This window comes from Protomyctophum bolini, assembly GCF_963924005.1.
Source record: "Protomyctophum bolini genome assembly, chromosome: 16".
NCBI classification, from domain to species: Eukaryota; Metazoa; Chordata; class Actinopteri; order Myctophiformes; family Myctophidae; genus Protomyctophum; species Protomyctophum bolini.
Genome location: NC_137877.1, coordinates 38,048,580 through 38,100,010, shown reverse-complemented (window position 1 = coordinate 38,100,010; position 51,431 = coordinate 38,048,580). Strand labels below are relative to the sequence as shown.

The 51,431-nt window shown below is 40.4% G+C and overlaps 1 protein-coding gene and 3 long non-coding RNA genes across 5 annotated transcripts in view; 2 read left to right on the top strand and 2 right to left on the bottom strand.

Moving 5' to 3' along the window:
• Window positions 1–3,083, top strand: part of LOC308330958 (uncharacterized protein) — a gene marked incomplete at both ends in the record, with an annotated part of 3,409 nt that extends 326 nt beyond the window's left edge. The window contains 3 exons of the mRNA XM_080786024.1: window positions 950–1,027; window positions 1,681–2,888; window positions 2,976–3,083. Of these exons, the coding sequence (XP_080642150.1) occupies window positions 950–1,027; window positions 1,681–2,888; window positions 2,976–3,083 (1,394 nt within the window). The remainder of the gene's footprint in view (window positions 1–949; window positions 1,028–1,680; window positions 2,889–2,975) is intronic.
• Window positions 3,084–7,667: 4,584 nt separating this feature from the next.
• Window positions 7,668–13,076, bottom strand: LOC308330596. Of its 2 annotated transcripts, XR_013965502.1 has the most exons (4): window positions 12,932–13,076; window positions 10,796–11,733; window positions 9,417–10,631; window positions 7,668–8,878 (listed from the first exon to the last, which is right to left on the bottom strand). It is a non-coding gene; the product is annotated as an uncharacterized lncRNA (long non-coding RNA). The 2 variants fall into 2 exon arrangements; XR_013965501.1 differs by having other exon boundaries at window positions 7,668–10,631.
• A 16,506-nt stretch (window positions 13,077–29,582) lies between these two features.
• LOC308330512 lies at window positions 29,583–37,345 on the bottom strand. Its single transcript, XR_013965487.1, has 4 exons — window positions 37,217–37,345; window positions 33,666–33,770; window positions 31,779–31,865; window positions 29,583–30,499 (listed from the first exon to the last, which is right to left on the bottom strand). It is a non-coding gene; the product is annotated as an uncharacterized lncRNA (long non-coding RNA).
• A 2,404-nt stretch (window positions 37,346–39,749) lies between these two features.
• On the top strand, window positions 39,750–46,795 carry LOC308331063. Its single transcript, XR_013965541.1, has 3 exons — window positions 39,750–40,005; window positions 43,772–43,889; window positions 44,977–46,795. It is a non-coding gene; the product is annotated as an uncharacterized lncRNA (long non-coding RNA).
• The last annotated feature ends 4,636 nt before the right edge of the window (window positions 46,796–51,431 follow it).

Genomic DNA, 51,431 nt, shown 5'->3' with positions numbered 1-51,431 from the left:
ACCAATCAGGAGACGGAGCATCAACATTCCTCCAGGAAGTTAGTTGACAAAAATACATCCAGTGTCGTTTCATATCCCAGTAACGCCTTTCTGTTTTTCATAGTATTGTCAATACATTGACTGTTGATGTTGTGTTGCAGAGCATGGAGAGAACACAGACTCCACTCTTCCACTGAGGAGGACACGCAGTATGATATGGCTTCCTCCAGACTGTGAGTCAATGTTACTCTTTCAATTTGTGTTCAAGATGTTACTCTATTATTCATAGTCATGCATTCAGTATCATAGCCTGCCTTTAAAATGTGTTATAAATTAAACTCTTATCTTTCAACGCTTAATACTCATTGGCAACATTTACCTAGGGGTTGCTGCCTTGCTGGCTTATGTAAATCCATACGCTATCGATGAGCATAATTTTCTCCCTCCGGTGTTTGTTCCTTATATGAAAAACATGCGCAGTGGGGCACGGATGCTTTTTTGCGCTTTGTGCAATCCACCTGGACTGTTTGTGTGTGTGTTGTGTTGCAGTGGGTTAGGGTTAGGGTTCCACCTGGACTGTGTCTGTGTGGTTGATGTGTGTGTTGTGTTGCAGTGGGTTAGGGTTCCACCTGGACTGTGTGGTTGATGTGTGTGTTGTGTTGCAGTGGGTTAGGGTCGATTCATACTCCTATTTTAGAGCCGAATAAAAGTCGGTTCGGTGCTGTAGAGCCTACAATTTGACGTCATTTGAGGTTCGGGGGGGGGCGGGTACCGTCCTAAAGTCGGCTCTTCGGTGCTACTGAAATTTTCTGACGAGCCGAAATCATTTCGGCACTACAGCGCCGAAACAGGAGTATGAATCGGCCCTTAGGGTTCCACCTGGACTGTGTGGTGGTTGATGTGTGTGTTGTGTTGCAGTGGGTTAGGCTTCCACCTGGACTGTGTGGTTGATGTGTGTGTTGTGTTGCAGTGGGCACAGAGACGGCAGATGAAGTCGTCTCTCTACCAGTGATGAAGAGGAGACGCAGTAAGTCTCCACCTCCAGATAGTGAGTATTATGATGCTTTTTCAAATAGTCTAGCAAGGAACATTATATGTGTTCATCTTACAACATTAAACTATACAAGGTTTAAACATAGTCAATAAAAAAAATGTAGCCTATATAACCTTGATGTATGGATTTAAGAGACAATGGAATTATATCCCTATAACCTTTTTCTTTTGTTCCAGTTTTCTTTTCCAATTTTGCTACTGCCAATTGTCCATGTGCATTGGTAAATAAATGGTAAATGGTGCATTTATATAGCGCCTTTATCCAAGGAGCTTTGCATAGATTGTGCATTACAATACATTACATCCACCCATTAAGTATACATTCACCCATTCACACACATTCACACACCGATGACTGAGGAAACCATGCAAGGCACCAACCTGCACAGCGGGAGCAATTAGGGGTTCAGAATCTTGCTCGAGGACACTTTGACACTAACTCTGAGGGAGCCCGGGTTCGACCTGGGAACCTCCCGGCCATGTTCCCAGGACAGCAATTATGAATATTTCACAGGATTCTATGAACAATGTTTTCTGGGACACCACAATTGTCTGTGATAACGTATAGGTATACTGTATTGTTTAGTAACCGAGTTTGTACTGTATATGGTGTAGTTTCATAATTTGATCCATTGTTTTGCGTTTCAGTGGCAGAAGACAACACTTTGGACTCACCAGCGTCTCCCTCCATGTCTGAGCTGAGGCTGGTGCTACTGGGGAGGACTGTAGCTGTGAGGAACGCAGCAGGAAACACCATCCTGGGCAGGGAGGTGTTTGGCGCCGAGGCCAGCTCCTCCTCTGACCTGAGCCAGAGGAGTAGGAGGAGAGAGGGGGACGTCTGCGGCAGACGCCTGGTGCTGGTGGACGCTCCAGACCTCTCTGGACGCTCACTGGAGGACACGAGGCAGGATGCGGGGCTGTGCGTACGTCTGTCCGCCCCGGGTCCCCATGCCTTCCTCCTGGTCATACCGGCGGAGGCCTCCGGAGAAGAGGCGAGAGGGACGATGGGGAAGATGCAGGAGGCGTTCGGAGAGAGCTGCTGGGAACACAGCATGGTCCTCCTCATCGGCGCTGATGGCGTGCGAGAGCGGAGTGCTGAGGAGTTCCTCCATGCAGGCAGTCGGGAACGTCGGCAGCTCGTAGAGAAATGTGGAAACAGGTGCCACGTCCTCAACGTCACGGACGGCAGCGATGCTGGTCAGGTTTCACAGCTGCTGGAGAAGATAGAGAGCATGGTGGCAGGAAACACAGAGGGCTTCTACAGCACTCAGACCTACCAGGCGGTAGAGGCCCAGGTCAGAGAGATGGAGAGAAAGATCCAGAGGGACTTGGAGGAGAGGAGACACGTGCAGGAGCAGGAGATGAGGGAGAGGTTTGAGATGGAGCTGAAGGACTCTCTGAGGAAGATGGAGGGATCCATCCAAGAGCACGAGGCGGACATCAGGAAGATCGACCGCCGAACTAGTGAATTGGCGAGACAAGTGAGGGAGGAGAGGGATGAAGAGAAGAGAAGAGAGCTGGAAGGAGAGCTGAGGAGGGAGTCTGAGAGAAGAGAGGAGATGGAGAGAAAGGTGGAGAGGTTAGAGGAGAGACACAGGCAGGACATCGAGGAGATGAGAGAGACCTACGAAGCAGAGGCCAGAGTGGAAGCAGAGAGAAACCTGATGAAGGTTCTCCTGCCTGAGATCCAGAGGAGCATCATGATCTCCAACACCAAGATGCAGAGAGAGTTTAACAGACAGCTGGAGGAGAAGAACAGAGAGATAAGGGATCTACACAAATGTTGTTCAGTGTTGAAGGAGAACATGAACTTACTGGAAAAGAGAGACAACATACCAGTAGAAAGAACATGTGAGGTAGAAGAAGGGAGTGGAGAGTCATTTTGGATGAGATACATGGAATAGCTCTAATTAGCAACACTCACCCGTAGGAGACACATGCAGGATCAGGAGATGAGGGAGAGGTTTGAGAAGGAGCTTAAGGACTCTTTGAGGAAGATGGAAGGATCCATCCAAGAGCACAAGGGAGACATCAGGAAGATTGACTGCTGAACGAGGGAATTGGAGAGACAATTGGGGGAATGCATTACGTTTAAACTAACAGTCTGCATGTAAATACTGCTTGTTGTAAGTAATTAGCTTTTGCAGTCATGTTATGGTAGTGATGATGATGATTAAACTGTATCTTTCATATTAAACACTTGTTCCTAACTAGTGTTACTTTGTGTTCAGGTACATATTCATTGTTGATAGCTTTTGTTTTATGGACATAGATTACCCAGGCGGCATGTGGATACTGTATGTAATATATTTTCTAAGGATGCACAATTAATCGGTAGCATAATCGGAACGGTCTCAAAAATAATACAGATTATTTCATCGGTTTTCTTTTTACCAGCTAAATTGTTTTTAAATTAAAAATGAAAAAAATCATCAATGATTTCAATATAGATCAAAAGTGTCTACCTCTACTGTCTAGATTAGAACAAAAGCCAAATCAAATATGATGTAAAATCTTAAGTAATCCTAAACAAAAATAAACGTTTATTTTTCTACGTTTAATTTGTGTACTCATCTCATTCAGTAGTCATTCAGTTGTGAAAACAAACACTTGGGGCTCTTTATTGATTGATTTAATACTTTATTAACAGGCTTTGGGCCAAGCCCCTATAGGGCCTGTAGGCTTGTGTCCATTGTGGTCCTCTGTATAATAATATCGGAATCGGCAGATATGACCCTGCAAATAATCGGAGATCACGTCATCGGTCATATTTCATAATCGTGCACCCCTAACATTTTCATATTCGCTGTTCAATCCCAAAACTGTTGTGGATGCTGACATGACATACTGACATGACATCATTTGAGTGTACACTACGCTCTACAGTATACAGATGTAATGATGTATACAGTACAACTGTATGTCTGTCTTCTTGGTTCTTCAGTTCTTGTAAACACTGCGGCGCCAAACAGCCACAGCCAGACAGCCTCAAAGTGCACTCGTTCCTTTTTGGCGACACTGCCATTTGAACAAAGGCAGTTTATTTGGACTGTAAAATGCTGAACAAAGGCTCAATTGTTTTTGTTTTGTTCATAGCACACATTTGGCCGCACAGGCAGCGAAAGAGAATCGATTCATTCTGTATTTAAACAAATTGGTTGTAATGTGATGCATTTGTATCATGATGGGACTGTTTATGCTCCAAAGGAACAGTGTGGCCTACAGTACGTATTAGTAATATGGTGGAGAAAGCATATGAAAATACTTTGTGAATACTTCTGTACACTGTGAATCTATTTAGGGGTGCAACTGTTACTTACACAAATTGATTTAATCGATTAAAAAATATAATCGATATGTACATAAAGGAATCTATTAATAATCAATCAACCTATTTAAAACCAAATGTCTGACTTGATCTAAACTACAAGGTCACAACGCATTGCATCGCTGTTGTGCAACGAAATATACAATAGCAATTAGGCTGTTAATCGATATATTAAACGATTGATTAGTTGATCATCTATATTAGAAAATAATCGAGCCGCCCTGTACATCCAGCCAGATCAGTGTTTTTCACAGCCAATCACGGAAAGTGGAGTGACGGACGGGGTAAAACAATCAACTCCACCACTACTTTGTGAACAAGAAATTGCTCCAAAAGCAGCAGAAAAGAAGAAAAAGCCGATCAGGAGATCTGACGGAGCCTCGGCTCAGCACATTCAACCCTGTGCCTTCATTAGTCCTCTGTCTCAGCCGTTCACACCCTTTTTCAGCTCGAGTCCTCCAGAGTGACTGAGACCCACAAGAGAGATTTGGTGTCTCCCCACATGACGAACCACACTTGTCGGACACTTGTCGGACAGAACAGGACTTATCTCCATATTTAAACATGTTTTTTCGTAAATTAACGTCCTGCTTGAACATACACATACTATACAGCACCACACAAAAGTATCAAAAGTAGCAGATCCACAAGCTAGTTGGAACGCATGTTTGAATTTGAATCTATGGGTTTTGGACATGAGGTATAACCTTCAGACTTACAACAATACATCATCAAGCGCTGCATGCACAACGGGGCTCCACCGCGCAGATTTTACGGGGCCCAGTTTTGAATTGCAGCCGTCCGTATAGGTGCCCTTTGAGAGTGGTTTTGAAGGAGTCAATTAGGGGTTCGCATGTCTTAATGACTGTTGGTAGGGTGTTCAACATTTTGGTGGCATAGGAGCGAAAATAATTTAGTCCCTTGTTTGTGCCGAATCTGGGCTGTACATGGTTCATTGCACTCCCTCTGGTGTTGTGGGTGTGGACTTAGTTTCTAGACAGGTACATGGGTATCTTGGTGGTGTATCCCTTTGTTCACTTTGTTCCTTCCCTATTTTCCCTATTTAAGTTCACAACGCATTGCTTTTGCAACACGTTGTGAACTTTAAGTTGTAAATTCGCTATTTACACTATAAAATCCAGAAGGGCTCTTCAGTTTGTTTGTTTTTTTAAATACAAGCATTTAAAAAAACAAAAAACAGAAGAGCTCTTCTGGATTTCTTGTTTGTTTTTAAATCCCAGGAGTCACCCACAGGCAATCATCTCTTTCCATATTCCGCATCTTCCTCAGTCGCCGTATCCATAAACCTCCTCTTTGTCCATCCCTGTTCTCCTCTGCCTTCTGCTCATCACTCTCATCTGCACATGTAGACTGTAAAAAATAGTCCAACCAAAGGTTTCCGGCTCCGGGGCGAATGCTCTCAAATGAGGGAAAGCTTCCGTGTTGGTGCTCAAGGAACGTAATGGAAGGAATTAAGGGACGCTCAAGTCCATATGACTATTGCCCATTTGCAGACCGTAGCCATGTTTCCATCGGAGTTTGGAAGCACTCGTTTTCAGTAAAGCAATGTCCTGCTGCCTCTTCCATATGTGCTAATTCAAAACAGGTGGTATAGGCTACACAGGGCAGTTGAGTTATATCTAACGAGCACTTCCAAACTCCAGCACTCAGTCTCCAACACAAAAGAATCACCTGCAAGGACAAGTAGCTCATAACATGTAGCCTATACAGTGGATTTTTATGAAACAAACACTTGACACAGGTCAAACGCAATGTTGGTGAGTTTGACCTTGTTTAATACAATCAGATAGGACTTTTCTGTTTGGATGATGGGCTGCCTATGGAAGTTAATTGCACCTAGTATGGAGAATGGGAGCCAGGCCTGGACTGGCCACTTGAAGTACAGCCCCCCCCCCTTGCTTTAATATTTTTCACACATGGATGTTTTTCAGTATAAAATTGGTGGGATTAAGTTTGTTTTTGTGTGCCTCGACAGAGCGGGCGTTAGAGTTTCTGCCTTTCTGCTTGCCGGTTGTGGTGGGGCGGTCTGGGCCTTATTTCAGGGGCGAATTTTTGACCCAGTCCAGCCCTGCCGGTAAGTTAGTTAAATGTCTAAATGCACTGTGCCGAGTCGACGGTCATTGAATTTGGCCATTAGGTCTACTATGTTTGACCGCTAGATGGCGGCCTAAGACCATAAAATGCAACAGTGTGTGTTAACCAGGCAGACTCGGCAGAGAGTTTATACTGTAGGCCTACTTATTAATACGGATAAGTTTGCTGTTATGAATATTCACTGGTTCAATGTGTTTAATTCACATTATAATTATTATGATAATTATAATTTTTGTGACAATATTAATGTCATTTTATGTTAATTAATCTGGTGTTGTAATATAACATTATAGGCCTATGTTTAGTTTCTAGAATCTAGAACATCACGTCTGTTGAGTGAGGTAAGTTCTGGAAATAAATCCCAGTGTCACCATTCCCCGTTCTAATCAAGCAGACATGTGAGGGCAAATGCAAATCCATTCATCACAAATTATGTGAGATATACTTAGTAAAAAGGCTTTGTTTTCTCTAAAAGTAGCCTAATACAATACAAACAAAGGCAATTATTTTGCCCATGTTTGCCCATGGAATTACGTGTTTCCATGATTAGAGATTTTGTATGAAGATTTGTATATCTAGGCTACATTTCATCGTGCCATCATATATATTATTTCTATATCTATTTTATATAATATAATAATTAGTGATGGGAGATTAATCAGCAAACATATCGGTATCGGCCACATTTTAGTTGTTTTTAGATTCATCTGCATCGGTTCGATTAATCAATCAAACCGATTAATTAATCGGTCCGATTAATCGGTCTGTCTTTACAGATAAACAAGCCCAAAGTAACAGCTTGAACAGATCTACAAGCTCACAATATTACATAAGGTATTAAAGTTAAATATGACTTGCCATAAAAATGTACTCTTAAGTGTCACAAACCCTCCCACTTGAATACAATTAAACAAATGTCATGTTTTTACTACAAAATAATTAATTATTGATTTATTGAAATATTTGTAATTAAATCATGTCAACTGGAGAGGAGGCATATGACAAAGCAATACAATCTAACTAGTTTAGATGCTCGCCTAAACCGGTGGTAGGCCTAATATTGAAAGGCAATGAACACAATGAACAATGAACCACAGCAAGGAAAGGACAAGACACACTAATTCAATTAAATTAGTTCAGATCCAGAGTTGATTTCGTCGACTAAAAGACTAAAAGTGTTCGTCGACTAACCTTTTTTCACTGATGAAAACTAAATGAACACTAAGCTATGATGACTAAAACTAAGACTAAATATACTGACAATTTCGTTGACAAAAACTAGACTAAAATGGGACTAGTGGACAAGAGATCCAGTATAAGTCATTTTACACTAGGTTGCATGCTGAAAATAGCAGATCTACAAGCTTGTAGATTGGCTATTTTCAGAAAGTGTAAAAACAGTCATTACGACGTCATCAAGACCCGCCAAAATACATTTTAGTCGACTAAATCAACTGTAGATTTAGTCGACTAAAACTAGACTAACACTAAAACATTCCAGGTGACTAAAATGTGACTGAAAATAAATGAAAACTATTCAAGTGACTATGACTACAACTAAAATCAAACTTTGCTGCCAAAAACAACACTGAAGCCTGTCCTGGTCCAGGACGGGGTATCCGGGTGTAAAAACAATCCACTGTCTGACAAACTAAAGGACTTTGATGAATCAGTATCATCCATTTGTCTGTGTTGAAGTGATTGTCTTGCTTCTGATCAGGATCATCTGATCATGCTGGAAGAGTGTGAATTCAAGGTTGAGTAATAATAATAATATGGGTCTTACTTTTTCATAAATTGGGTTGTACTGGCAGTGGTAATGATTGGGAAGCGTGTTAGATTATAGATTATTGTATTTTCCAAACAAGTTTCATGGATTGTCATGCCATCCAAAGACAACAGGCATTAAAACATTGATCATTGAGAAATAATTGTGGACTATTTTGTCCACAACGTGAAATATAATGATCCACATTAACTAATAACTATACACACTTGTGGGATCAATGCTGAGCACAATCATCTGTTATTAGCTATACACAGCAGCAAGCAATAAACTGATCAGGCGACCAACAAAACTACAAATGGTAATGGTGAGTCGTTCCATTGTTTGGAAATAAAACAGGGACTCGTCCATTGTCCTCGAAACTGGCATACACCTTCCTTGTAGACCTTGTCTCCCCTTTAAATCAGTCTGCTATTGGAATTAAACATGAAAAGTGGACAATGCCGATGTGAGTCTTATCATGTTCCAGGTGTTCCATGGTCTTTGTCATGTTACAGGTCCTCCATATTAGCTCTCAATTGGTCTTCACTGTCTTATGTCTGACACGGTTTCTTGAATACCTTCGTCCTGCATCACTTGGCTGCCAACAGTGTATGTTAGAGTTTTCTGGAGGTTTTCTGAATGAGAAGAAAAAAGCAGCATTAGGAAAAAAAGCAGCATTCATTTCAAACAGCATGCATTCATACATTCACACGTACAATATTTAAGCCTATGAATGAATACACACACACACACACACACACACACACACACACACACACACAGAGAGTATGCCTACATAACCCATTTTAAGAGGGCTACGTTGCAAGGATTTTGTTTTCTCTAAACAATTTAAAAATGGTGCTTCTTTCTTAAGACAAACTACTGGTAAGCATACATTTATGAATCCAAAGACACCTCTCTTGTGGTGAGTACACATATTATGTTTTGTAAATATTTAATTGTAGTTACAATAGCTACAGAGGAATGAATCAACCCTCAATAAGTTCCAATATTCATCTGTTGCTGACTGGTTGTGGGAGTTTTTTTGTTTTTCCTGGAGTTGTTGTCCCTTTGGATAAATGGCCAGAGCGACCTTAATAAATGTGATGTTTTCAGAGAATCTCTCATTGTTTATTTTTTATTTTTTTATAATACAACTTAATGGTTTTTCACCTGTATGAGTCCTCATGTGTGTCTTCAGATGTCCACCTTGAATGAAGCTTGTGCCACAAACTGTACAACTAAAAGGACTTTCCGATGTATGAGTTATCATGTGCACCTTCAGTTGACGAGTTCGACTGAATCTTTGTTCACAAATTGTACAACTGAAGGGCTTTTCCCCTGTATGATTCCTCATGTGCATATTGAGCTGAGCATTTCGACTGAACCTTTGGTTACAAACTGTACAACTAAAGGGTTTTTCCCCTGTATGAGTTCCCATGTGTTTTTTCAGATCACCCATTTGAATACAGCCTTTGCCACAAACTTTACAAGTAAAGGGTTTTTCCCCTGTATGAGTTCTCATGTGTATCGTCAGTTGACCACTTTGACTGAAACTTTGTTCACAAACTGAACAACTAAAGGGCCTTTCCCCTGTATGAGTTCTCATATGAATCTTAAGTTGCCCACTTTGAGCAAATCTGTGTTCACAAACGGAACAACTAAAGGGCCTTTCTCCTGTGTGAGTCCTTAGGTGCATCTTCAGTTTATCATTTCGACTAAACTTTAGTTTACAAACTTTACAGCTAAATGGTTTTTCCCCTGTATGAATGCTCATGTGCTTTTTCAGATCATTCATTTGAACACAACCTTTGCCACAAATTGTACAACTAAAGGGCTTTTCCCCTGTATGAGTCCTCATGTGCATCTTCAGTTGGCCATTTTGACTAAATCTTTGTTCACAAACTGTACAACTAAAGGGCTTTTCCCCTGTATGATTCCTCATGTGCAGAGTCAGTTGATCATTTCGATTGAATCTTTGTTCACAAAATGGACAACTAAAGGGTTTTTCCCCTGTGTGAGTTCTCATGTGTGTCTTAAGCTCACTCATTTGACCACAACCTTTGCCACAAACTGTACAACTAAAGGGTTTTTCCCCTGTATGGACCATTGTGTGCCTCTTTAGACTTCTAATGTGATCAAACCCTTTGCCACAAACAGTACAATTAAAAGGTTTCTTCAAGTCCTCTTCATCAGCTTCTGTTTTCATTTGTACATTTGAGGTGCTGGATAGAGGCTCTGTCACTCTATTTTCATCCTCATCTTCAGTTTTCACTCGCTCCTCCTGTTCATATTTAATCTGCTGAGGCTCTGGTTCCTCCTGAACCAGACTGGGACTCCTATGTTTAGGAGAAACCTCCTCTTTATACACAGGGAGATGCAGGAAGTCTAGATAAAGGGTAAAATTAAGGTAATTGTAGAAATAATATATGCAAGCAAGTTATGTTTTAAGTATATCTTTCACAACAATGTTCTTATGAAACAGTTTATGGGTGAACGATTTGGTAAATGTAGACATTTTAAATCGTTTGCAAGTGAACGTTTTTTTTTACCTGTATGAGTCCTCATATGTGTCTTCAGATGTCCACTGTGAATGAAACTTTTGCCACAACCTGTACAAACAAAAGGTTTTTCCCCAGTATGAATCCTTATGTGCATCTTCAGCTGATCATTTCGACTGAACTTTTGGTTACAAACTGTACAACTAAAGGGTTTTTCCCCTGTATGAGTCCTCATGTGCATCTTCAGTTGACCATTTCGACTGAATCGTTGTTCACAAACTGAACAACTGAATGGTTTTTCGCCTATATGATTCCTCAGGTGCATGTTCAATTGATCATTGCGATTGAATTTTTCTTCACAAAATGGAAAAGTAAAGAGTTTTTCCCCGGTGTGAGTCCTCATGTGTGTCTTCAGCTCACTTATTTGTCCACAGCCTTTGCCACAAACTGCACAACTAAAGGGTCTTTCGCCTGTATGGATCATCTTGTGTCTTTTCATACCTCTAGTTTGATCAAAACGTTTCCCACAAATAGTACAACTAAAGGGTTTCTTCTTTGTGTGACTTGTGGATGGAATTTCTTTTGATGATTTCAGGTCCTGTAAGTTGTTCTTCAAAGGCAAACTTTCCCCTTCCACATTGTGTGTCTTATGTGATTGCCTGGTTTCCTCACACTCATCACTGTGTTCATTGTCAGATTCAGAACAGTGTGAAGAGAGGAGCCGGTCATCACTTGTTGGTTGTGATGCTGTACAGTCCTCTACATCAGCGTGTGTTTTTATGTGTTCAGTTGAGGTACTGGTTAGAGGTGCCGTCTCTTTTTTCACCATCATCCTCACTTTTCACTGCTAGTAATGTTTATTTTGACCCATCAGCCCCCTCTGGTCTTTGAAGAGTATCTGGTTCCTCTTTAATCTGTGAAGCTCTTGTTCCCCCTGGACAACACTGGGCTCCATTTCTGCTCTTCACACACAGGGAGGTGCAGGAGGTCTAAGTAAAATATAAAACAAGAGAAAACAATTCAATATTAAATATACAATTATGTTTTTTTATGAAGTCATTGTGGTACATTTTGATTATAAACTAATAGAATCTCTATATATGGGGATTAGATGGGCTACAGAAACAGCGAACAAAGTAGGTGGTTTGAACCTGAAAATCTACTGTAGGTAATTTGCACAACTCAACTAGTAAGCAACCAATTCAATTCAACTTGTTGACATAATTAATGTAAAATAAAAACAAATAGAATATATATGAATGCATTATGCCTCCTTATACATGAAGTATATATTATTGTTGTGGGGAGGTAGGTGGTCGTGGTCCTTAAGTTTGTTTGAAATATGCTAGTGGACGTGGTTCAGCCGTTCAGGGCTGAATGACAAGAGTTATTTCGTCAAAGTTATCCATTTAGTTTCTGCTGCTCAAAATATCTCCCACTACAATGTCTGTGATCATTCATATACTTGTAAATGTAAATTTTGTATCACAAGCATATATCGGTTGCACCCGCTCCTGGTAAAAATGAAACATGCGAGGCATACATGTGATAAATGCTTTGTTTGTACTCACCGTCTTTGGAATTATTTAATGGGTGAGTACAAATTAAGCATTTATCACATGCACATGTGTGCCAGTACATTTATCACATTTACATGATTGTGATAAATTCATTCACATGTTTTATTTTTACCAGGAGTGGGTGCAACCGATCTATAGCTACTGTATGTGGAATACTGTACCAACTGTATGTAACAACAGAGACATTCTAGGGCTACAGCCTACATGTACTGTAGCTTACTTGACGGGCAGACCTATTTTTCAGAATTTCAGCACCATGGAGAGTGCTCGTTTTCGGATCAATGAACCATCGAAACTAGCAGACTAACAATGCTTGGGCATTTAATTTGTTTTCGGAACAACAACGATCCATTTGGACAATAGTGCGACGGAATAACGGGCTGTCTGAACTCGGAACAATAGGCAGGCCATCTACAATCAACGTTTAAATTCGTTAAATTGTTCATCTAACGAGCCTAAAGCCACTGTAGCCACCCATTTACTATTTGACACATTTTGGGTGGTTTAATCAAACTTAAATGGACGTTTTTCCCACTGCGGTCTTTGTCCATTCTGCTTTGAAACCAGTATAAACTGGTTTGAAGCTGCAGTGTAGTGTTCTACCAACCTGTGGGTCGTTTCAAACATATCCCCATCAGCCGCGCTGAGTCTCTGATTCATCAAAGACCAAAGTCTTTATAATAAAGTCCATTAAAACAGTGAATTCTAAAGTGGGACAAATCCAACGGCAGCAGTTGACAGCTGTCACTGTGTGTGCGTGGCACGGTGACGCAATCAATGAAGTTCCGGGTCGACATGATAGCGTGATAGTTCAAAGTGTGATATTTTACCGCCCTCTGCCGGTGGAGGTGCTTACTACAGCTCCATTGATTATGTTCACTAGGATGAGGATACAGGTCCTGTGGGCACCTAAAAAAGTGATAAATTAGCTGTCTTTTACAAAATGTACAAATAAATAAAGTATATGCTTTGTGAAATGGCCAGAAATAATGTAGACTACAATTGTAACATGCGTGGCTGGTACTGTACATCATTATCAGATCTAAATGTATGCATCAACTTCCTGTTTATCCATAATTGATTGATTGATTGATTGATGAATTGAATACGTTATTAGTAAAAAAAAAAAGTACAGTCATATAGTCTAAAAAGATATCACTGAAAAGAAGCCTTGCAGTCTTGTTTCCATTCAGGTCCAGCTGGTTTATTAAATTCATCATCATGACATGACAACAACAAATCATCACTGGTTTTGTAGCAATTTGTAGCATCTTTTTTTTTTAATATAATTTTTATCCCACGATTTTGCAACCCATTTTTTCACCCAGTGTCAATTATCTATGTAATCCGACTGTGCCACCGTGCCCCCGCAACTAGCATTTTTTGTAGAAATATTAGATCTCAAATGTAATTTGATAAGCTGGAGCTGTGTTGCTTACAGCCTTACATAGCAACATTCAGCATTATGCAGCGTGCCTATGTTTTATAGGCTATAGTTTTTTTTTATATTAACTGTGAAGAATTCAAAAATAACATATATACAAGCTCATAGCCCTTCACTTGGTGTCTCGTACGCTATGAGCTTGTAGATCTCCCTGGAGCAAAATATTTTAACATGGGGGTATTAAATAATGAACTATAGGCTATATGGGGAAACTCAGAAACACAAACAAAAGAGAACTGAACCTAAACTAAACACAAGAAATACTACCTAATCCTAACAAACATGAAAAAAGAAAAGGGTTACAGGGAATTAAAATAAGATAAACTCTCTACTCTAACAAACACCTAACAAAAATACTAGCGATTACAAAAAGCAAGCTCCTATACGCCATTAAATTATACTTCCACAACTTCCACAACTTAAGTATATAATTCAATGTAACTTCAACATGCTGAGGCAGAGAAAGAGCTATAAACATTCAGAGTCCCAGAGAGTTTGGACAATGGACATCCAGCAGCGCCCTGGTACAAGGTGTGCACAGTATGGCAGACTGAGACACCATGGCAACGAGCAGCACAGGTGTGAGCAGTGCTTAAGTAGTGCTTCCGCAGGACGGCCCTCCTGAATGGACCACGCTGACAAGGTAGGTAGAGCTCCGCCCACGGACACACAGTAGAAGCAGCAATGACCTGTGACTGAGAACTGAGTCAGCACCTTTCTCTAATACAACAGCATGCCAACTGATAACTAATTTAACATAATTACACCAATTATGTAACCGATGATTTGATTGGCTGAGCACCCCATAGCGATGTTTTGATTGGCTGAGCAAAGTAGCCTACATAGCGGATAAAAAGTGAGGGCAGAAATGAAGACGCTAATTGTGATTGGCTGGAATGTGATGATGTATGATGATAAGAGCGCCCTTCACTTTACACATGTGTTATTTTTCGTGTTTTAAAAACACTATTGACAATGAAGGGAAAATATACGTCATCTTGTCCCTAACACAAACATTAAATGCAATTAACAAAGAGAATTAAATGTTTGTTTTGACACAGTTTGTTTTACATCGCCATCACATCACCTAATCAACATGACTTTAATATATTAGCGCCCCTCACTTCACACAGGTGTTATTATCTGTATGATTCCTCATGTGCTTTCTCAGATCGCTTTTGTCACCATAGGCTTTGCCACAAACTGTACAAACAAAGGGTTTTTCCCCTGTATGAATTCTCATGTGTATTTTTAAATGACTTTTTTGACTACAGCCTTTACCACAAATTGTACATGTAAAGGGCTTTTCCCCTGTATGAGTCCTCATGTGTTGTTTTAGATTACACAAGTGACTATAGCCTTTGCCACAAACTGCACAAGTATAGGGCTTTTCCCCTGTATGAGTCCTCATGTGTTCTTTTAGTTCAGATTTCCGACTACAACCTTTGCCACAAACTGTACAAGTAAAGGGCTTTTCCCCTGTATGAGTCCTCATGTGTCTGTTCAGATTGCTTCTACCAGCAGAGGTTTTACCACAAACTGTACAGGTAAATGGTTTTTCCCCTGTATGAATCCTCATGTGTCGTTTTAAATGATCCAACTGGGTACAACCTTTGCCACAAGTGGTACAAGTAAATGGTCTTTCCCCTGTATGAGTCCTCATGTGTTTTTTAAGATCGTCTGGTTTACAACAGCCTTTTCCACAAACGGTACAAGTACATGGCCTTTCCCCTGTATGGGACATCAGGTGTCTTTTTAGATTTCCCAGGTCTCCAAAGCTTTTTCCACAAACTGAGCAAGTAAAGGGCTTATCCCCTGTATGAATCCTCATGTGTCTATTCAGTCTATAAGCTACTGTGAAGCTTTTTTCACAAACAGTACAAGTAAAGGGCCTTTCACCTGTATGAATCATCATGTGTTTTTTCAGATCACTCTTTTGAATATAGCCTTTGGCACAAATTGTACAAACATAGGGCCTTTCTCCTGTATGACTCCTCATGTGTTGTTTTAGTTCATATATTTGACCAAAGCCTTTGCCACAAACTGTACAAGTAACAGGGTAATCCCTTGTATGAACCATTTTGTGCCTCTTCAGATTTGCCTTTCGAGTAAACATTTTGCCACAATCTGTACAACTAACGCGTTTCTTCACTGTGTCACTTGTCATGGAGTGAGATTTTGTTGATGATTTCAGGTCCCGGGTCAGCTTGTTGCTCAAAGACACTACTTGACCTTCGACATTAAGTCTCCTGTGTGATTCCAGTGTGTTTAAAGCTGACTGACCTACCCTGGTCTCCTCCCACTCCGATTCAGAACAATGTGGAGTCCAGTCATCACTGTCATCAGTGTCAGATTCAGAACGTGAAGAGAGGAGCGGGTAATCACTATTTGGTTCTGATGGCCCACACTCCTTCACATCAGATTGTGTTTTCATGTGTAACGCTGAGGTGCTTGGTAGAGGCTCTATCTCTCTATTTTCATAATCATATTCACTCTTCCCTGCTAGTAACATCAACATTGACCCATTAGCCTCTTCTGGTCTTTGAAGTAGCTCTTCCGGTTCCTCTTTAATCTGTGGAGACTCTGGTTCCTCCTGCACCAGACTGGGGCAGCTCTCCTGCTGTTCGGTGGAAACCTCCTCTTTACACACAGGGAGGTGAAGGAAGTCTAGTCAAAAGTATGAGAGAAAATCATTAAATGTTCCTCTCTGAGTCTATTTTATAGCTGTACAGTGTGATGGTTGAAGATTATTTTACAACTGTCTATCATGATCTATCATTAGTCTCCCTAACTTGAATGCTGACAAACTTACTTCACCCAGTTCTTTACACCTGAAACCTGTGATGTGACAATAAAGTTGAGTTCACTATAAGACTTTGATATAATGACATAATGATAATGATATAATGATTTTTTTCAATGAATGTACATTGGATTATTATTATTATTATTTATTTTCTGCTACATATGTATATAGCTACAATATCAAAATACATATTCGGAATGGTGTAAGTACCGCTCAAAACCAACTCCAATGATCTATTCCAGACATTTCTAAACTGCTTAAACAATGTGAAAACCTGGTTGGACGCCAACTTTCTCACCCTTGGTTTTATTTTTGACAACTATTTTAAACTTGACACATCAGCTTTGTTGTTAAAACAAGCTTCTTCCAACTAAGACTCATTGCCAAGGTGAAAGCCTGCCTCCCACAAATGCAGCTGGAGGTGCCTATTCACACTTTTATTTGCTCCAGAATAGACTATTGCAACTCATTGTACATACTGGCAATGAACGGATGCAGTTGCCAACTTGGTTATCTTGTCTTGTCTTGTCCTGCCCTGCCTCAGCAAAGTCGAGGTCACCCAGCTGTGTCCATAGGGGCTATACTGTTTCCAGGGAAGTGCAGAGAGTGTCTGAAATCTCCTAACAAAAATAGCTCATCTACAAGTTCACAACGTGTTGCAGCGCGACGCGTTGTGAGCTTGTAGATCAGCTATTTTCGGGTCGCAACCCAGCACTCTTTATCTACTGGAGATGGGTTGTACGACATGGATTTCTAAACAAATTTGTTCAACGCAAAATTCTGCATTCCAAGTTCAGGAGACTTCGAAAAAAAGCAATTCTCCTGAATGCTGCCATCTCTTTCACCATGTAGTAAATGCTGGATTCATGGTCTGGAAAGGGCAGTTGTTTTACAGACGGGTAAACGGGCAGGGGCTCAAGCCCCCTTTGATGTCTATGTGTGCACGTCCCTATAGTCTTTTTCATCTATATTATATTATATTACTGAAATGTTGAGAGAAGAATTACAACAGGATGAATAAAACATCAAAGCACGAAACTTACTGAGGTCCAAGTGGTCTGCAGGTTCCTGTTTAACAGAAACGGTCATAGCTGGTTCTTGCTGGTGTGTCAGCCGTGGGTTGCAGCTGTCAGAACCAGAGGAAGCTGCAGGGGAAACATGTTTTTTATACAATATATACTGTTCAACCTTTCAAATGTTTGGCGCCTCTTAAAGTTAAAGTGCTTTTCTATGTGCTCTCTATGGTTTTGTAGGGAAGTACCCAAGGGTAACACTGTGAAAATTGGCTTTGTATTTCTGTCTCGTCGCCCGGAGGGTGAGACATAAGGATAAAGGATTACACTTTCCGAGTGTCTGTTTGTTGTCCCACCACGGGGACTGCGCATTAGTCCGACATGCTGTTAGTCCGACATACAGCGTGCAGTCATGGTTATGTGGTCTTAACCGGCCACATAGGTTGCTAACCCTAACCTCAGTCTTAACCGGCCACATATAGGTTGCTAACCCTAACCTCAGTCTTAACCGTCCACAAAGGTCGGACTAACAGGAGGTTAGACTTATGGGCAGTCCCCATAGAAAGAACAGCTAGGGGCATTTGCAAACTTGGAGGCATGTTTTAAAGTACACGTTTGCCATTTTTATGTGAAATAACCCCAGATTTAAGACAATTTTGCACTATATAAATTGTAGGAAAAAACTTTCGCACACCTAGAAGTCAGGCGTCTGCACAGGTGCATAGGCCAGTGGACATCAATGAAGGAATAGAATAGTATTTTTCATTTTGATGCATTAAAAAGAAAAATACTCTTGTACTGAGCAAATATACAGTGTGTGGGTGCACACACTGTAACCCACTCTAACCCTAACCCAATTAAAATTGTATTATGAATAGTGTTGATGTTGAATATATATACTAAAGTAATGAATGGCACTCTTTTTGTGGACAAGATCATTTGTTTTACCTGAGAGAGTGTCACACCTCTTCTTATATAGTAATGTTAATGTTGACTCATCAGTCTCCTCTTCAATCTTTGGAAGTTGCGGTACTTCCCGGACCAGACTGGGGCTGTTCTCCTCACGTGCAGGGTAAACTTCTTTACACACATGCAGAAGGAGGAGATAAGATCTAGCATCAGCGGAACAACGTAAAGTGGATGAGATGAAATTCTCCTAGTTATTGATTTGTGTTCTCACAATCACACCAGTAAGCTATTGTCTCTTTTTCAGTTATACTATCCCAAACTGATTACGTTGTCGACAGTTTGGCTTGTTGTCGTGGAAGAGTTGATATCATATTCACACCAGTCTGACTTTCATTCAACTACATCTCAAAGACATATGGATGGAGTGGTATGTGCAAAGCTGCATTGTGCCATATATTACGTGGGCTAACATTGACATCTATATACAGGTCTTGGCAGTGTAACTCTAAATACCGGTAAGTTGAAACAGCCTTTCACAGAGTTTTTAAACTACTTAATTTTTTTAATGAACGGCTTGCCTGACTTGAACAAAATTGTGATGAAGCTACCCACAAGCTGCTGTGAAATGTAGTTCATCGTTCAACATGTGTAAACATATGGTTACAATACAAACCGTCAAAGTCGATGTCCAGCAGTTTGTTTTGTTGCTCCAGCAGAGCTTCTAGTTGTTCTATCTCTCTCTGGAAAAGGTTGCACATGAATTCTGCAGCTGCAGTTAGGCGCTTGCTGACAAACACTCTGACAGTTTGCTTCACACAACAAACATTGCACTGTTTTTCCAAAACACGCAATATCTCCTCTCCCAACGATGTCAGGTATTCATTTGTCGACAGCCGTAGAGACTCTATTTGACACATTTTCCCGCGTTGATGAGACATTTTTTGCCGTTATAGTATAGTATAGTATAGTTCCCCGGCCACCACCATGAAAAACAACACGTACTAGTTCTGGATCTATGACTTATGTTCTGTTTGACTTATGTCCAAAGTCCACGTTTATTATCACACATGCGCGAAAACAGAACAGGCACTATTACTGTCATTCGGACCGTTATCACCTCAGCCTGCATGCAAGTGATTGGGGACCGACGGACCGTGGGAACACGCACATGATGTTTAGGCGGCAGGCGTTATTTATCAGGGCACGGAGCTGCAATCATTTTTAGGCAGGAGGAAAACAGCTTTTCATTTTATGGCATATGCCTACTATAGGCCCTTTAGGCTGCTAGTATAGGTAAATTGGTCCGATTGGGCTTTAATGTTTGAAATATAACAATGAAACCAAGCCATTCTGATGCAGAAAATACCTTTTAGTCACCAGGAGCATAGCCAAATAATGCATATAGGGCTAGGCCTATTATGCTGTATATGGCCGTTTACAGGTAGGCTATAACCACCACATTATTGGTGCGTGGCTATGTTTGAAATATATACCCCTGGCTTGAGAATTAAATCATGTCATTTTGAGGCAAAAACAAGCTTTCAGTTAATTACCAAGTACAAGCTGAATTTTTGGCAGGAGGAAAACTGTGTTTTATGGCACATATGGCCCTTTTACAAGTATAACCACTTAAAGCTATATTTTATTGGTCTAGACTAGAGTAGCCTAATCTATATTATATTGTAGGCTACTATATAATTATGGCTCAATAAATGGCATTTTAGAGGTAGGTCTATTTCCACTGGTGTACTGGTCTGATTATAACTTCTTTATGGGAGTACATATATATAACTTTAATACATTTGGAATTTCATGATTTGTATTGACGAGCTATACACAGGTACCATAGCCTGGACTGAGTGAATAATCTTTGAAATAACCCTCAGGAATGAAACCATATTTATTGTGTTTTATTGGGCCATTTTTGGGCCAAAGGTGTAAGAGTGAGAGGCCTATGTAGGCTATATGGCCTTGTATTGTAAGTTATTATGTCAGTATACATTTAAAATATAATATTTACTAAAGACATCAAATGCTTTTGCACAATTAACTAATTTAGCCAGAGACATTAAAGCTTAATTACATCAGTAGCCTGCCACTAGCCAGCCACGAGTAGGCCTACGACCAGTCGAGTCAATAATTCATTGACAGAAGGTGCTCTGCTCAGTTTGTTTGTCTTTATTGGACTTTTTGTCAAGTAAATTGGTTAAACTCATAAAGCAAAGTGATTTTTTTCTTCCTTTCCTTTCTCCCCTTTGTCAAGCTTAGGCCTATATGCTTTTGTGAGCTTATTTTAGGAAATTATATTTGGAACATTACTTTCAGAAAATTACAAAAGGTATTTCAATGGGTACATACATTAATATGTTGTCGTCAAACCAGCTCTCCTGTTGTTCAGTGACACTGACAGCTCTCCTCCACTAGGTGGTGAAAGGCAACTGTCTCTGAAGTCTGGATACTTTATTGCGCATGCGCAAATCGCTTTGACCCGGAATTTAATGCGTATTGCTGAATCACGGCTGAAACAAATAACCCACCGCAAACAACAACAATAACAACAAATAGCGATTCGTAGCCTAATGTTTTTCGTGGTGGTGGGGAACAAATAGCGCGGTGAAAAATATATCATAAAGTTTTATTCTGAAATGCTTTGACGGGATTATGAATACCTGACGTTGGTGGGAGAGAGAAGTCAGAAGATCATGTCGAGTGTTGTTTACTTGTTTAGGAAAAAGAGCGCTCCGTGATGTTGTGTGAAGCTGAGCCTGCGTCAGCCTAGTGTGCGGCCGACACGTTGATGTGAGAGGTGAGGCTAGTAGGCTTACTATAATAGTAAGCTATTATATACATTTATGATTTTATTGTCATGATTGAATGTATGACACTTTATATTTTGTTGTTCAGACAAAAATGAACGTGGAATGTGATTGATTGATTGATTGATTGAAAAATGTATTAACAGTTTGCAGAATTACAGTACATTTCAAGCACAAACTCAATACAAAGACTGTTAACTGTGAGTGGGCGACCCAATTAATCATTACACTTGTTTACAACAGGGTCCACCTTGTTCAATTCATCAAAACATTTAGAGACATACAAATAGACACTTTAATCTATATTGTTAAAGAACAGAACAGGAATTCATCATAAAGGAAGCAAAAAGGGAAAAGATACAGTGAGGGGAATAGGGGGGGGGGGATGTCTAGGGGAAGGGAGGCTGTTGCGACAGCTTGCATTCAGTGCCTACACTGAATGCAATGTCTACCAGCACCTCCACAGTGAAGATCAAGATGTGGTTTCCAGAAATCCATCATGACCAAAAAAAATGAAAACCACTAAACAAAGGCTAGGTTATTAAATGATGTATGCCATATCATTAAATATTCAAATATATATAGGCCTATATTTAAAAATATATATATATACATAAATAAATAATTATATGTTTTATGGTCAAGATTCAACAGGATCCTGGATGGCTTGATTCTAGGCTTAAAATAATCGATATAAATATTTTTGTAAATCTCTGTGGGGAAAAAGGCAGATTTTTCAACAGAACCAGAAAACCATGCCCAGTGCACATTTACAGTAGGCTATGTAGCACCTTTTTCTTTATCCAAAATGCTTTCCATTCACCCATTCATTCATACACACATTCACACACTGTCAGCGGCTCTTCAAAGTTATGGGTAAGGACATAAAGCCAGGAGCAGTTTGGGAACCCAGACGAAACATTATGGCTTCTGAGTAAAGTTGACAAAAAAGTTTTCTGCCTGACAGCAATGATATTGATCTTGCAAATCGTTTGAAGCTTGCATTTTGGGTCAGTTTCCCTGTCTTTGAAAAACACTTCTTCAACCTTCATCTACAACAAATGTCACATAAATGTCCTTATCCTATTCTTTCATTCCAGACCAGTCTGTGTGGAGTCCAGCCTGCAGAAGATGAGTTCTCCAGAACAAGCCAGCACTGTTTCTATAAAACAGGAACCTGAAGACCACCTGGACATTGGTAAGTTTCGTCACTGGAACAGTGAGGGGCCAATCGGAGAAAGAGTAGTGATGGGTCTTCTAAAGCCCAAACCACACCAACCGGTCCGGTCGGGACAAAACTGTTTTTAACGTAAACCAATGCAACTCATTGAGCATTGGTGTGGTTGACCTTAAAAGCTGTTTTGTCCCGACCCGACCCTTTCGTGTGGTTTGGACTTAACATTCAGTGATTTGGGTGATTTGGAAAAAACCCCGGTCCGCCCTGGTAACATGCACATGCACGCACTACAGTGGGGGGACACGCAACAGGCCAACAGCACGCACACCGAGGCTCGCCCCCGCTCGATCATTATTGGCGGAAAGGCTCATCTCTATGCTGATTGGATGACGGCTGGGAAACCTATGGGGTTTTTTTTTACCCCAGGGGTTAACTGGGGACAGGGAGGAACTCCTTATAATATAAGGAGTTTTGGTGTGCTGACCATAATATTATGGTCAGCATATTATGGTCAGCACACTATAGTAGGGACGATTATCACAACAAAAGAAAAGAATAAGTCATATTTGAATTAAGTGAAATCACTGACTATTCCTTTAAGAATGCTTGTGGGGATGAAAGAAAACACAGACTGACCTGCTGACTGTCAGGTGCACTGCTGTGTTCACACTGGCAGCTACAAAGATACAGGCTACCATTCTTTTTCAATGCAAGCCAGCGACATGAAGATGCATCCGACATTTGTAGCTGCTACAAGAGCTACAAAACGTTTGAGCTGGTTTCAACTTCAGTACGACCGATGACGCAAAGCGACATGTTTGACCAGGTGTGCTGGAAGTGTTTGAACATTACAGTACAAAAAACCGAGACAGTGTTCAATTTCAATGGGTGCAGCCCATAAAGTAATATATGAGCATAAACCTTTGGTTTAGTAAATGAGCATTTAGTCACAGCGGAAGATCATCCAACTACCACAGCTACAAGACAGAGGAAACACTGCAAGAAAATGTTAATCGTTTTGTCTCATCTTTATCTTATCTAGACTTCCTGCACCTCCCTGTATGTAAAGAGGAGCTTTCCACTGAACAGCAGGAGAGGATCCCCAGTCTGGTTCAGGAGGAACCAGAGTCTCCACAGATTAAAGAAGAACAGGCAGAGCTGCTCCAAAGACCCAAAGAGGCTCATTGGTCAATGCTGACAGTGGCAGTGAAAAGTGAAGATGATGAAAACAGAGAGACAGAGCATCTAGCCAGCACATCAGCTGAACACATGAAAACACAAGCTTATATACAGAACTGGGTAGCATCACAAGAAACTAGTAATGGCCAGCTCATCTCTTCACACAGTACTAAATCTGATACTGAAGACAGTGATGAGTGGGAGCAGCCCAGGGGAGATCAGTCAGCTTTAAACACACCAAAATCACACAAAACACGACATTTGGAGGAACCAAAATCTCCACAGATTAAAGAGGAACCGGAGGAGCTACTTCAACGACCTGAGGAGGGTCATTGGTCAATCGTAGTAGTGAAAAGTGAAGATGATGGTGAAAACAGAAAGAGAGAGCCTCTAGCCAGCACCTCAACTGAACACATGAAAACAGAGGCATATATAGAGAACTGGGTAGCATCACAAGCATCTAGTGATGAGCAGCTTATCTCTTCACATTGTACTAAATCTGACGCTGAAGACAGTGATGAATGGGAGCAGACCAGGGAAGACCAGTCAGCTTTAAACACACCAAAATCACACAAGACACAAAATGTGGAGGGACACATTTTGAGCAACAAGCTTTCTCGGGACCTAAAATCATCAAAACAAACTGGCTCAACAATGAGCCACACAGCAAAGGAACATTTAAGTTGTACCGTTTGTGGCAAAATGTTTAATCTTAAAGAAAATCTGAAGAGGCACTCAATGATTCATACAGGGGAAAAGCCCTTTACGTGTGCAGTTTGTTGCAAAACCTTTAATCAAAAGGGTTATCTGAAGAAACACATGAGGACTCATACAGGCATAAAGCCCTTTACTTGTACAGTTTGTGGCAAAGGTGTGACTGATCTCAAATCGCACATGAGAACTCATACAGGGGAAAAGTCTGACAAGTCCTTTACTTGTACAGTTTGTGGCAAAGGCTTTGGTCAAAAGGGTTGTCTGAGGAAACACATGAAAACACATACAGGTGAAAAGCCCTTTACTTGTACAGTATGTGGCAAAGGCTGTGGTCAAATGAGTGATCTAAAAATGCACATGAGGACACATACGGGGGAAAAACCCTTTAGTTGTACAATTTGTGGCAAAGGCTGTGTTCACATGAGTCATCTAAAAGAACACATGAGGCTTCATACAGGAGAAAAGCCCTTCACATGTACAGTTTGTGGTAAAGGTTGTATTCGAAGTGGTCAACTAAAACGACATATGGTGACCCATACAGGGGATACACCCTTTACTTGTCCAGTTTGTGGCAAAGGCAGTGGTCAATTGAGTGATCTAAAAACACACATGAGAATTCATACTGGCGATACACCATTCACTTGTACAGTTTGCGGCAAAGGCTTTTCACAAAGGGTACAGCTAAAACAACACATGCGGAATCATACAGGGGAAAAACCCTTTACCTGTACAGTTTGTGGCAAAAGCTGTGGTCAAAAAAGTGACCTGAAAACACACATGAGGACTCATACAGGTGAAAAGCCCTTTACCTGTACAGTTTGTGGCAAAGGCTGTGGACAAAGGGGACAGCTAAAACAACACATGAGGACTCATACAGGAGAAAAACCCTTTACTTGTACAATTTGTGGTAAAGGCTGTAGTCAAATGTGTGATCTAAAAAAACATATCAGAACACATACAGTGAAAAAGGTCCTTTAGTTGTAGTTTGTGGTAAATACTTTGGTTAAAAATGCACATCTGAAGCTATGGGTTCATGCACATTCCGTTCTAAGTTTATAGCAAAGGCTGTGATTACATGTGTCATCTAAAAGATATGACCCATACATGGGAGAAACCCTTTAATTGTGCAATTTGTAGCACATATTGTAGGTATAATTAGTCTGGAAAGATACTCTCATTGCTCCCAATGTAATTTAGTTCCTTTTTTGGCAGACCCATCTGGAGATATGAGCATTCATATATTGTGAACTTGAGGCTGCATTCAAATGGGTGATCTAAAAACAAAAGGTTGCATTTGGCGCTGTTAGTCGAACAGGAACAAATACTGTTTGATGAGCACACTGTTTGTCCTCATCTGCGTGTGTTCTTGCTCATGCAAAATGTATGCACCCACATAAAGGTGCATTTTGCCCAATCTGGCCTGTGATCTGGTTGACAGTTGACACCACTGGTGAAAGGTAGCTATATAATTTCGTTGAATGGTATTGGAAACTGTTAATATTTCAAGATTATAAAACTGTAAATGTTTATTTAATAATCCTCTTGTACTGTATTTATGCTCTGATAATATTTATCAATGTGAAAGTGCACTTGAGAGGCAAATGGTAATTCATTTATAAGTTCGGAATTTATCAGTCCCTCTTATCCAAGATGATTTTCAATAAGCACGGTAATTACATAGAGAGACAGTGTAGTGCCTCAAGAAACTGGGATCCCAGGTAAACTAAGAACCTACCATCAGTCAAACAATATCACAAATACAATAGTGTAACATGCTATCTACATTGCATTCATATCATTGTGGTCAAGAACAACAAACAAACAAACAAACCTATGTAACAAAAACATGAGTATAGTGACCAAGATATGTCTGCATGGTAGCCATATCTTGGTCAATCACTCTCATCAATCGAGGCAGAAGGTGGCAGGAAGGAAGGGGTATAGGGAGTGTCATGTGCTAGGGGGTGAGATGGAGTCTGAAGAGGTGAATCTACAGATTACAGCAGAACATTCTGACTGAGTCTGCAGTTTTGACTGCAATGGGGAGTTTGGTTCACAGTTTTGGGAGCCAGGAGAGAGCAGTGTCTCGGACGTATGGAGCACAAAAGTGTGTAAACACAAACTTGAAGACAAAAGTGTGTAAACACAAGCATTGAAGACAAAAGTCAGGACACAAATTGTGATTAGCCAGAATGATATGATGTATGATGATGAGAGCCCCCCCCCCCCCCACTTCACACAGGTGTGATTCTTTGTATATAGATAGCAAGCTTTCGGTCATAGATCTTCAGGCATAAAACAACCAGTGAATATGACAGTATATAAAGGTTCACGCCAGGGTGTCATCACTTTATTGACAAATGTGTCAACTGTGCCAAACATTTCAGTGACAAAATAAATTATGGGTAGTCCTACAATTAAGTGTACTACAAAAAACTATGGACACAACTGTCCACTAGCCAGGAAGCACAAAAAAAGGACACAAAATCCAATACAATGCAGACATCAGGCAGTAGCAATTATAAATTAAGGAGCATTTTAATCTATTGTGATTTATTTATTGTACGACACTAATGTCAAAATGTCGTCATTAGAGGTTGTAGACTTTAGGGTAAAACAATCAGCCAAATATATTTGGAAACTGAGTGGGTTATTTTGTTTTAGATGTATTAATATTGTTATAATTTATGCTCTAGGAACAATGGAAATGTGAGCTAAACATACAGCATTCTACTTAAATAAGAAGAGGGACAATGCTAACACTATGGTGAAATGTGAATAAATCAGAACTGAGTGAATTCAGTCTCGCTGTTTCTCCTGTATTTCAACTTGTTTTTCAGGATAATGATATGTCTGCTGTATAGTGCCGGAGAAGATGTGCCCATGTTGCCTCTTCGGGCTCTGCTTCAGGCTCCGTGTTAAGCCCGGCCACCAGGCACTCGCTGTCGAGCCCTACCTCCGGCCTCCTATAGTACTATATATTTGTACTTTTGTCACATACCTGATCTTTGCCTCATAACTCTTTGTTGTTGCATTCAATCTGTGAATGAAACTGGTGCTATTGCACATTGGACACATGCCTGTTTTGATTGGGCCACTTAATTAATTGCAGCTTTCTTAAGAACCGCTCATCCAAACAAGTTAAAACTTGTTACATGAGTCCTCACTCAGCGAATGTTGACTCCATACAGTGTTCATTTTTCAAGATATATCGAGAGAAAAAAACATTGCATTCAGGGTCATCAGGGTTTCGGGTCTCGCAACATCATATATCTCTCACTCAGGTGACCCAGCTATAGGTAGCTTTTTCTAATATAAAAAGCTACATAGGGGTGTAACAACACATTTTAACATTTAATATTATATATATTATATTATGCATGAATATTTCTCTTCCTAACCTTTATAGCGTTGTGATACGTATAACATCGGTACAGTAACCATCAAAACATTCTATCCGTGGGAAATGTGTATGTGGATTGTGCAGGATTTGTCTTTTAAGGGAAATATTATGGATGTAAATAATTAACGATTCACTGGCAAATAGATATTTTATTTGACCACATATGGACAAACTCAGACCCTGACGGACACAGAGATTCCAAACATTTATAGTGTAGTGATATGGAATGCAGCATTAATATAAAACCCCTCTAACTTGTATTAATATTGCTAAATGCAAGGCAGTCCGTATTGACACAATCGATTCTTTGCATCTACTACTATAGTAGTTGTGTACATTTCAATGTAGTTCGATTGTTGGAATTATAATTTATACAATTTCTGTATCATTGCACCTTACATCATTTGGGATATATATATATATATATATACAGTATATATACGCGCGCACACACACACACACACACACACACACACACACCATTGGATTAGTGATCGCCATTTTGGAGAAAGTGTATTAACCGGTAACCATTAATTAACCGCTAAGGGAATGTCTTGAAAAAAATGTCCTATATTAGAGGGGCTCTACACGCTACCCTATAGAGGGTATGCGCGTGACATCATCATCAAACCCCCGAAATTATGCAGGGACGCCTACTGAGTGGCAAAAAATGACTTTCTGGCCTTGACAGCCCATGCATCTACACAGAAAAGTCCTTTCTGATTGCATTAAACAACGTTAAACAATGTTAAACTCACTTTGCATGTTACTTTGCCACTCGATGTGCCATTCACTTTAAGCATGCGCATACCCTCTATTGGTCGTTGTGACTGGTGACTGATTTATTGACAACACACTTTTTGGGCGTTGCTGCATTGTAAACTCCTTTACATAATGGTTATGGCTGAGTGACATGCGGTGATGGTAGTCTGCCAAACAAATATCTTCGATAACAGTCCAAACACACAGAGAACAGTTACAACAAGCTAGTAGCTCGTCAGCTCTTTATTGCAACATTATTGCATGTATGCAATGAATATGCCTATTTAAATCCTGACACTCTTTCACTACTATTGTTCTACAAGTAATCCATGTGCTGCCGGTAATAATGGTATGGGAGCATATAAAATAGAAACACAGCATTGTATGCAATCAAATAACTTGAATGAATCCTCAATGAAACCTCAATTGCATTTTGACCAAAACATTTGTCAATAAATGCTACTACAGGCTTTTTTCCTCAAAGTGAGAAATGGTGTGTATTTTCAGATCATCACTTTGACTGAATCTTTGTTCACAAACTGAGCAACTAAAGGGTTTTTCCCCTGTATGAGTCGCCATGTGTTCTTTCAGCTTACTCTTCTGACTACAGCCTTTGCCACAAACTGTGCAAGTAAAGGGCTTTTCCCCTGTATGGGTCCTCAAATGTGATTGCAGCTCACTCCTCTGACTACAGGCTTTGTTACAAACGGTACAAACATATGGTTTTTCACCTGTATGAATCCTCATGTGTTTATTCAAATCACCCTTTTGAAGACAACCTTTGCCGCAAACTGTACAACTAAAGGGTTTTTCTCCTGTATGAGTCATCATGTGTCTTTTTAGATCACTCATTCTACTACAGCATTTGCCACAAACTATACAACTAAAGGGTTTTTCCCCAGTATGTGCCCTCATGTGTCTTTTCAGATCGCTCATTTGAGCACAGCATGTACCACAAATTGTACAACAATAGGGTTTTTCCCCTGTATGAGTCCTCATGTGTCTATTCAAATGGTTTTTTTGACCAAAGCATTTGCTACAAATTTTACATATATAGGGTTTTTCCCCTGTATGCATTCTCATGTGGTCTTTTAGACGGTCCATACGACCAAAGCTTTTACTACAAACTGTACAAGTAAATGGTTTTTCCCCTGTATGAATCCTCATGTGTGTTTTGAGAGTTTCATTTTGAGTATAGCTTTTGCCACACACTGTACATGTAAAGGGCTTTTCACCTGTATGATTTCTCATGTGTGTCTTCAGATGTTTCTTTTGTCGATAGCCTTTACCACAGACTGTACAGGTAAATGGCCTTTCCCCTGTATGAGTCATCATGTGATCTTTAAGCTGACCACTTTGACTACAACCTTTACCACAGAATTTGCAAGTATACGGCCTTTCCCCTGTATGAGTCCTCATGTGTGTTTTTAGATCACCCATGAGACCAAAGCCTTTGCCGCAAACATTACAAGTAAAGGGCTTTTCCCCTGTATGAGTCCTCATGTGTGACTTCAAACCGTCCTTACGTGAAAAGCTTTTGCTACAAACTGCACAATCAAAAAGTTTATTTTGTGCCGCGTCTGATTTCAACGTGTTTAAAGCTGACAGACCTTCTGTGCTCTCCTCCCAATCATCACTGTCTTCATTGTCTGATTCAGAACACTGTGAGGAGAGAAGCTGGTCATCGCTAGATTGCTGTGATGCTACCCAGTACTCTATATACGCTTGTGTTTTCATGTGTTCCGTTGAGGTACTGGCTAGAGCCTCTGTCTCTCCGTTTTCATCATCATCTTCACTTTTCACTGCAGGTAATTTCAACGTTGACCCATCAGCCCCTGCTGGTCTTTGAAATAGTTCATCCTGGTCCTCCGTAATCTGTGGAGTATCTGAAGGGCTCCTCTCTTGCTGACCAGGGGGAACTTCCTCTTTACCCACAGGGAGGTGCAGGAAGTCTGGGCAAAAGGTAAAATGAGAGAAAAATATTTTATGTTTGAACTTCCCTTTTTTCCCCCCCCACACACCGTTTCTTGAAATGTAGCTGTGGTAGGTGGAAGACACATGCCACCGTTAAGTGAGAAGGCGGCCCGGGAAATCCAAGTTTTCCCAGACGTAATCTATAACATCGCGTCACCAGGATTTTCCAAACAGCGTAGAAAAGTTAAGTCGGTTGCACGAAGATACCAAGGATTTGTCAGTGATGTTACTGCTGTGGTTTATGAACAGCTTCAAGTCATATGATACTTGCAGTGGTGTTACAAGCCGGTTGTCACGATTGCGCAAATAAAACAGTAAAGTATTATTTCATGTCAACATTCAAGTTTAACATTACTTCTCATTGGTCAATGTGAAGTAATATATATAGGCCTATATGTTTTAAGATTCGTTTTTGGCTTTTCTGCCTTTATTGATAGTATCAAGTGGAGATACACAGGAGAGAGACATGCAGCAACGGTCATCATGAACAGGACTCGAACACGCAACGTGCTTGACCATGCGCCTGGACCACTTGGCCAGCGGGCGCCCAATGTGAAGTAATATTGATTGCAAATCTTGTATTTATTTCATCGTTTTGTGCCTTTTATTAGTAGTGCAAGTCCAGTCTCATTTCATTTTAATGAAAATAACTAAAAAGCCTGCTGCAAATAGCCACCTGGTTCTTTTAAAAGCCCCAGGGTCCAAATTGATTTTGCGTATTAAACGCTGGGGGGCTACTATTTGGGAAAATACGCCAGATTTTTACTAATCTTGTACACGACGAAGAGTCTCTACTTTCTGAAAACACCAAATGATGAACATCAAACGTCAATGGCGGTCTACGCCTTGTATTGAAATGAAGAAAATATATTCTTCAATAAGAGTCAATGAGTGACTGATTTTTTATTATCCCGCTGACCAATTCAGTCCAGGTAGAGAATAGTATGAACTGGTCTGGCAGAATCCATGAAAGCATGGATCTTTTTTACATTTAGATTTCTTTTATTAATAATAATAATAATAATAGCTCAGATTTATATAGCGCTTTTCTAAATACCCAAAGCGCTTTACAAGGGAACACTAGGAACAGACTTTATAACTTTGGTTGACTTTATTAAGAGAGAAAAAAAAAAGAAAAAGTAAAACATAACAGATACAGGGTTAAAAAGATAAAAGGATAAATGAGACGTCAACTGGGGAAAGCTATTTTGAAGAGGTGGGTTTTGAGTGAGGATTTGAAACAATTCTCCTCCATACCCGAGTCAGTGAATCCATAGAAATCTTCCTCGTCGCTTTCCTCTTCAAACATTAGATAGATCCGTCGATGCTGTTCTGTGTCCATGGCTGGAGAGAGGAAAACATTTATATATATATATAAATATAAAAATAACAAGAGTGTGTTTGCTGCGTCCATCTTTTGCATACGAGGAGAGCAGAGCTATCTATACCCATGTGGCATGCAACGTAATGCTTTTGATTTGATTATTGTTGTGTTTCTATCCTGTTTTACTTTACTCTCCAGCTCTTAGTCTACCTTGATCATCCTTTCTCAAGAAAACTACAAAATGGTGTAGCGTGCACAAAAATAAAAGTAATGTTATTTAACAATAAAGCTCATTCTCATTCTAATTGTTTCACCACCAATACAGTTGCTGCTCTGTGTAATTATCTTTCCCTTTATTACCAATGAGAACAGAGTGCTGTGGCTACCGGTAGGATGTTGCTGGTTTTATAATTTAAAGTGTTTTCAGCATTGTCTCCATCGCAGGTGTTATAATGTACAGTAGCTTGTACAGGAAAATCACTGCTTAACAATGAATCAGTCGATAAGGTAAATCAACTAATCAAGGTTGGACGATATGCCAAAAATGACAAAATCAGCCATAGTCTGCCCCAAAATCGCAGATTGACGATATATTCGCACTATGAAAGCAATAATGTGAGAACAGCTCCCCGGTCCCTTAAGCTCGAGTTATATTCACTGTACAGCGAGTCACGTGTCGAAAATAGCAGATCTAAAAGCTCACAACGTGTCGTGAGCTTGTAGATGTGAATTATATTATGATCGTATGTCTTTATATGTCTTGATTAATTGAATGCACAGGACCACAATAGAGCACCGAAGTCTGACGTCACTTTCAGTAGAGGGCGCCAGTACACAGGTTCATATATTTTTGAGTGGTGCAACCACTCCTACAACCAGCAATATCCGTGTGTATCATGTATCAGTCATCATGAGCACGAGTGGTGTGCGCATGCGTGAAATTGGAACGAGAGAAGTATGTGTTCTCAGCGACGCGGATTGATATCCATATTAAAGCTAATTTGACGGAGCAGAGAGAGAGAGAGAGAGGAGGGGGAAGAGAGGGGAGTTGCACCACTCGGTTCACACAGGTGTGATTTTTTATTTGCATTGAAATCCCCATTTTAGGTCAGGATTTTAGGTCGCTTCATGTAAGAACTGTGTTTGAAAAATAAACCGATCATCCCAGCCTTTCTGTCAGGGGGGTGGCTGTGCGTCGTTAATGATGTCCATTCATATTTGATACAGCCAATTTCTGGAGAAAATGGAATTAATTTGGCCGCAAAAGCCTTGAAACTACATATGAAAGCAATGTCGCTGCTAATATACGTCACACCCAGCTGTCAGTGTCAACACATTGCGTTCCTGAGATTCCTCGTTGACGTAAGCTTAGCAGGCGGTGACTCGACTCGTACTAACCACGAAACATTAAATATCAATAAAAACAACTTAATTAACATGTCAGTTTATGTTGTGCGACGGGCAGCTGCAGCCACTACCCGGAAATGTAGTCTCTGGGTTGTTTGGGTATATTTGTACATTTACATATCCACTCACATATCCATATGAGTGAAAAGGCCGGGATGATCAGTTTATCTTTTACACAAAGTCCCCCTATGGCGATTTCAATGCAAATAAAAAGTACACAAACCTGTGGACTGGCGCCCTCTACTGACAGTGACGGCAGGACTTCTGTGCTCTATGGAAACATTGTGTTATCCATTATTGTATCATTTTACCACTGTACTTTTTTGCAAACTGTTAAAGTAGTCAATAAATCAAAAACAACAGAACAGAACAACAGAATAAAAATAAATGACGAGTGAGAGCATGAAACTTACAGACGCCCGGGTGTTCTTCAGGTTCCCGTTTAATAGAAATGGTCATGGCTGAATCAGGAGAACTCATCTCCACCTGCAGGCTGGACTCCACTGACTGGTCTGACTCTGAAAGGAAGCAGGGATCGACATCGGGGACGTGCAGAGAGTGTTAGAGAGGCTGGAAATCCCGTCAGAGGGCACTTTTGGACAAAAATAGCAAAAATAGCAGATCTACAAGCTCACAATGCGTCGCGCTGCGACGCGTTGTGAGCTTGTAGATCAGCTACTTTCGGGGCGCAACCCAGCACTCTTTAGCTAGTGGAGATGCAGTGTAACGTCAAATTTGTACAAAATGCTGTGTTCAAGTCCAGGAGACTTTGGGAAAAAAAGCAATTCTCCTGAATGCTGGAAAGGAGTGGCATTTGCATTTCTTTCACTGTAGTAAATGCTGCATTCGTGGTCTGGAAAGGGCAGTTGTTTTACAGACGGGGTAAAAGGGCAGGGGCTCAGCCCCCTTTGATGTCTATGTGTGAACGAACCTGATTGACATTATAAATGACCTGGAAGGCCTGGCCTGGAAGTACCGTTTGAACCCCCTGGGCCAGTAGAATGCATGAAACATCCAAAGAAATAAAACACTGACACCTAATTTCACATCATTTTCCTATGGTACTGGTGTTTTGTAATGTTTTTTTTTTTAATTAAATCATCTATGCAGCTTCATGAGTCCGACATATTGTTGGATTAAAGACGAAGCATAGTTTATTCACTGCTTGCTCCCGCGAGACGCATGCGTTCGGTTCACTACAGTCTTGTAGCAGCACAGAGCATTTAATCTTCCCGTTTTCTCTTTTCTTTCTTTCTTTTTGGAGTGTTTTTACAGACTGGGAAGCAACATTCTTCTGTTAAGTGTTAACACAATCAAACGTTAGGAATGTAGTCAGGGATGTGCACACGTAGACATCAAAGGAGGGCTTCAGCCTCTGCCCTTTTACCTGTCTGTAAAACAACTGCCCTTTCCAGACCACGAATGCAGCATTTACTACATGGTGAAAGAAATGCAAAGGCCACTCTTTTCCATGCCATGCCGGAAGGCAGCTATATAGCATTCAGGAGAATTGCATTTTGCGCTGAACAAATTTGTTTAGAAATCCAATGTTGTACATCGCATCTCCACTAGCTAACAATACAGTAAAGAACCTGGGGGTTATTATTGATTCTGAATTGAATTTTAATTCACACATTAATCATGTTACCAAGATTGCCTTTTTTCACCTTAGAAATATTGCACGAATCAGAGCCTATTTGTAGCCAGAGTTTTAACTAGAACTAAGATGAGAGAACATATTACTCCAGTTTTGGCATCACTGCACTGGCTTCCGGTTGTTTTTAGGATTGATTTTAAAATTATTTTACTTACTATAAAGCTCTCAATGGTCTCGCACCTTCCTACCTACATGACTGCCTGCCTAAATATGTCCCAAACCGCCCCCTAAGGTCTTCCACTGCTGGCCTGCTCGCTTTGCCAAAAAAATGGCAACTAAAAAATACGGGGAAGCAGCATTTTGCTTCTACGGGCCGTCGGCATGGAACAAGCTCCCACTGTACCTTCGTCAGGCAGCCTCTGTAGACATTTTTAAAGCTCAGCTCAAGACCCACTTCTACAACATTGCTTTTAATTGATCTTTTATTTTTTATTTTTGTTATTCATGTCCTCACTGTATTGCATTACTGCTTGTTCTTAATGTTGTTGCCTTGCTTTTCTTTTATTCTCCATTTTTCTGTAAAGCACTTTGAGCTGCATTTCATGTCATGAAAGGTGCTATACAAATAAAGTTTTATTATTATTATTATTATAGCTAAAGAGTGCTGGGTTGCGCCCCGAAAATAGCTGATCTACAAGCTCTCAACACGTTGCTGCAGCGTTGGTTCACGATAGGTCGCGACCTTTCTTTTACAAAATGAGATTCCAGACAAATTATGATAATTATGGTTACCGTATTTTAATTTAACAAAAACGAGAAAATACAGTATTTTATTCATCTTTTATATATATCAACTCAAAGAATGGTACAAGTAATGGCTAATGTATACTCTGCTACAGTCATTCAATAGTATTACACATAACACGTCATGGTATATGGCATGTGAAAAAGTAGATCTGCTTTTTTAAGGATTGTCAGGTTCTTGTATATTTCTGGTGAGCAATATGCAATATTATCTCCCATCTCTATTAGTGAAAATAATTTGAAAGGTGATGTCAACCTTAACCCATTCTGAACGGGAACCCATTTTGGTGTTAAGCATCATGTTATGCTTTAGCTATTGAAAAATAGCAGATCTACAAGCTCATAGCGCGCCACCGAGTGGCGCGCTATGAGCTTGTAGGTCTGCTATTTTTTTTTAAATCGAAGAACGACTGACATTTTTAGAATCTGATCTCAGGTCAGAATGGGTTCATCAGACCAGTGTGTGTCCAGTGGAAACCTCGTATGAATCTGATCTCAGGTCAGAATGGGTGAACTGGCATGATACAAGTCCAACTACTTTCCAATTATATGTTTTTCTGCTGCTTCTGTACTCTTTGAGCTCTTTGAACTCTCATTGTATTTCAAGATCATAATTATTGTAAAAACACTGAATGGAATTCTATTCCATGAGACCATATCATTTCCTCCACAGTGCCTCAAGCCTGGCCGGGAATTACAACCAACATAACTGCCACTTTTAGGGCTATAGCTATCATTCAAAAGGAAATTATTAGTTTACTAATAGTCATACACATTTGACTAATATTTAAAAAATAATTGATTTCAATAAAGGAGACAGAAGAATAGAAGATATACACTACTACATTATCACTAAAGGAAACATTAATACACAGGAATATAACAATTCACTAAAGGACTTATGAACATTAGTGTAGACCAGGGGTGCCCAAAATGATCGCAAAGGCTCTGCAGGTATAGACCATAGACCACATGACATGTATATGTATTTCTTTTTTTTTACTAAACGTATATTATAATCAGTGTCACTAAAGGAGATACAAGAATATTTATAACATGATAATACTCAATTTAATGTATTTAACACCAAAGGAGACAGAAACGTATCTACAATACATCAATAGACATATTGGCAATATTATGTCATTCATATTTTCATGAATTAATGTAATTAATTAATTAATCCATTGTAATACTTCATCATCATATGACAGTTCTGCTATACGTGAGCTTGTAGAGTGGCTTTTTTTCCACTATTTAAAAACACATGATGACTAATTATGAATTAATAATAACAAAATCAGGCCTTCATTTGGTCTTTGGGCCCGATCAGTTTGAGCTAAATGTCACTATAAAGACGTTGAAATTGTTTTTAAACAAATGTGTCATAAACCGGTAATAGCAGCTATTATTTATAATAACGTACGGCCTAGATTGTCAAATGATCTTGGAAGGATATAGGCTATAACAGTTTTAGCTTTAACTGCTAAACTAGCCGTTAAGCTAAAGTTAGCATCAAAGTGTTTTCGTGTGCAAAATAATCAAACAGCTATAGTCTTATACCCAATCTATACAGCTTGACGACTTGTTGTCATGCTGAGATGAAGGTTTCTTCTCCATGTTTGTACTTACAGGAGTCCTGTCTGCCGCCGTGCAGCGATAAACCGTGAAGAAAAGCTTGCAAGTGCTACACCATAACAACAAATAAGGCTTCCGGTCTTAACTTTCAAATTAATTCCAAAAAGAAAAGAAAAAAAGATTTAATACGTCAATGATAAATCAATTATTAAAGCATGATACAGGCTGATCTGGATGGGAGATCGATCAACGCAGCTGCTGAGCTGCGCTCTACCCATATTCTGTTTGTCAAAGTGTTGAACAAAGAGAATAATCTAAACTATTTACTTCACTTGTTGAATTAAAACAGATCTGCTTTGTTATTATGGCATACGGTCTACAAAGGTTCGTGCGCGCACACGCACGCGCGCGGAGAGAGATGGAATTGATCCAGGATTGATCCAACAACAAAAATACAATACAAATACAAATCTACTATTTATTTATACTGTGTATCCAGCCTATTTTATTTTATTCCATTCTTATTATTTAATTTATCTATTTGAAGTTTTGAACAATTTAGAAATATTGTCAAAATCATAATTCAGTCAGGACAACTCATGAATGGATGGAATATATATTTATTGAATATAAAATGAGCAATATTTATTATGGTTTGGCAATTAATTTGATCTGCTTTTTAGGTACTCTGATCAAGCGCATCAGTCCCAATCATAAAGGCATGCACCCGTACCTAAAACAGCAGATCCAAATGACAGGTGGTAGCTGGGGTGGAGGAGGGTGAGCAGCAAAGCTTTAGCAAACAGCAGCTCAACAGAATCAGTGTGCAATAACAAGCAAGCAGGATGAGCAGTGCAAGCTTCCAGTGTAAATAGCCGGTATGAAGCTGGAAAGAATGAGTGTGTGTGTGTGTGTGTGTGTGTGTGTGTGTGTCATGACTGGATGAGTGAATCCTGTGAATGAGAACGTGATGCTGAGGCGGCCCAATGAACGGCCACCGGCAACTGCACTGAACTTGCTTTGCGCACTGTATGTCTGTGACAGCCAGGCGCGACGCTCATTTACCATTTACCATTTTGTCATAAAAAGAGTGATTTTAACCTAGTTAAATAAAGGATAATGAATGACAAATGTATTGGCCTAGATTAGTTTAAAGACAGAAAACATTTTACCCTAACCCTACTTGAAGTAATGACTTTTTTCTGTTTATTTAGACAGGACGACATAAATAAATGGCTTATACAAGGGTTAGCGTGTGTCAGAACAGCTAACACGAAGAGCCGTTTTTGTCCAGTGTCCACTATAGTCTGGAAAAATAAATTCTGACCTCTGGCCCCCTGGACGGCCCATACACTTTTTGAATGATGCAACCACTCCAAGGAACAGCTAACCTATTTGACTATATGTGACTGAATGTTGGACTATGTCCCAATGTTTAGAGTACCAGTAGGGGCAAAAGTGGCCCTGTTGTGCCTGCAGAAACAGAGAGAGAGATATAGGGCTGTATTTTGCGTGTCTTAAGTACCAGGTCTTATTCCCTAACTTGAGTAAACTAAAGACCTAGAGGCGTGATCAATGCTCTTTGGCCACTCAGAATAGCCAAATGGCATTGATCACGCCTCCAGGTCTCGTTCCAAGGCCCCGGGGTCTCCTCCCAGTGGGACGTGCCTCAAGGGAGACGCCCGAGAGGCATCCTAACTGCCCTAACCACCTAAGCTGGCTCCTTTCCAGGCGAAAGAAGCAGACTCTACTCCGACTCCGAGTCTCTCTCGTGTGACTGAACTTCTCACCCTATCTCTAAGGGAGATGCCAGCCACCCGTCGAAGAAAACTCATTTCGGCCACTTTATATTCACAACCTTATTCTTTAGATAGATAGAGGAGGTCTTCTCGAGCGTGTGCATACAGTGTGTCACAATAGCTGACACGAAGAGCCAGTCCAGCGTCCAGTTTGTAAGTGCTATGCACTCCAGTGAACATAAGTAAGTAAGCCCGGCCGAGCCATGAGGCTCGGCCTCATAGGGCAGGGCCTATCTACTGTTTCTGTAGCGTGAGGCAGCTTGATGTACAGTAGCCTACACCCCCTGGCTAGTATGTCCCAGTGAACATATCCATCAGATATTTTTTAATGTTAAAGAAAATGCACAGAAACACAATTTGCTGTATATTTTCGTTTATATACTTAATTTTTTGTTTTAAATTAATGTGCAAAGAATCGTTTTTGTCTAGGGTCTAGACCATAGGTCTAGACTAGACTAGAGGATACTTTTATTCTGAAGAGATCTGCCACCGGAGGTCTTATTCTTGCTCCCGGATCACGTGATCACAGAACACTGGCGAATGAAGCTTGGACTTTTGTCAAAGAGTTTCTGTCTTCTAGCCATGGTTGATGGTTCATGGCTTCTTCACGTGACGTTCGTACTTTGTTTCAGGGGCTGGGTCTCTACGTTTGTCGATAAATTGCACACCCGCCGTCGGTGGGAGTCTGGGAGGCTGGAGCGCAATCAGAGCATAGCAGATATTGTGTGTTTTGGGAAAACAGGGCGATATTTGTTGTATGAAGCAAACCGTCCTGAATGTTTGTCTACTGTGCGAGCGTTTTTCTCCATTGAAAAACGCCTGTGGTGTGGTTGGTCTCCAAGGCTAGCGACTCGAGCGTCTAACTGCGGCAGAAGAGTTCATGCGCAGCTTCGGAGCTTCCCATAGCAACTCTGCTGGAGACTGGAGAGACAAAACAAAGTGTTGGTGCTGGACATACATTGATTTCAATGAGAGGTTTGTAACCAGTGCCACATAGTGTCAACAATAGCTGTATTGCATTAACATTAACAGAGTAATAGATGTTCTGGTGAATGTTGTGAGTTTTAGTTGATACTTCAGGCTTGCTTTGCCAGCATTGGAAAATAATGGGTATTTTGAAATATCATCCATTAAAAAGCTCAAAGTAGGCACTACATTATAAAATAATTTGATGACTGAAGCAATAAAATGTCATGTACCCATTCTACAAACTGAAACTGTTAATACAACTTTCAAGTTGCATTTTTTTTAACAGTTTCAGTAGAATGGGTACATGACCGTACATTTAAACGAAGTACAGGTAAATATAAAAACTGCTATGAGGACATGTACAGTATGGAAAAATAGGGGGGGGGGGGATTTAACTTTTTTACAGGGTTTTGAATTGCAACCGCCCGTAAGTGGTTTTGAAGGAGTCTAGTACTAAGTCTAGGGATTCACATATCTTAATGTGTGTGTGTGTGTGTGTGTGTGTGTGTGTGTGTGTGTGTGTGTGTGTGTGTGTGTGTGTGTGCATAACAAATGGATGTGCATACAAAAATTTGTATTGCTCGCCACGACCGGATTGTTGACTTGACCTAGTGTCTGATGCAGTTCGAAAGTATGTGCCATCTAGTGCTGCAATCTAATTTAACAATTGTGGAGTTGGTCACGTGGCTTTTGGTTGACAGAAACTGGTCGACATGTTCTGTTGCCCCAACAGCGGCAGAAACAAGCCCTTTTAACCAGGCTACTTGCACACACTACAACTCGCTTACAATTCGCAAACCTGGCAACACTGCTCCGTGTTCTCATAGGCCCTCCAGGCCCGCCCCCACAGCTACTTTTCAGTCTCACAATCGGCCATCTTGCTTTTTACTTCGATGCGCGAGTGGACATTTAATGCAAATACATTAATTATAGCTCCAGCAAGCAAACACAAACACCTCAACTCCATCTCATTGTGAATAAGAATTCCGAGGGGAAAAATATTTTTTGGAACGCCACTTTCACCCAGTATGAAGCTAAATGTGGAAGCCGTGTGTGTCACACCAACACTGGTGACCCAGAGAATCCTGTGCCGATTCTCAGGCATCTGGCCTGAGGCACTGCCTGCGAGTTGGCTCTGCGTGCGCTTTTTCCAACTCTCACTGATTTATCTAGCTCACACGTCAATCACAGTCAGCAGCTCTCAGCCTGCACACACACGCACGTCTGTCTTGCGCACACGCGCACACACACACACATACACACACACACACACACACACACACACAGAGACACACAGGAATAGGCATGCAGGCTAAGGCGAGTGGCAATTTAATGCAAATAAATTATTTATAGGTCCAGCAAGCAAATCATGATGGTCTGTAGGTCACAATCACATTCCGATTTGAGGGGTTGTGTTTTGTATGACATTTTGGCCAGTAGTTTTATATCTATCTCAGCTTTTGCCTGATAGCACACATGCTAACAGTGCTGACCACAACGTTAGCAGCATTTGATGACAGCTTGCCATAGCAACGTACAGTGTGCGCAGACCTAACGTGAGCTTCTGGGACAGAAACTTGCGTTTTCATGACAGCAGCAGCTGCTGCACCCTGTGATAGATACTGTGCTAAAGATGCTAAAGCAACACAAAACAACATCCACACGCAAACCAAACCAAAACAAACCAGGGACCAGGGTTGCCACATATCGTGGATGTGAGAGTGAAACAAGCAACCAGGTCTATAAAAATGTTAATAGGCCAGTTCAAAGTAGGTAAATCAGAAATGGTCCGGAAATTAGTCTTAAAATAATCAATTATAGTGTTGACTGTCACACTTTGTTGTCTAATGTTGTTTCAGAGCAGTGGAACTCAAACATTTCCATGTCAAGGACTACCAATAGATAAACAAGTCCAAAGTAGCTTATAATGATCAGACTTGGCAACACTGTCTCTGGTTGAACGTTCTACTTTACAAGCTCACACATATGAAATATGTTTTTTTGAATCTTCAAACTGAGACATATTTGATGATAATACTGTTAGCACAGTCATCATACTCCAAGAGCATACAAATGGAACCAAATGGACCCTGATTTTCCCAGAGAGCAAATGGTATCAAATGGGGGTCTGTGGCCTAATGCATTTCAAACTGGGGCTTCTTGGTATTATATTCTCTGCATATCTTATCAACTTGGGGTGAATATTTCACCACAATACTTTACTGAATATTTCACAAGAATATAACACAAGAGTCAAATGTACGGTCAAATGTAATCACAATATAGGCTACAGATGTAAATATTTATGACACAGTAAAATGTTGAAAATTAGTGCTATCCCCCCCCCCACACACACACACACACACACACACACACACACACACACGACAGGCAAGGCTGTTGTTTGCATCGTTAGCAGGCAGCAGCTACCTTGGCACTGCTCTCTGTGACTGTAGTTGTTTCACCATGTTTGTGTATTTATGAGAAATAAAAAACACTTTCTGTTATTATAATAATTCTGTCAACTCCCGCTATTTCCTTCTTCCCATATTGCGCTGCAATGTAACTAGGATTCGCCGGCCGGAGGCCGGCGAAATTCTAGTGTATAAACATTCAAGAGTCTTAGCAGATTGGTTTAGCTGTGAATGCAATGTCTTTGCATCCCAAATACACCTGATGTTGTCTTTGTTGACACCAGTCACAAGGAGGTCCTGATTCTGGAGGTGGGCAGGCATTCCAAGATAAACATTCTAAGTATCAACCATTACTTGGAAGTATAACAAACCTGGGGTATTGCTGTAGATTTGCCATACTGATATTCGGAAGCCTGGGCCATGTGCATAAACTGACCATGAGTGGCCTAAGAATAGCTGGCATGACAAAAAGCAAAGCCAAAGCAAAAAAACTTGTCAAATACTGTTCTGTTTCCGCTGTTATAGGCTGTGTGTGTGTGTGTGTGTGTGTGTGTGTGTGTGTGTGTGTGTGTGTGTGTGTGTGTGTGTGTGTGTGTGTGTGTGTGTGTCCAATGCAAATCTATAAACTAAAACAACTCTGTGTATCAGAGTCACTGAAAGGCCTACTGATGATCCAGGTTCTGTGTGTGTGTATACATATTATATATATTATTATTTTTATAAATCAATTGCGACGCTGACGTCACTATGCGAGTTAAGCTAAGTTATGTCAATGTTAATTAAACATTGCTTGAAGATTAGGGATGCATTTTGCATGCATTTTCACTACCCAGTCTTTGGAAAACACGTTTTACATCCTCTGGTTCCCTCTATTTTACATTCAACCTTCATCTACCACCCTGCTGTCACATCAAAGTCCTTAAAGGACAACTTTAGTTTTTTTTCAACCAATGTTCATGTTTTAGGTTGTTATTAGAGAAAGTAAAAGATGAGCGTAAATTGTTTCATTTGCTGCTTTCTTTAGTTTTAGCGATTTTAGACAGGGGGCGAGAGCATTTGAACATGGTGCTAAATATGGATTTATTTTGAACAACGTTTTATAGCGATTTATTTTTTAATTATTTACTATAGACTAGACACCATAAAATTACATCTGGCCACAAAAGATCATGGGATCTATTGAATGTGAAGGGGGAGGTGACAAACTGACGAATGAAAGAAAGCAGCAAATGGAGAAAAAAAAATGAACACTCCTCTTTTACTTTCTCTACATAACAACCTAAAACATGAACCTTGGTTGAAAAAAAAAACTAAATTTGTCCTTCATTGCAAGCCAATCTGTGTTGTCCAACCTGCAGGTGAAGATGAGTTCTCCAGAACCAGCCAGGACTGCTTATATCAAACAGGAACCCGAAGACCACCTGGACACCAGGACTGTTTCTATTAAACGGGAATCTGAAGAACACGTGGACATCAGTATGTTTCATGCTCTCTTTCTTTTATGTTGTAGGACAATTAGTATTACCGTATAAACATTTCTGTACTGTAATACATACCTAAACCACTCCCCTGAAAATATCTATATAGAGCAGGGGTGCCCAAAAGCTAGATCGCGATCTACCAGTAAATCACAAAGGCTGTGCCGGTGTATATAATATATGTATATAAAAAACATTTTTTGGAATCTGCCACTTGAGTTAAAGGTGGCTTGATTGATTGACAAAAGGGGCCTGTAAGCTCAAACTCACAGTGCAATATTTTGTTTAACAGTGTTGCTGTGCACAAATTAAATACAGAAAACTATTAGATTTCTCCCCCCCCTATTTCCCATTCCAAGTGCATTTGTCCTATTATGTAATGCCAGCGCCCCTATTCTAAAGCCCAGTCAGGTACATATCTAAACTATTTTCACCAATGGTGGGTAGATCTTGTTGAGCTGATCATTTTTGAGCTCTCACGTCATAAAAGTGTGGGCACCCCTGATATAGAGTCTGATGTTGGCAGGTATGTGAAGCCCATCACACACCGTCTGCGGCGGACGGAGCCGGTGTGCGATAGGTTCATTGAAAACAATGGAGGCGGCTGTGTCCGCCGCGCGGCGGACGCAGCCGGTGTGTGGTGGGCTTAACACACCACTATGGAAAGTTTAAACTCATTACAAACTGCCGTGGGTGTGAATAAAAGACAAACAGACTTGGGGTAAACCGTATTTTCTGTGTTATTGTGCCAGTGAAATAGGCACAAAGTAGTGATTATGCGGGCCAGTTTGGAAAGAAAAACAGGCTTTCCTCTTACGTGGAAAGCCTGGTGACATGAGGGTAGGGTTTGTTAGTTAGGTGTACCAATTTGCACGCATTGACAATAGGCAATAGTACTGTAGTCAGCCCATCCTAGTGGCCACCATTATTGATTTAATAATTGAGTAAATAAAGTGCTGTTTTACAAAAACATAAATGTAAAACTTAAACCTTACAGAACAACAAACGGACTGTTCAATTGCAACCACATTCAAAGTGTACGGGTGAATATATAATGGGAAAATTCTCTTTTATAATTTGCCTAGACTTCCTGCACCACCCTGTGTGTAAAGAGAAGGTTTCCTCTGAACGGCATGAACCAGAGCTTCCACAGATAAAAGAGGAACTACTTCAAAGACCAGAGGAGGCTGATGGGTCAATGACATTAGCAGTGAAAAGTGAGGATGACGAAAGCGGAGAAACAAAGCCTCTAGCCAGCACCTCAACTGAACACATGAACACACAAGCTGATATAGAGTGTGGGTTATCAGAACCAAACGGTGATAACCAGCTCCTCTCTTCACAGTGTTCCGAATCTGACACTGATGACAGTGATGACTGGGCTCCACGCTGTTCTGAATCTGACACGGAATACAGTGATGAGTGGGAGGAGACCAGAGGAGGTCAGTCAGCTAGTATAAACACACTGAAATCATACAAGACACAAAATGTGGAAGGACAAAGATCGTTTTTAAGCAAGAAACTGTCCAAGGACCCGAAATCATCAATACAAACGAGGACTCGCATAAGGAAGAAAACCTTTAGCTGTAAAGTGTGTGGCAAAAACTTTAATCTGAAGGCAAAGCTGACAAACCACACAAGGATTCACACAGGGGAAAAGCCCTTTAGTTGTACAGTTTGTGAACAAAGATTCGGTCGAAATGAAAGTCTGAAACGACACATGAGTACCCATACGGGGGAAAAACCCTTTATTTGTACTGTTTGTGGCGTAGGCTGTGGTCAAATGGGTAATCTGAAAAGACACATGAGGACTCATACAGGAGAAACCCCCTTTAGGTGTACACATTGTGGCAAAGGTTGTCGTCAAAGGGGTGATCTAACAAAACACATGACGAGTCATACAGGAGAAACCCCCTTTTCTTGTTCGGTTTGTGAAAAAAGATTCAGTCGAAATGAAAGTCTAAAAAGACACATGAGTATTCATACTGGGGAAAAGCGCTATAGATGTACAGTTTGTGTGCAAAGATTCAATCGAACTGAAAGTCTGAAAACACACATGAGGTCTCATAAAGCCCTATAGACGTGCAGTCTGTGTACAAAGATTCAATCGAACTGAAAGTCTGAAAATACACATGAATTCTCATAACGCCTTTTGGCAGACTTGCCAACCTGTATGCATTTTGCGTACAGGTACACAATTCACAAAACTACGCTCCCTCTAAATAATGCAAAAAGCTGTTGCAGCTTTATGAGTTTGTGCTGTACTCTTAATATGAATGATAATTTAGATATTGGCAAATAAGTGGTATTACAATACTTGTAAATATGTTCTTGAGGTTATTGTTTATCCCAAAAATCATGAAGGCTAATTTGACCTTTTGGGATACACAAATAAGTCAGTGTGACCAAAAACGCTGTTTCTTTTTTTTTTGTCAAATCTTATTTGAAATGATCAAACCTGCGTAATGATGATGTCACTGGTAGGCAGGTTTCTGGGGCTTTTTGCCATTATTGAAAGTGGAGACGGACAGGAAATGAGGGGGTTGATTTTCATTCGAATCCTTTGGGGAGACGGGGAGTGAGGACCAATTATATGAAGATAGGTTAAAAGTGGGTGAAGTGGTCCTTTCAAAGAAGCACCCACTTTTTTCTTTCCTTCTTTAAAAGGACCATTTCACCCATTTTCAACCCATCTTCATATAATTGGTCCTCTCTCATGCTCATTAAAATAATTATACCATTTTTTCTACTCAGTCTGACTCAGAAGGGATGTGGGCAGTTAACCAGTGACTTAATTGGTAGGCAGTTTTCTTTTCTTTCTTTGTATTTATTAATGTAACTAACTTTCCAAGATAGAGCCTGCAGTTTCTATGAGCTTGGAACTCCATAGAAAACTATCCAACACATTCACCGCCAAATGCTTGTGTGAGTCTGTCCAGATCTATCTGGATTTTAAAAGCTATATTCATTTTTCGTTTTATTCATTGATATACATATACAACGCAATAAAGTGTTCACAAGCTGCTCGACTTCCGTTCACTGTATGTTGACATGTTTGGACTCAAATTATAGTTTGATTACTTCTTTAGATTCTACTGTTTTTGTTTAGTGGTTTTTTGTAATCTCTTATTTTATACCTCCAAACAAAGCTTCGCTGCTACAGGTCATGTGTGCCACGGATTATCATTGTAAAAACGCATGTGGCTCACCTTGTTTGACGACTTGAACCCCAGAATCCATATTCTTGGGGTCACATTTGCAAAAAGAATAGCAGATCTACAAGCTCAACAACGCATTGCAACGTAACACGTTGTGAGCTTGTAGATTGGCTATTTTGGCTAAAGAGATTTGGTGTAGAGGGGGTTGTAGAAAATGCCAGCACTCAATATATGTCCCTTTTCACTTTTATTTACCTCTGACGAGCAGACACATTTCGGCCTAGTCGAGGAATTGACACATATTGAGTGCTAGCATGTTGAGTGCTGGCGTTTTCTTCATTCTATTATGAATCATCGAGCCTTGAACCTATAAGGATGTTTTCTCTAACCTGGAGTGTTGCGGGTTGTCTGCCTCGGCAGTACTCTTCTCTTCTCAGAGTTGGGGGTTGTCCAAATTACAGAGCCGACTCAGAAGGTGCAAGTGGTTCATTCTGGGAAATGTGTACTTAACCCATAACTACTGTTGATACATGAACATCTCAGTAGAGCCATCCCAGATTCCATTCCAGTAGGCTAGCTTAGTTGATGGTCACTGGTATCTTATGGTAGTTCATAAGCAACATTGCATAACATGGTAAAATTGCAACATTAATGTGAAACACCCTCAAAGCAATAAAGCTAACTACAGCAGCATATTTTGTAAAATACAAATATCGAAATATCTTGAGTTTTGCATCATTCAAAAATATCCTTTAAGCCTTAAAGGATATTTTTGAATGATGCAAAACTCAAGATATTTCGATATTTGTATTTTAAGTTTAAGGTGATGTACATTTGTTGCATAATTTTTTAGATTAGGGCCTAATGCATATTCATTGAGCAAGCATAGCCTAATCATTACTTAGGCTATGCTTGCTCAATAAATATGGATATGTATTTATTGACCAGATCACGTGAGAGCAGTTGAGTTGGGAGAAATCCCAATAACTTATAATCACCCCACCTGCCCCGTCTGTCCATCTCTCTCTCTCTCTGTGTAATGACAAAGCGCAGGAGACACAAAGTGGCACTAGTACCACTAGTTCGAGCAAGACCCGGTAAGGATGCGCTGTGATTGATGCCTAAAGCTAACCTTATTCTGAATCCTAACCTCAGTAAAAAATAAATGACTAAACTTAACTTTAACCTCAGTAAAAGTAGCGTTTTATCTGAGAAAATAAATTGTCTGCAACAAGTAGCGTCGGATCATGGAAAATCGATTGACCACAGTGAGATTCGAACCCAAGGTCTACTGGCGCCTCTCCGGAAGAGGGCTGATGAGGGCAGACCAAAATCCTGTTATCCACATTCTATTGGGCGGCGCACCCAGAGGCAAAAAGATTTTTTTTTGCTGATGGTTTCCCAGATTGGGAGTCTGATAATTATAATTAACTCTGCACTCCATTGAGCCAGAACAACACATTGTAACCAAGTTATGCATCAATACCAGTGATTGTATAGGATCAGATATTGTATGAATTATGTATAACACTTATCACTACAGGTTACTCCCCACTCCAATCATTAAAAAACAAAGAAAAGAGCAGTTCTAATTTGTATCTAACCATGAAAAAGGTGATTGATTTGTAGAATGGGTACCGTTCAATACGACAGGTCAATACAAAAAACTGCTACTAGAGGATAACCAGAAAAAATATTTGTATATATAAGGGTCCTCCATTTTCAATTCATCAGAACATTTAAAGACACAAATATACACTTATATGAAGAAAATAAAATCATATACAGTTGTGGAAAAACGTGCACTTTTACTTTCTTTAGGTGCCAGTTTTGAACTTAAGCTAATATTAAGTTCTCCAGCAGAGGGCCACCTTTGCTTGGGTGCCCCAACATTTGCTTGGTTCTAGACTGCCCCCATTTCTCCCTTTGGGAAGAAACCACATTTTCAGCTATTTCAATGAGTTGATAAATGTACGTGTCTTTCAGGTACACCTGTGATGATGGTGCTGACAAGAGGCTGGGTGACTATTACTAAACTTCTGCACATGGGGAACACACAGTGAGTGGCTTTTATTTTATTTTTTGCACTCTCTCCTCCACATTTCAGTGCTTCTTTTTTATGTCTCTATATTATTCCTGTTTATCCCAGAAGCACCATATTATTTCAAGATGTTTTTAATCTCAGCCTTGGAGTCCAGTTCCTGTCCATAAATGGAACTGCATGGATTGGGTAGTGAAGGTGATTAGAGACAAGATAAGACCACGTTTCCTCCACTGATAACAAAACGTGTTTTTTGTCAAAAATAGAGCAGAAACTCTACCTACCTTTTTATTAAACATTACACTGTAATACTGGTCATACCTTGCTGCCTTTTTAGTGTTGTTTCACTATTCTTTCTAAAAAAAAAGCAGGCACTTTTATTTATTATTACCATGAAGCCTCTAAAGCGAGTCGGTCACTCGTGAGTATTACAGCGTATAGTCCATGTCTGTTCATTCCACACTTTAAATTAGAATGCAGGTTAACTCCTAAAACAAAGTGGGGGAAAAAGCAGCACTCCAAAATAAAAGATGCAAGACTGGCTCAGATGCAATCTCTCATGTTTATTTGAGAACGCGGACGCGTTTCGGCAAACAGCCTTTTCGGAGCAGCTCTGCTCTGAAGAAGGCCGTTTGCCGAAACACATCTGAGCCAGTCCCCCACTGTCTTAAGCCATTCTGGACGGGAACCCCTTTTGGTGTTTTAAGCATTATGTTATACTATTATTGAAACTCTACAAGCTCATGCCGCACTATGAGCTTGTAGATATGCTATTTTTTTTTTAATCAAGATTGGGGGTCCGCAGCCAATTACAGATAATGCTGGGGGTCCTTGACATGGAAAACATTGAGCACCACTGACATAGAAACAGCTTTTTCACAAAACTGTTAGGATTTAGAAGCAATTTTTTTCAATCGGCCTCAGGTCTGATTCCAGAGGAAGTGCACCTGCTTTTCTTCCTTCATTTTCTATACTTTAAGGGTCTGCAGGGTCCCTGCATTCTGTGAAACGAGGGTACACTTTACACTACTTTCTGAATGTTTTATTTGAAGCCATGTCACAAACATTGTAAACTTGCAAACTACACAGCTTACTATAAATAACATTACTGCTTATGTCGTGCAACCTCTCTCCCACTGAGGTTGTGCGTTCAACTTCAGACTGTATGGTTTCAATGTGAATACTTCAAAACAGTCCACTATTACAGCAACATGCTCCCCAAAGGCCTCATCAAACAGAGGAGGCATGCTTCTCTGCAAAGTGTCTCTACATGGCCAGTGCACCAAAGAGTTAAGTCGGGCATGCAAAACACTTAATGTATCATTAAATATTCCGTTAACAGTTGTTCGGCCTATATTAAAGAGCTGAGCGATGAGGATGGTTGGCATACTATGCCTCAGACGCATGAGAGTTAGGATAAGCATCTGAAAATGAGTCAATGCTTTGACTCCCACAGGCAGGTAGGGCTGAATTGTGGACAGCACAGCCATTACGAGGGCAAAGGTTGGAAGACCAGTGTAGTACTTGACTTTAAGATCTTCACCTTCAAAGTATTGTGCATCCAGTTTTTTCTTTTTACGCCTTACGCTTTTTTCCCTGTTCTCTTCCAACAGGCATTTGATTTCAGCACGCCAATTCACACACAAGTCACATTCTTCAGTAGCACAGCTGCTCACACACGCGTCACATCTTATCAATGGCACCTTGGCAACAGAACCGTAAATCTCAGTTCCACCTGCTGCTTCGTCCTCATCACTGGAAGAATGCAGTGATGTTTGTTCTGCTTCACTGTGACCCATGTGTAAAGATGGTGCCCAGTCTGGATCGACATCGTCCTCACTCATTTCATTGGCTGGTTTACCTGGGGAGGAAAAAAACGTTGTTGTAAAACAACATTGAGCTGGGCTAAGCCAAGGCATCATTTTTCAGGAATAATTAACTCATTGACTGACCAGTCTGTCCATGCAATCACTAATGTCCGTTTAGGTCCTGTGTCTTAATCAAGGGGCAAAAATACCTGTGTCTTGAACTGGATGTTAGTGCTCGTTTTCAATATATAATAATGCAACCTCCTGCTGCCTCCTGCATTATTTATGTGCAATTAAAAAAGGGGGTCCAGGTGACGGAAATGACGGGAGCACATTCTGCTTATTAACTCACCAGAAAGGAAATGCCGGGAGCATAATCTTTTGTTCCGTGAAACGTAGTTAAACGTGACGTCGGGTCGTCTCACTGCAGACAACCACGCTATGCGACGTCTCTTTGTCAACACGGCACTTTCAAGCCCGACACACAGCGGCTGCGTCCCCCGCGCGGCGCACACAGCCGCCTCCATTATTTT